Consider the following 72,089-nt stretch of genomic DNA (forward strand, 5'->3'; position numbering starts at 1 on the left):
ACGAGTATGCTATCAGACTAACCACAGGTGCAGTTCATCACATTTACTATGGACATGTTCCACTAACATTTGAAAACTTCTTGAATTTTCCATTTTCATAATTTTATTTTATTTTTTATGTTTTGCGTTAAGTGTGATTTTGGTATCTTTCTTTCAAATAAATGGCACTTGATATTTTGCTAATGCAAAGATACATATTTTTAAGTGTGATGTAGCATTCAAATACGTCTTGGAGCCACTGTATACACAACTTTACCTCAGAATATATTGTGCGACCTATTAAATGTTATTTTGTAGATTTAATGTACTTTTGTTTGAAGAAAATTCTTATTTCACTTGACAGAGATGCTTGAACCAAGATCAAGGGGAGGTGGAGCCAAAGCATCAGGAGAGAACAAAGTTTGCACAGGCAGAGAAACCCTTCGATTGCGCTCCAAGGGTCCTGCAACAGTCGAGGAGATGGTAATAGTATTAGAACCAGGATAACTGATACTCAAATAGTATTAGTTTTAACATTCACTTAGAGTTGATAGTGTATCTAACACCTTTTTATAACTCCACACAGCCCACAGAGTTTGAAGAGAAGGCTGTGAAGAAAGTGGATGACCTTCTGGAAAGTTACATGGGCATTCGAGACACTGAATTAGGTGAGACGTCACTTCAGTAGTGCGCATCACATCATGAAAGCTAGATCTTTTTTTCTACATGCATTAGCTGTTACTGCTAGCTTGTATCAGGTTCAGCAGTATTTTACTTCTCATTTCTGCATAGCGGCAACAATGGTGGAGGTGGGCAGAGACAAGCAGAACCCTGATGAGTTTGCCACGGCCCTGGACAAGGCTCTTGGTGACTTTGCCTTCCCTGATGAGTTTGTGTTTGATGTCTGGGGAGCCATTGGTGACGCCAAAGAGGGACGGTTTTAAAACACCAGTACACATACATGCCCATCCCACCACATATGGCATATAAAAAAAAAAAAGAGATGGTGATCCTGTTTATTGTCATGCAGTTTATAGCGGGTGTACTGAACATTTGAATTTATACAGTATGTGATTTACAAAAATGTTTTTACAGATAAATAATAATAATAATAATAAAAATAAGACCACTGTATTTTTCTTTACATACATTTTCCAACCTGAAATTTTCAGAATACCGTGGGTAGCATTTATTAGTGGAGCTGGGAGTATATCATATTTAACAGCCAAGGGAAAGCGTGATATTTCAGACACTTTTTTTGAATATAGAGAATTTTGTATAGAATTATTGATCTACATTATCTTTTTTAGATAGATAAATATATATATATTTAGACCTTTTAATTTATTTGTTTAATAAAGTGGTCAGACTTTTGACCGTCGATGACTTTCAATAGCTGATTATCATTGTGTTGGATGCTCTGTTAGGTAGTCATCATATTTTAAAGTCAATTAGAGTTTGGAATATACAAACAGAATAAAACAAAAACATCGTTTTAAGTGATCATTTAACCTTAAAATAGTGCCAACCAGACCAATTAATTTCAGAATACAAATGAATTGATATCACATTGTTATGTTATGAGTTTATTGTACAATACAATCCATAAGGGATCACTTTTTATGATAGTTTTTTGTGCCTTCACTGTTGCATTATCAATTTAATTTTGTATGAACAATTTGTGCTCAAGTTATTTTTTTCTTTGCCTGTTTTTCACATCAAATGTGAAAAAAAGATGCACTAAATTACTTTGTGAACCTGATAATTCACTGTGACAAAATAAACTGTTACCCTTCCAGTCCTGTATTACTGTATTTATTATTAGTAGTAATTAAGGCATCATCATTTTCATTGCTATTTATAATTCAAGCCACAACAGTTATGCTGAACACCTCATTGCTCTTGTACAGGGCATGACACGGCTATAAACTAACCACCGTTAAAAGCAAATAAGAGCGTAGTTTTCCTTTATATAGTTTATGGAGTGGAACAAGGTCAGGGATGAAAACGGCTGGGATTATATATGGATAATGACTTCCTCCTTCTGTACCTCAAATCATTTATGTATTTTGGTTAAGTAGCTCTGTCAGCCATTTCAGCTTGTACTGTGAAAGTATAAGTGTGGCAAATGTTCGAATAGTTCCATTTCACTTTGATTAGTTAAATATTAATGTGACCTGGAGCAGGGCATGGGACATCATTTTTATGGGTGGGCCCCTTCCTCCGCTGGGCTCAATGAGTAGGCTGTAAAACCATTATTATTTGAATTTGCTGTTTAACCCAAAACAGTTATTTACTTTCTCGTTTGTCACTACAGGGTCCCCACAACCTCTGATCAATTGATTTCCATGACTTTTGCCATTATTTGTTTTATTACAGGCTATTTTTTTAGCAATTTAGATTGTCCCTGTAAAAAGCAGTTTCTAGCAATAAAATATTTTATTGCTGAGCATTACTAGAAAAATGCATATTAACTATAGAACTTAATTATTTTTCCAGGCCTGGAAATAAATTTTTAAATTTCCCATGACCGTGGAAACCTAGTTACAAAAATCAAACTGATACAAGTGTAGGCTTGTCTACGGTGTTCTTCGCTTTCAGCTAACATTGAAATAATCATACAACATTTTCTATCAACTTTATTTGTAGCCTCATTTTACATATTGGTAAAAAATACAGTATGGCAAAGACAATTCCCTCTCAATCCAAAAAGCGAAACAAATTAGAAATGCCAGTTTTCATTAAAGGTCTTCATTTACAGGTATTAAAAATCTGTCTTTTAAAACCAAAGGCAACTCCATATATTGACGACTAAAATACACAAAGTTGGCAAGTTTAGGAAATATTGTTATTTCTGATAATCGTAACATAGCAGGACTGTTGTACTGAAAAATCAAGAAAACCCATCACAATGCTAGTTTCTAGGCAGATACACTTTGGGGATTATAAGGCCCTTCATATATGTGACTGGCTAACAATTCGTTTCTCTGCAGCTTGCAAGATAAGGCTTGGAAGCACATGAAAATTGCCTTGTGAATGCAGTTCAGGGTCTATTCCACCACATCTTCCTGTTTTCAACAATAATAATAATAACAACAATAATAATATAACTCATAAGCAGTACATTTTTGAAATGCAGAAAAATATTTTAGCACCCTTTATGTGACACGGACAAAGTATGCTTTGGTTCTCAAAGTAATAAGCCAATTTACTGCAAGCTGGTAGATGCATTCTGAATTCCTTCATTTTTTAAGCTAGTCTTGTGCCACAGCAGATCAAATGAAATGACAGGAGAGATTGAGGTTGGAGATGAATCTAGTGTGCCCAGAGGAGTGATTGGTTGAGGTCTTTCAGTGCCAACCTCAGACCTGCTTACAGTTCATCTCCAATGTGAGCTGTCCTGAAGGCATCTCCAGTCAGCCTCTCTTGAGCGTCCTTCATGCTAGTCACAACTGCACATGGTAGAGACAGGTGGTCAATGCAACACAAGTGCATCGCTTGGATGACACTCTTCAACAGAATGAATGACCAATAATTGAGAAACACTTGCATAGCAAATCACTGATACAATGCGTACAATACACAGTGACACAACAATGGTGAGAATTTGCACTCAAATGGCAGAACAGAAACAGGCTTTTAAATATCCACTTCTTTGCTTGAGAAATGTGAGGTTTTTTCAAACTGCACCCAATTCCAATTTGTTTTGCAAATCCAATCTTTAGGACTGACACTTCACTGTCATTTTGCAAGTGAAAAAACTGGATTCACTATATAGTAAATGCCACATAGTTCACTATATTTGTGCTACATATGGCTCATGAGGATTTTTTTCTTCATTTGTGATTTTGTGCATAAAACCTTATGTAATTTCTTGTATTTTCTTACCTTGATCTGCACTGCTGTAAAAGTACTTGTAGTTGGGATTCCCATTCTTGTTTGTGATTTCAGAGTGGACTTTACCAGTGGGATCTACCACAGAACAGAAATATTTATCTACACCAAAACTCATCGAAACATCAAATACAATGAATGCTTGCCTATGCTACTTCTACATTATTTAGAGGTCCGCAAGGGCCTTAAGTTGAAGCCCGAACTCAGCGCGTTTACCAGAGACCATGTGACCCTGGTACAGCCAAATTTTAACCCCAAACCAGAAATCGCTCAATCTCTTTATACTTTCTTTTCCAAGCGTGTAAATTTGTTACAGTATAGTAACAGTTAACATGCACAGTTTCAACAAGGCACGACGGCCCCTCAGCATGCCAGAATGTGTAAAAACATTGGCTTACTGTTTATCAAGCGCTGAAACTTTGCTGACTAAAACACAATCTGGAACCATGTGTAACAATGTAACACTCACATGAAGTCACTCTTTGCAGCCTGAACATCTCCAGAATGTCGAATCTTTTGGCACTTTTCCACTGCACTTTACGGTTTGACTCGACTCTGCTCACTTTACTTTTCTGAGCTTGCTTTTCCACTGCAGTTTAGTGCAGCCTCAACGTGGGTGGGATTATAGGCTGATCGTCATAGTTGCGCCGCCTCTACTGCCGTGACATCATCTTAAACGCAACACAAACATTACGGACCATAAACAATAACACAACCACTAGCTGTTAGCTACTAGCTCATTGTGCTGCATAAAGCAGTTGTTGCATGGTGATTTTACTCAAGTGTAACAGTTAAATTGGCCTGGTTGTTTTAGAAGCAAGCTTTCCAGTAGCTGGTCAACTAAATAAAGCGAAGCTTTCAAGCAGAATATAGAGTTAACGTAACAAAACATACCATCCTCCATCGTGGACTCCAACAACGCTGAGTCCAAGGCACTCTCCCTCCCATTGCTCGCCCGTATATTGCCATAGATAGTGTCCATTTGGTCGAACCACTTCCACTTTCTTCTGTTTGAACCACTCCGGCTGTTGTGGTCCTTGATGGTTCTGTAGTCACTTTTTCAAGTTTTTTTTAACTTTTCCCTACACTGTTGGTAGGCCCGGTGGTAGCCGTGTGCGGCCAACAGCTGCCGAGACACTTCCTTAAAGACTTTTTCCTTTCGTCGCTAACGAGAGGAACGTCTGCACCTGGTTTATTGACCATGGTGTGGTTTTGCACACAGCCATTTCTTTTTACAATTCGAAAGTCACGTGAACAAATCATACTGACATCGCTGATGCTAACTTTAAAACTAGCGGGTTGATGTCCCATGTCGCAAATCCAGTGACACCGGTAGTGACGATTCTCTCTGACCAATCAGTGATCTGCAGGGTTTTGACGTCACATTTAGTATCGGCTTGGCTCGCTTGGAACCTCGACAGAGGTGGTACTAAAAAAAGTACCAGGTACTATCCACAGTGGAAAACCCCCAAAAAGCGAGCAGAGTCGAGCTGTACCGTGCAGTGGAAATGCCCCATTTGTGACACCTGGGCTAAAAACAAGCTAGACAGAGCGCAACGACTGAGAGGTATCTTGAGATTAATTTATAAAAATATACGTTTAACTAGACATAGAGTCTAAAAAATGCAGGGGTCCTGCGCAAGACGGGATGTGCTACAATGGTCCAAGTCATCCATCCAGTGTGTGTTTACATAGAAAAACATTAGAAAAATGGCGCAGAAGCACGCAAAAACCCGTTCGGTGTGAACAGCCCTTTACTCGTCTGTTCAAGCGCATCATTTTCTTTTTTTAAACTAATTACAAACCTGAACCCGGCCTGAAATTATACTTGGAAAACTTGACTCGAACCCAGCTCAGGTTGGGTAGCAGACCTCTAACATTATGCAAAGGCTGAAACAACAATATACTGTATGTTCTAGACAAGTGCACATTTGCTTAGCCATTTTTTTATATTTATGACCTACCAAGGAAAAGTATTCTAGGAATGTAACCCCCATCTGGACTGAAGGCCTCATCTTTTGGCTCCTCTTCATCCTATAGCCACATGGGAAATGTAATGAGAAAATGCCATACAACACAAGCACATACTACATGTGGAAAAGTGGTAAATCTCAAATATTAATATGGCCATGTTCATGCCGCATAATCTTTCCCCCCGAAGTTATAATTTTCTGTTTGTATGGAGTCTATGAAGGTTGCCAGCAATGTTTGGCATCTCGCAGCTGCCAACAAGAAAGGGATGCCAACAGTTTCACCCATATGGTGTGAAATATTTTTCAATATTAGTGACCGGACACATTAACGTCAGGCAAATGTAGTAAACCTTAATATAGGCGTTAAGTTGTAATCCATAACCCAAACCAAAAGGGTTACTGTTAAGACTTTAATTTAGTATCAAAATTTGCAAAGGAGTCACAAACCTGTGATTTGTTCGCACCACACTTAGAGAAATGCGAAATTAACAACTTGTTGTTTGATTCGGTTCTGTACACACTTCTCATATTTAATGTACATATCCAAATTCTGTGTGTACAGAACAGGATTATGCACTTAACGGTGGAGTGCCAACCAACCCAGTTTCATGACAAGTCAAAATAAAAGTACAAAATGGTGAAATCGTAAGAAATCGTATTTTTTACAATTTAACCCCGAACCTAATAATAAGTCTATTCCCTTACCAAACCCTAAACTTTATCATGATGCTAATTGGAAAAGCACTGTTGTGTGGTATGGAAGAAACAGAAACATCAGGGTTTTGAACGAGCATTCTTACGAGTTACGAAATACTGGTATTACGAGTTGTCATGACACTATGCTGGTGCCAGCTACATGTAGATTCTTTAAAATATTGTACAGGAACAATATATAAGGGTAGTTAACATGTCCATGGATTTTTTTTAAATCATCAAGATTTTATGTAAAAATTTTGTATGAATGTTTAAGGGAAAGTTTATATCTTAGGTCCTGTATCTGGTCGCCTTTTCTTTTTACGTTTTTCACTATTTTAAATCACCTTTTTGCCTTCAGTAGTTCATTTTAAATACCCATGAAGTACAAATATTCTATGCAGTCTCAATTAATGAGGCCACACAAGCTGCATGCATCAAAATTATAAAAGAATAAGAAAAATGTAGGGATACACCGAAATGAACATTTTTGGCCGATACAATTTAAAACAAATATTGACCTGTTTCAGTGACATCACTTTTCCCTGCAGCCACCATATTTGTGACCATCAGCGGGAGGAAACAATGGCGGTAAATGGAAAACACCTGATAAACAATATCAAGTAAAACCATCAACAATTGCTTTTGATCCATCGCAAGTCCCAGGAGAAGTTCATACAGGTCCAAACACCGCACCAATATTGCCAAATTGAACTTTCGCAGACATTTAAAGATATTTTATCCACGATTCATCTCCATACGCCATCAAGTCTGATGTGAGACTGCAGAGTACACACGACCACCAGCACATCACCGTAAACATCTCTCATTCAGAAGTTACAAGTGTTTTGTGTTGTTTTCTGGTCTGATTTAATCACAGTATTTAAAAACATCTGTGATGATCCCGTCTGGATGAATGTAAGAGCTTCCTTTAACTCCTGAAGAAGGCTTTTGTCGTGTCCCACAGTGCAGCACGCTGAAGGTATATGGAATATTGGTCACAAACATGGCGACGTGGTCATACAGTGACATCACATGAAACGGGTCAATAGGCTAATACAGATATTTTGCCACTCACTTTAATGTTGTCATCAGATCACTGTTTTACTTCAGAAATATGCTTTAAAGATTGTACAAAGAGGTTGAAATCTTTTTTTTTTTTTTTTTTACTTTTCTAACAATAAATAATTTCTATTGAACATGGATTGGATCTGTTGAACACATACAGGCCAAAATTTTAAAGAGCCACAATGAAAGACAAATAAAAGATACATTTAAAAAACAACAACAAATATGATAACATGATGATTGATATGAAAAAAAGGTTATTTTGTACTTCTAAAACATTGCTGCACTTCGGTTTTTGCCGCTCAACACAACAGAACTCACATTTTATACTAATTAACTTTTTATGATAAAACATTACAAATTCATACCATGCATATGTTGGGAAATTCCACAGAAATGTCAACCACATCATGAAAAAGTAAAAAGATTTAAACCACAGAAACCAAACCACCTTTTAAAATTCTGTGTCATAGTGGCATAATAGATAATGCCGTCCAGACCGCTAGAGGGCGCCGCTTGCTCACACAGTATTGACTGAAGTGCTGAATGCAGGCTATATTTTGAAACATAGCCTTCTAAGGTTTAGTAATCTGACAAGGCCATATTGGGATTTCAATCTCCATTCAATCAATCGTGCAGCATTAATGGATATTATACCGATGTCTAATAAGTCAAAGTCTGCTGGTTTCAAGCATTTTGGATGGTTTCCCTCATCACATACCCTTTAGCCAATTGCCACTTTTACAACTGTCACGTCTATGGCGGTTTTTTCACATTAATGTGAGAACGAGAAAGAAAAAAATTACATGTTCTTAGGAGTGCCAACCCTTCTACATTGTGGCTTTTATCATTTCTTGATGGTGCATTATTTGATTGTGAGTGTGTTACTAATTAATTATAAATGAACCATTCGTTTTTTCATATCAGCATTTTCATGCTTATAACCGATATGCCGATGCTTTTAATTTGGTCAATAAATGGCCCCATAAACATCGGCAACGGACACATCAGTGCATCCCTAGAAAAATGGCCAACTTCCCAAAAGTATTTAATGTTAACTTCCATATGCATGTATCCTAAGAACATGTTACTCACAGGTTGATGCATAAACTTTGCATTTCTGTGAGAGGAAAGTGAATTTATATTCCTCACCTCCAAGTTAACCATGACAAAATTGTGGGCCAGCTCAGAGATCTCTTTCGATTCAGCAAACTTGGGCTTTAGTGCTGAAGTAAAAAATTTAATAAAATGTTAATAATACAAATAAATCACACGTGCCTCCACTACTTTAGTAGGTCATGTCGAAAGTACAAATAAACCATAAACTTGACAATTCTTATAGCAGACATTCCGGTGCATTTTAGCATCATACCTTTGCATGCACCACACCAAGTCTTGTGAATAATGACCATCAGTGGCAGTCCGCTGGACAGAAAGAAAGCAAGTGTTAAAACAAAACGCTCCATGCACATGGATTAATTACTAAATGGCCCATAATATCAGACGAGAATGAAATGAACTTGAGATAGGCACCTTGCTTCAGCCTCCTTCTTCCCATCCTCAAGGCTTCGCCAGTGAATGTGGTCACCAAATCCTACATTTTAACATACACAACAAAATCTTTACCATATCATATAGTCAACACAATCAGTTAGGCACAAGTGTATATGTTAGGACGAGAGACACAGAAAAACAACCACAGAACAAAGAGATCTATGAGCAGAGAGCTCATTATACCATTTAATCCAGTTGACAAACGCAATGCCAGAGCTAGCTTAATCATTCAACATCCTTGAGAAGTGCATCCTTGCACTGCCTTACATGCCAAAGTCATCTGACCATTTATGATTCATTTATGATCACAGCTGTTGGAGAATCCAGCTGCAAATTCACATGAACTCAGATGATGTAAGAAGCTCAGATGATCTGAGTTCATCTCTGTATAAAATGTTCCTTTCACTAAATGTAAAGTTTAGTCGGTCAGTGCACATAGACTGATCAAATAAACGTGTGTTGTTTTTAGGCTACATTCGCTTACATCCGCGTTCCGTGTCAGATGCCGGTGGTGTAGCACGGCTAGCATTGATAGGTATTATTTGGTCTATTAGCTGGATTTATAGAGACTTTTACCTCGCCCATTCACTTCGGCTGACACCACTCCGAAATGCGATGCAATAAAAAACGGTATAATCGAAACCAGCGCGATGTTGAGTAAAGACGATGGCATTTCCGTTCCGACGGTCGTTAGCCTGAAGCTGCCTGTGCTTTACTGACTGACCTATTAACGAAAAACAGCTACTGGGTCCTAAACCCCCCTAATAAAGTAGCGTCCTCGTGTCGTCAGCAGCGTCACATTTATTTATGTATTGCGCTGCATAGTATGAAGCTGTAAAGTAAGTTGTTGGCGAATCTGCACAGAAATATAAATAGTTATTTTTTTGTTTTTAAATAACCTTAACGCCCGAATGTTCCTTCGGCCCTGCGTGTATACTGTATGTAATTGAACTATATCATTTAATGCCAATGAAGTGCACAAAATGCAAACTTGATTAAATTAAATAAATGCGGATTTTAGACAATATTAACCAGAAATCATTCAAAATTATTTGAAAGCAAAAAGTATGGACTGTACAAGACAGTGGGTGTATTTTGGAAGTGACAAAAGGGGGAGCTGACACCAAAATTGGTCTTTCTGGCTCTTTCTTCTGTAGCATATAAAAAATGTAACATTGTCAACAAAGATAACCTATTATACCTTGAGCGGAGAGTTGTCCATCATAGAGACAGAAAAACAGTCCTATAAAGGTGTTTATAAAAAGAAGGAACATTGACTGCGAGTGAAATGAGCCTTAATCACATGGATACTGTATAGAAGTAACTTTGAAAGCTGTTTGTATTTAATTCATTGCTTTATTTTACCTGTATGAGGTCATCAATGCTCCTAACTACCATTCTGGTGAGCTCTGGGTTAGAGTAGGCTGTAAATGTTTCCTGATAGTAGCGGAGATCTTCTAAAATTCTCTGTAGACATTCATTCTGCAAAAATGGCAGCGTATGTCAATGTATCAGGCAAAATACACTGCCAAAAAATATCAGAAATGGAAAATGGATAGTGAAATTACCTCATCGATATTTAGGGCAGTACTGTGAGTGCAGTTTGAGTGCTGTTGAGTAAAGGACAAATAATAGGTGTCAAAATGATGATTTCAATCATGTTGAAGTAGTACCCAAGAAAGGAGAGTATTAATTATTATTCTGAATACAAAATATAACTAATATGACAATAATACAAACATATAAATATAAAAATATAACAATATACAGTATACACTGCGTGCTCAATTATTAGGCAAGTGAGTATTCTGATCTCATCATTATTGCCATGCACATTTTCCAACTCCAAACCATATAAACTTGAATGCTTATTGGATTCAATCATTTTCAGGTGGTATGTATTTGTGTAATGAGGGACGGTGTGGCGAAAGTGACTAACACCTTATATCAAGGTGTGCATAATTATTAGGCAGCTTCATTACCTCAGGTAAAATGGGCCAAAAAAGAGATTTAACTGACACTGAAAAGTAAAAAATGTGTAAAATGCCTTTCAGATGGATGCAACACTCTTGAAATAGCTAAACTATTGAGGCGTGACCACTGGACAATCAGACGTTTTGTTGCGAATAGTCAACTGGGGCGCAAAAAATGCATGGAGAAGAAAAGGCGCAAATTAACTGCAAAAGACTTTAAAAGAATTAAACGTGAAGCTACCAGGAACCCATTATCCTTCAGTGCCACCATATTCCAGAACTGCAACCTACCTGGAGTGTCCAGTTGTACAAGGTGCCAAGTGCTCAGAGACATGGCCAAGGTCAAGAAGGCTGAAACACGACCACCACTGAATATATTCATAAGTTGAAGCGTCAAGATTGGGCAAAGAAATACATGAAGACAGATTTTTCAAAGGTTTTATGGACAGATGAAATGAGTGACTCTTGGTGGACAGATGGATGGTGCCAGCAAGGTGGAGGAGGGGTACTGGTATGGGCTGCTATCATTAAGGATGAGGTAGTTGGACCTTTTTGAATTGAAGATGGACTGAAACTCAACTCTCAAACCTACTGCCAGTTTCTGGAAAGTACTTTTGTCAAGCAGTGGTACAGGAAGAATTCCTCAGCATTCAAGAAGGCCATGATCTTTATGCAGGACAATGCTCCATCACATGCATCCAAGTACTCCACTGCTTGGCTAGCCAGCAAGGGCCTCAAAGATGCCCAAATAATGACTTGGCCCCCTTCCTCACCTGAATTAAATCCTATTGAGAACTTGTGGGCCCTTCTCAAATGTGAGATTTACAGTGAGGGAAGACAATACACCTCTTTGAACAGCATTTGGGAGGCTGTGGTTGCTGCTTCAGTGAAAATTGATCGTGAACAGATCAAGAAACTGACAGACTCCATGGATGGAAGGCTCATGGCAGTTATTGAAAAGAAGGGTGGCTATATTGGTCACTGAATATTTTTGAAAGGCCAAAAATGTTATTTAATTGTCATTTTGTGTTACTTATTTGTTGCACTTACTCTAAAAATTGAGAATAAACAATTGAGTTGGGAGAAATTATTTTTGTAATTTAGTTGCCTAATCATTGTGCACACTTATATATTCCCCTGAGAAAACCAAAACTCACTTTTTCTTTGTTAAACATTCAGGTTTGAGGTTCAATAACATTTTGGATTGACTGAGAGCATTGTGTTTGTTCAACAATAAAATTAATCCCGAGGAATACAATTTGCCTAATAATTGGGCACGCAGCATATACTGTGTGTGTGTGTGTGTATATATATATATATACACACACACTGGCAGCCAAAAGTTTGGAATAATATAAAGATTTTGCTCTTATGGAAAGAAATTGGTACTTTTATTCACCAAAGTGACATTCAACTGATCACAATGTATAGTCAGGACATTAAAAACGTGAAAAAATTTTTTTCAGAACTTCTTAAACTACTTCAAAGTGTTCTCATCAAAAAATCCTCCACGTGCAGCAATGACAGCTTTGCAGATCCTTGTCATTCCAGCTGTCAGTTTGTCCAGATACTCAGGTGACATTTCACCCCACACTTCCTGTAGCACTTGCCATAGATGTGGCTGTCTTGTCGGGCACTTCTCACGCACCTTACGGTCTAGCTGATCCCACAAAAGCTCAATGGGGTTAAGATCCATAACACTCTTTTCCAATTATCTGTTGTCCAATGTCTGTGTTTCTTTGCCCACTCTAACCTTTTCTTTTTGTTTTTCTGTTTCAAAAGTGTCTTTTTCTTTGCAATTCTTCCCATAAAGCCTGCACCCCTGAGTCTTCTCTTTACTGTTATACATGAAACTGATGTTGAGCGGGTAGAATTCAATGAAGCTGTCAGCTGAGGACATATGAGGCGTCTATTTCTCAAACTAGAGACTCTGATGTACTTATCCTCTTGTTTAGTTGTACATCTGGCCTTCCACATCTCTTTCTGTCCTTGTTAGAGCCAGTTGTCCTTTGTCTTTGAAGACTGTAGTGTACACCTTTGTATGAAATCTTCAGTTTTTTGGCAATTTCAAGCATTGTATAGCCTTCATTCCTCAAAACAATGATTGACTGACAAGTTTCTAGAGAAAGCTGTTTCTTTTTTGCCAATTGTGACCTAATATTGATCTTAAGACATGCCAGTCTATTGCATACTGTGGCAACTCAAAAACAAACACAAAGACAATGTTAAGCTTCATTTAATGATCCAAATAGCTTTCAGCTGTGTTTGATATAATGGTGATTTTCTAGTACCAAATTAGCAATTTAGCACAATACTCAAGGATAAGGTGTTGGAGTGATGGCTGCTGGAAATGTGGCCTGTCTAGATTTGATCAAAAATTACTTTTTTCAAATAGTGATGGTGCTGTTTTTTACATCAGTAATGTCCTGACTATACTTTGTGATCAGCTGAATGCCACTTTGGTGAATTAAAGTACAAATTTCCTTCCAAAACAGCAAAATCTGTGCATTATTCCAAACATTTGGCTGCCAGTGTATGTATATAGTTAGATAATAAAGGATAATGAGGCATCTATATAACTAATATAACAATAATATAAACATATAAATATAAAAATATATATACAAATGTAACAAACAAATTATAGATAATAAAGGTTAATGAGGCAGCTCATTTTAGGCAGCAGTACAACTAATATCACAAAAATATATACATATAGTATATAGCGTAAAATATAGCATTGGAGCCAGCAGTTAGTAGTAGATTCTGTTCAATAATTACCATTGCATGTAGGATGTAACCATATGTTAAATATTTTCCCATCATGTAACAGATTTATATAAAGAATAGCCCTGCAATACTAAACAAGGCATTTTTCCCCCAGATAGTTGGCAAAATGTGGGGCAAATTGAGTTTTAAGAGATGAAATCTCTGTCACAGAGAGAGAGAGAGAAAAAAAAAACAGATATTTTAGAATATGAGTACTCAAGAGATTCAGACAAAACTTGATACTCCCAATAGTTCATGCCAAAGTAAAATTAAACTAGTCTTACAACCAACTGCAGAAAACCCCTTACTTTGGGATGAGACTTTGGAGCAATTTCTCTGAACAATCCAAGAGAGCTGAGAAAAACAATCCCACCTTTGCTTGCTTTGCTTGGATTTTCCCCATGAATTTACAGTATGTGTTGAATTGAAGATACCTCCACCTCACAAAGGGGAGACTGCAGGGAACAATTCATTTTGTCAACCTTGATGACTAAAATAGTCTCACATGGACAACTGTTGCATTAGTTTGTTAAGTCCGGTAGATTCTTGTAATAATATTTATGTTTCCTAAAATCTGCAGAACATATCTGCATGTGATCATATCAAAGGTTTCTCTCAATTTAATTTCCCTTTTTATTCTTAAAAAAACCCTACTTGATATTAATCCCACTGTTTAAAACTTTACACAGTGTAGTAACTCCTTGGTTTAAGACTTCCTCCTATTACATCAGCTCTTTTTTTTTTTTTTTTGGTTAGTAGCTTCCCAAATAGAAAATGACCTCAACCAAAATGATGATCTGAATGAAAAATGAATCAACCATAGCTTGCCATCCGGGTTTTAGCATGGGCTTGTGCGAAAACAAAATAATAAATGCTAATAGTATTTCAATATTTGGTCACTCTGAAGATGTTACTGCAACATGGCAACTATTTTTACATGTAAAAATAATTAGGGAAGTACAGAAATATAGCAATTATTAGCTAGAAAATGTCAAACTAAAGTATACACCTACATGTCTTGTTAGTATAACAGTAATTTGAAAAGTACTCTCTTTTTCTTGTCATCTCCGTTATGAAGACATAGTTATTAGACTTTCAAACTACATATTTGAAACACTTGTTCTAATATGTAAAAGCGTACTGGCTATTCAAAGACAAGTGTATGCAGTAAACTCAAAATTACCATCACAATTATTATATGTTATCTTTAGAATTATACCTGATAGACATTTAAATGAATTGCATGTGCTGAAATCTAAAGCACAACATCAAATAACACCTTGTTCAAACATTTTGTGAAGTGCATGGATAATTTTAATACAATGAAAATCACATGAAAAACATTATACCTTAATAAATAATGTTTAAATATCTGAAATAACTTAGAAATAAATAATTATTCTTTTATTCATCCATAATTGAACCTGACCTGTTACTGTTAGCTTATTTTGTCAGAATGTAGTTGAAAACTCGATTTAAGGTTATAGCTCTAAGATGGAAGCCCTTTAGGACTTTGCACAGCTGTAGTCGTTCTTGAAAAGATTTTTGACGATCTATGGAAACCTGTGAAAATATAAAATCATACTTACACATGGCAGGATCAAAGAATGTCATTTTGTGTAACACTGTCAAAATGTACATTATATAAAATATTTTATGTTATCAACAAAGATAACCTATTATACCTTGAGCGGAGAGTTGTCCATCATAGAGACAGAAAAACAGTCCTATAAAGGTGTTTATAAAAAGAAGGAACATTGACTGCGAGTGAAATGAGCCTTAATCACATGGATACTGTATAGAAGTAACTTTGAAAGCTGTTTGTATTTAATTCATTGCTTTATTTTACCTGTATGAGGTCATCAATGCTCCTAACTACCATTCTGGTGAGCTCTGGGTTAGAGTAGGCTGTAAATGTTTCCTGATAGTAGCGGAGATCTTCTAAAATTCTCTGTAGACATTCATTCTGCAAAAATGGCAGCGTATGTCAATGTATCAGGCAAAATACACTGCCAAAAAATATCAGAAATGGAAAATGGATAGTGAAATTACCTCATCGATATTTAGGGCAGTACTGTGAGTGCAGTTTGAGTGCTGTTGAGTAAAGGACAAATAATAGGTGTCAAAATGATGATTTCAATCATGTTGAAATAGTACCCAAGAAAGGAGAGTATTAATTATTATTCTGAATACAAAATATAACTAAAATGACAATAATACAAACATATAAAAATATAACAATATACAGTATAAATTGTGTGTGTGTGTATTAAATTGCTAAATTTAGCAATTAATTCTTTATCAGCACAGAAATCATAACAGCATACATTTAATTACACTGTAGATTCTAATTAGTTGACCTTAGATTTTTCAAGGAAATCAGTTTGCATGCTTTTTCTAAGTAAACATACTTATTTGGCTCAAGTAAACTGAACTTAATTTTTTAAGTAACATTAACTAGTTACAAGTAAGCTTAACTCATCTATGACTAAAGTATCGTTGTTTTGATTTCATTATTTAAATTGGGTTATAACATGTCTTATACAGTATAAGGGAAATTATGACTAGACTCTAGGTCAGCCATATGGCACACTGGACTCTACTCTATATTGGTACTTCTTAGTGCACATAAATCTGCACTTTTGTAAATACAATTGAGTAAAAAGAATGGCTCAAACTTAAAAGGCTCCAAGTTCACCAGAGGTAACACTAATCACCCTCATGGTGACTTCGCAAAAATCTCAATTGTTAACCAGCTACAACAAAACAACAACAATAGTAATAAAAATTAAAACTAAATACATTTTTAAATTAAAAAAAAAAAAAAAAAACTATTATTTTACTAAATATGTTCCCCTGTTTTGACCAAACAAATATTATTTATTCAAGCGCAAGGGTTTATGGGTATTCCACACAGCTGCAATTTTGTACATGGTAATTTTGAGTTAATGGTACTTGAAGCCAAAGTTTAAAGAACTTATGTATTTGAGTTATGATTCCAAAATGTGACATTTCAAGCAGTTTAATTAAGACCACTAAATATTTTTATTAATGACAACTTTAGGATTTAGAGAGTAATGGTAACTTAATTAAAACTAGTAAGAATAGTAAAAATTTAAGATTGAGTAAACTATTTTTTTTATAATTTGAGATTACTATTAGTATTTACAGTGTAACAGTAAAGTATAATTTTATTTACAGATCTGCTTCTCAGTCAAAACCCGACAGCATTAAATCTGTGTTAATGCATCATCTTACAATAATTCAGTGAAGATTTGGAAACAACTGAGAAATTTACTTTTTACCGCCTTTTACCTTTTCATTGTATCTAGGTTAGCCGTGTATGTATATGTAGTAATTATGCATAGTTGTTAAAAAGCGCTTCATTCACAGAATACTACATCTACAATGGGCAATTATGCAAAGAAATGTGTGATGCAGCAGTTTCCTTCAGGATCAAAGCACGTTTCATTTTTTCGGGCAACATGAAGTGGTTTTTGGTTACTTTCTGCTAAAAATGTTCCTTAAACCATTTTTAGTCCCTGATATATAAATATATATATATATATATATATATATATATATATATATATATATATATATATATATACCGGTCAAAAGTTTTGAAACACTTGACTGAAATGTTTCTCATGATCTTAAAAATCTTTTGATCTGAAGGCGTATGCTTAAATGTTTGGAATTAGTTTTGTAGACAAAAATATAATTGTGCCACCATATTAATTTATTTCATTATAAAACTAAAATTTAATTTAAAAAAAAGTTTTTGAAATGGATGACTTGGACCAAATAATAAAGAAAGGCAGCCAATCAGTGCCCAGCATATAGTTGGGAACTCCTTCAATACTGTTTAAAAATCATCCCAGGGTGATACCTGAAGAAGTTGGTTGAGAAAATGTCAAGAGTACATGTCTGCAAATTCTAGGCACAGGGTGACTACTTTGAAGATGCTAAAATATAACACGGTATTGATTTATTTTGGATTTGTTTAGTCACAACATAATTCCCATAGTTCCATTTCTATTATTCCATAGTTTTGACGACTTTACTATTATTCTAAAAAAGAAAGCGAAGAAAAAATTATAATAAAGAATGAGTAAGTGTTTCAAAATTTTGACTGGTAGTACAGGATAATGAGGTGGGTAGCATTGGATTTTGTGCAAAATGTAAAAATTTTGGACTTCAGTGACTTCATTCCTAGTTTAAAAGCCAGCAGTTAGTAGTAGATTCTGTTCAATAATTACCATTGCATGTAGGATGTAACCATATGTTAAATATTTTCCCATCATGTAACAGATTTATATAAAGAATAGCCCTGCAATACTAAACAAGGCATTTTTCCCCCAAATAGTTGGCAAAATGTGGGGCAAATTGAGTTTTAAGAGATTAAATCTGTCACAGTGTTTCCGACAGAATGCAGAATATTACAGGATATTACAAATATAAAAATACAGCAAAAATATAACAAAAAATAAACATAATTATAGATCATAAAGATAATGAGGCAGCTCATTTAGGCAGCTATGTTTAATAATTAAGCTTAAAATTACTTTTAAATATAGGCTAGCTATTTTCTTTCTCATGCTAACACTATGAGCTCCCAAACAATATTTCAAAAGGTACATTTTCTAAAAGAATGACACTTTATAGCTATTTTACTCTACTACAGTACGTTTCACTTTAGACAGTTTAACTCAAAATATCTACTGCATGAATAAGCCCTCAAAATGTCAAACCACCTATGATATCAAACCAATATCTGGTTTAACCCAGATATTGAAAACTGGTATTTTAATATTCATAAAGTCGAAATATTTTTCACAGACATTTTTTACTTTATCTTCATAATCATTTATATTATAGCCATACACTGTAAAAAAAAAAAAAAAAAAACTGGCAGCTGTGGTTGCCAGATTATGTAAAAAATACGGTAAAAATGTAATCTAATTTACAGAACAACCTGTAAATTTTACAGTTTAAAACGGTTGTAATTTACATGACGGCACTGTAAAAAAAAATAATAATAATTCAGGTAATTTTACAGTAAAAAAAAAAAGTCATAAACGTGATATTAACCTCCTGAAACTGTATAAATCTGCTTTTTACTTCATAAGATATTGTTAATCACATTACAGAAGAGCACATGATGACATGAAGTTCATCAGTAGTGTCTCTTTCAGGAGCACTGATCAATAAACATGTAGAGATAGTGCTCAGTGTCACACACAAACACTAAACACCATCAGGGTAACACTACTGAAATTAAAATAATGCAGTAAAAATAAGAAGAAACAGGGGAATGCAGGGAATTGTGGGAACGCCCGATTATTATTTTTTTTTTTACTGTAATTTTAACAATAATTTACTGTAAAAAGTACATGTACTCTCTTTTTAAGAATAATGTAAATTTTTACCATTAATTATACAGGAAAATCATACTTTTTACATCTATAAATGTAATTTTTACAACTGTATTGTAAAAACTACTGTATTGTCTTTTAAAATATATTTAAACATTTTTACTGTATATTTTACAGTTAATATTCTGTCATTTCTATAGCATTTTTACAGTCATTTACCATTATATATATATATATATATATATATATATATATATATAGTCCCACTTTCATCTTTCTCATCTCTTACCAGTGGTATGCACGCAGACACTGTTTGCGTCCTGAGGTGCACGTCTGCGTTTTGCTGTGAACAGTTAAACCCGCTGAACAAATGGTCCTGTAAGTGGACAACGAATGTTAGACTTCAAACCAATTGTGCATAAGCCCTGTATAGTGTGCTGACATATTGAGTGACACTCACCAAGGCGAGCGCTTCTGACGTGTTCCAGAGCAGAGAGCGCGCGAGCGCACTGCACGTTCCAGTGAGGCGCAACGGTGAGTCACGCGCTCCGACCGGACCGGTGGTGCCACACTGCCACAGCGCACAGCAGAGCACGGCGACTGCCAAATCTCTCACAAAACAGCATATATTCAACATATTTCGTATTGAAATGTCATTCAGACACTCCTTAGAAATAATTGAGCTAGACAGTCTTTAAAAATGAACTCAGAGTCAGAGTCGTATAAAAGTCGTAAGAGGTAAACAATACTTACAGTTATAGACACTGGACAACATTGTTGCTTTCAACTGAACGGGCTATAGAAGATACTAATGCTTAGGATCAGGATTTGCCCTTTTATATCCAAAACACAAGAGCATATGGGAATTTCCTTTCAAATGTGTTTTGAATTTCCGTGGCACACGTATTAAATAATTTGAGGACACTTTGCTTGCATAAATGGGAATTAACGTACGTTTCGATTTACAAGGTCAAACTTCACACAAATACGCTAGTGTGTGTAAAGAATCTTGAACCTCCGGTAAAGCCCCTTCACTGTCACTTTAACACTTTACATTTAGTTGTATTCCAATTTACGGTCATAATAAACATTTAGTAGAAACACGTAAAGAATCAACATGTTAAAAGGAACATTGACAATTTCAAAGATGTCCCGATTTAATGTCCTCGAAGCCTGCTGGCACGACAATCTAACCTTTGAATATACGGCGACCTATAACAACGATAAGAACTGATCTTCATTTTTAATTATTCTATATTTTATATATGTTTTATATTTTCTGTTTCATATTTTCAATAATGATTTATTTAATTATTTACTTCACGAATTAACTCTTGAATTGCTAGACTTGGTCACACTACTGATTTGAAAGATTTCCTAGTATTATCAAGCTGAGGGGGTTTTCAAACATTTTTCATAGGTGTGAACAGAAACTGCAATTTTTAAAATTCACATGCTTGCCCCCTTTTTGCAGGTAACATTGCATTTTCTGGAAATACCTCATAGCCAAGTTTGAATAAATAATTCTATAAACTGGACAGGCCCAACCTACACTGGATCACATGTCACTGATCCATTTAAGTTACAGTATATGTAGCCTATTTCCAGGGTTGGGAGGGTAACTATTGAAATGTATTCCACTACAGATTACAGAATACATGCTGTAAAATGTAATTTGTAACGTATTCCGTTAGATTACTCAAGGTCAGTAACGTATTCTAAATACTTTGGATTACTTCTTCAGCACTGGTAGATTTTTTCACTTGTTTTGACTATAAAAACTCTGCCAGTACAGTAAGACAAAATACACATGTTAAAAATACATTCTCTGAAAAACCTAAATATCTTATGCAGTGTTGTTTCTAAAACAAGATACATCAAATTGATCTTGTTTTAAGGATTTTTAGATATTTTTACAGGAAACAATACAAAAATTATGATCTAGAATATGATTTTACTAGAAAAAAAGAAATTATGATCTAACGTGAATTTTCTTGATAAAAAAACATGATCATGCCTGGTAACATGTGCATGTAAAATGGCTAGAAATAGCATTTTATTTTAGCGTAAAGCTGACAATTTACACAAGGTTTATTTTTATTTCTTCTGCTCCAAACTTACTTCAAACTTACTTCTCTGTCTGCTCGTACGAATGTAACACATCATAAGAAAGTGTTTCACTGCTGTTCAAATGCACTTTGGATCGCATCATTTATATGTATAAATGTTTTCCATCTGAAGGACTAAATATTAAATGAAACAAATGACAATAAAATACAAAGTAATCTCTTAATCAAAATACTTTTTGAATGTAACTGTATTCTAAATACCAATGATTTAAATTGTAACTGTAGTGGAATACAGTTACTTATATGTTGTATTTTAAATACGAAATCCTGTTACATGTATTCTGTTACTCCCCAACCCTGCTTGTTTCATGTATTTTTACATTAATATGTTTGTGGGTCTGTAGGCAACAATGTTGGAATGCCAATTAAAATACGTTTTTTATTTTTCTTGTAGACATATTGATCATTTGCAAAAGTAAACATGTCATATCTCATGAAAATTATGTCATGTTGTGGTAATGGGCTCTCCTCTCTGGTATCAGAAAGAGACAGACAGCTCGACTCTCAGTTTAGGTTTTGTATGCTAGTACTCAATGACAATGTGTTTTGAGATTCATTGCTGGGTTAAAACACTATGGTGGTTTTAGTGATAAGACTCAGATAATATAAAGTGAACTTAAAGAATTGACAGACACACTTTCTATTTTTTAAACAATTCTTTTTTATTTATTGCTTTTTTCTTTCACTTTTCAGGCTGACCTAATACAAACCACAGTGACACCTGTTTGGTGCTGAGTGATAAAATTGCTAGTTTTTGATTCTCTTGTTATCCCTTGTGACTGCACTTAATGAGTATTTAAGGTGTAATTAGGTAGTTGTCATGAAATACTTCTGGGAAGTTGACATGTCCTGCAGTGAGACAAGCCAAACTTCATTTAAAACTATTTTTAAAAATAATTATTTTACTTTAATAATTACTATGCACACAGATCTGGACTTATATTAAATGAGAGATTACATGGAATATTAGTATTTTCAAAAGTGCATTTGTCGCCCCTCAGGACCCTTCACTGTAAAATGAACTAGTAAATGTCATAAATAAATAAATACAAATATGGTGGAAAACTTCTATATACAATTTCCATTAATTAAATTTTTTAAAACTAAAATCTTAATGTTGATTAAAAAAAACAAAACAAAAAAAACAAAACATGGGCATGTTATGTGCCAACTACCCAACAACAGATGATGACAACATTAAAAAGTCATACTGGCCCATGTTAAGTCATTTGTTAGTTCATAATTTCCTTTTACATTTCTGTGAAACAGGAAATGTAATTTTTAAATGTAAAAGTAAAATATACATTCTTAAAAGACTGACATTATAGTTCACTGTGAACATAGGAATCAGTTACCTCCACACCAGGCAGCTTCTTCCAAACAAATATAGAAAAACTACAATGCTCACATCACCTTACTAATACTTCGATTCCATTCAAACCTTTCAACAGTTTTGGTTATTTTTCCATATTTTTAGGTAGCTCCATACACAGAAAATAAGCCAGTGCAAACACTGCATCAGAGTAAACTTCATTTCTCCACAGGGAGGGAAATTGCAGGTTAATAAGCAAATCCAGCAATAATCTGCACAGAGAAGCAGTTTACTATTTGACAGATAGTGTAAATGTTGTTTTCTGAGTGCAACTAGAATGGTCCATGAGTGACCAGAAAGTACCGAAATCACAGGAAAAGATCCAACCTGTCAATATGAAATCCCATTGATAAATCCATGTCACATGATTCTTTATGTTACTTCCTAATTTATATATTATGTATGATGAACTGTTCTGCAAAGTGAGTGTGTAACCCTCAGCTAAGATGCGGGCATGCATGAACACTTATAGCATGTATAATTAACATACATCCACACAAAGCTTTCAACATAAAAACACATCTAGTTGCACTGAAGGATCTATAGTGAGTACACTGCTTCATCATATAGTGAAACACAAGTGGTTGGCCCCTGTTCTGTTTGCCTCAGTATGGAGAATCACAGCGAGTGTGGCAAGCTCCTTTGCCTTTGGCCAGAGATTTCTCCATCATGTGCCTCTGCTGGCTATGTGCATGCCTGTTCAAAAACATGATACATATCTTATATACATATGAATCCTGCACTCTTTGGAACTTTAAGACTATCATTGTACAAGTTAAAAGATACTCTCAAGGCTCCATTCGGGGTTCCTTGGCTGCCAGACTAGTAGAACCCAAAAAATCAAAAAAATGTTCTAGCCTATTTTTAAGATTTATATTTCAGTTTCTTAACAAACTTCCATCAAATTAAATTGTGTAATGTTTAATAAATGTAAATTAATAAAGCTTTGAATATTTAGTTTTTTATTATTATTAAAGCTACACTATGCATGTTTTTTTTTTTTTTTTGTTAAAAAAATAAATACATGTTATTAATGAGAGAGTGCAACAATAATCTATCTTCCAGACCATGTCTTTACCCAAATACACTTTGATAAACCTATAATAATGATTTATATTTTAGAGCTGTCGGGATGGATTTCATAGGAAACTGCATACATACGTCATTCGCCCGTGCGTGTTGAGGTCATATCCATACACAGAGAAAATAAGCTCCGGTTACTGTATGGTGTGGAAGTAGCTGAAGCTGAAAGTTTGTTGTCACAAAGAATGAGAAAAATTGACCATGGATCATTAAAAATGGCAAATCTCTGGGGAATCACTGGTTGTTAAATCAAAGAAACCCTGAACAGAGCAGAGTATACAAGCAAAAAGAGAAAGCGACAGAGTCCGAATCAACCCGAATCAACATCGGCTTGGCTTTTCAGAGGTGGTGACAACTCAGAGATCTGAAAGGATTTAAAAGCGACCCAGAGATGGCTTTTTTCTTACTCAACAGGTAAGATATTTTATTGATATGGTTTATGTATAGTTGTGGAATCACACACACACACACACACACACACACGTCTGTGTGTGTGTGTGTAGTGAAATACAATAATTATACTGTAATCGGTTCAGAACTTTTCACTTGCTAGTATTTTTCTTTATAACGGCAATCATTTATATAAATTAATCCTTTAGTCCTAGGCTTGCCAAGGACATGTGAGTCTTGAAATTATGTTGACCACTGATTGGTAACAATGACAATCTATAAATGAGTTACTAATGTGGACTATTTTGCCAAAATATCCAAATGGGGGGGTTGCAGCATGAAGCATTTACAATTTTCCATTGATCATGGTATAAATAATGGGGGGGGGGGGGGGGGGGTTGTACTTGCTTGTTTTGATTAATGGGGGGGTTATTTTTGTTTGAGTGTGAAGATCCTCTAGACACCCTTTTAGTTGTACTTAGTTGTTCTAATACAATGAACTATATACTGTGCCAGAGACTATTTAGCACTTCTATTTAATTCACTTCTATTTAAAATAGTGGGTGAAATTGGAATACCCAACCAAGAAGCTCTAGCAATCAATGGTCAATGGATGTAGAAAGGAAGTCCCGCCTTAAAGGTAAAAGAGCCAATCACCTTTCAGAAACAGACGTCGCCTGTCAATCAACTCATAACGCGCATGTGTCTTAGCTATACAAGCCGGGAAAATTGCATGTTTAAGCGTAAAATAAAATGAGGTAAAGAATTTATGATTCCAATATTATACAATTTTATTGCTGATTTTAAATATGTTCTTTGATCGTAATTTATTCTAGTTGCACTCAGAAAACAACATTTACACTATCAGATTTCAGTGTCCCCTCATTCAAGTATATAGGAGCTGCAATGGCATGATTGGAAATAGTCTCCCGAGACCATTCTAAAGATGGCGGACAGTGGACTGACTTGTAAGAAAGACTTTGACTGTACTCTTAGTATCTACAAGAGTTCTAAGGACTATCAGTGGTTTCTTCAGTAACCTCATGATAAGGGAAAGACTTTGAGGCCCTTGAAATATATCTGTGTGGCATGTGAGGAGCCCCAAATGGTGCCTTGAATATCTTAATTTTCACCGTGTATAATGCCTTGACTGTAGGTTATTATTTAATCTGCAGTTTCATTGTTAACCAAATGTTCTGGATTAAGGCCTAACCTTGTAAGATCCTCCACATCTACCAGCATGGCATCCTGCTCCATGTGCAGTTCATCTCGCATGAGCAACAGCTGCACCAGCTCCTCATTCAGACCTGCAATTGAATTCCAAACAATAAGAGTTATAATACAACATGACTAAACTTCATGGAAAGTATGTGTATGGGAAGGTGATAGGTGTTCATCCATAGTGAAACCTAAAAGATCATAAAGGTATACTCTTTCCTTTATACAGTCATGTGAATTTTAGTCTAAAATCTTGATGCTGATAAAACAGTCCAGTCCCTTACCTTGTATTTGAGAGTGCAGATCATTGGTGATGACTTGCAACTGACCAAGACTCATGTCTCTCATGTCCACTGGCCTCAGATTTCTCTTCATTAGACTCTCACTGATGTGTGGCAGATGAGGCAACTATAACACATGGAAACAATTGAGTTATTCCAATTGACTGGTGAAATGCTTTTTCTCTAACAAGTAAGAAGAGCAAGTTCTCTGCATTGAAAAATAAGCAATGATAAAACAAGCTTTGGGAAAGAAGCATTCAATAATTCCATGCACTGTAATCTTAATGAGAACCTTTGGTGTTTCCTGTCTATTGCAAACAAATCCCTAGTGAAAAAATAATATACTTAAGCACAATTTATTCTTGGGTGCTTAAGTATATTACAACCCCAATTCCAAAAAAGTTGGGACAGTATAAAACTGCTAATAAAAAAAGGAGTAATTTGTAAATTATATTCACCCTTTGCTATATTGAAAGCACTACAACTGAACATTATATGATGTTTTTCATTGTGATTTCTTTTTTTTTTTTAAATGGACAGTAATTTCAAATCAGATGATTGCAACACGCTCCAAAAAAGTTGAGACGGGCAATTTAAGACTAATAACAATTTGACAAGTTGAAACAACAAGGCGATGTGAAACAGGAGATGTTAAACAGGTGAGGCAATTGTGTCATAATATATAGGGAGCCTCCAAAAACAGCCTAGTCCTTCAAGAGCAAAGATCATTTGAGACTTGTCAATTTGCCAACAGATGCTTAAGCAAATAAACCAGCACTTTGAAAACAATGTTCCCCAGAGGCAAATTGGAAGGGTTTGGGGCATTTCAGTCTCTACAGTGCACACTATACAGTTGTGCTCAAAAGTTTGCATACCCTTGGAGAATTGGTATAATATGTACCATTTTTAAAGAAAACATGAGTGAGCAGGCATATTCAACTGTAGGTTATAACAGAATGGCACAGTCATAAAACAAAACATGGCAACAAAGAAAAAAATAAATGACCCCTGTTCAAAAGTCTGCATACCCTTAGTTCTTAATACTGTGTATTGCCCCCTTTAGCATCAATGACAGTGTGCAGTCTTTTGTAATAGTTGTCTATGAGGCCCCAAATTCTTACAGGTGGTATAGTGCCCATTCGTCTTGGCAAAATGCCTCCAGGTCATGCAAAGTCTTTGGTTGTCTTGCATGAACCGCACGTTTAAGATCTCCCCAGAGTGGCTCGATGATATTAAGGTCAGAAGACTGTGATGGCCACTCCAGAACCTTCACCTTTTTCTGCTGTAACCACTGGAGGGTCAACTTGGCCTTGTGCTTAGGGTCATTGTCGTGCTGGAAAGTCCAAAAGTGTCCCATGCGCAGTTTTCGTGCATAAGAATGCAAATTGTCTGCCAGTATTTTCTGATAACATGCTGCATTCAACTTGCCATCAATTTTCACAAGATTCCTGTGCCTTTAGAGCTCACACACCCCCAAAACATCAGTGAGCCACCACTATGCTTCACAGTGGGGATGGTATTCTTTTCACTATAGGCCTTGTTGACCCCTCTCCAAACATAGCGCTTATGGTTGTGAACATAAAGCTCTGTTTTGGTCTCATCACTCCAAATTACAGTGTGCCAGAAGCTGTGAGGCATGTCAAGGTGTTGTCGGGCATATTGTAACCGGGCTTTTTTGTGGCATTGGCGCAGTAAAGGCTTCTTTCTGGCAACTCGACCATGCAGCTCATTTTATTTTTATATTGTGATCCTTGAAACAACAACACCGTCTTTTTCCAGAGCAGCCTGTATTTCTCCTGAGGTTACCTGTGGGTTTTTCTTTGTATCCCGAACAATTCTTCTGGCAGTTGTGGCTGAAATCTTTCTTGGTCTACCTGACCTTGGCTTGGTATCAAGAGATCCCTGAATTTTCCACTTCTTAATAAGTGATTGAACAGTACTGACTGGCATTTTCAAGGCTTTGGAAATCTTTTTATATCCTTTTCCATCTTTATAAAGTTCCATTACCCTGTTACGCAGGTCTTTTGACAGTTCTTTTCCGCTCCCCATGGCTCAGTATCTAGCCTGCTCAGTGCATCCATGTGAGAGCTAACAAATTCATTGACTATTTATACACAGAAACTAATTGAAATTTAAAAAGCCACAGGTGTGGGAAATTAACCTTTAATTGCCATTTAAACCTGTGTGTGTCACCTTGTGTGTCTGTAACAAGGCCAAACATTCAAGGGTATGTAAACTTTAGATCAGGGCCATTTGGATGATTTCTGTCATCATTATGATTCAAAAAGGAGCCAAACAACTATGTGATAATAAATGGCTTCATATGACCACTATCCTTAAATAAAAGACTAGTAAAAAGACAAAAAGTTTTTTTGCATGATCAGTCATATTTTCAAAATCAATGCCAAAATTTCACAATTTCTGCCAGGGTATGCAAACGTTTGAGCACAACTGTAGTTAAAAGATTCAAAGAATCTGGTCAAATCTCGGCGCATAAAGGGGACGACAAAAACCAGGAGTCACTGTCTTAAAAAATATCATTCATCTGTAATGGATATCATTAAAATGGGCTTGGGATAACTTTAGTAAACCTTTGTTAGTCAACACCACTTGCCACTGCATCCACAGATGCAAGTTAAGGCTTTATAATGCAAAGCAGAAGCCATACATCAACACTGTCCAGAAGCACTGCTGACTTCTCTGGGCTCGGTTTCATCTTAGATGGAAAGTAGAACAGTGGAACTGTGTTTTTTGGTCTGAAGAGTCCACATTTCACTTTTTTTTTTTTAAAAAACACAGCTGTCGTGTTAACTGGGCCAAAGAGGAAAAGGACCATCCACACTGTTATCAGCATCAGGTCCAAAAGTGTCTGTATGGGCCAGGGGTGTGTCAGTGCCCATGGCATGGGTAACTCGCACATCTGTGAGGGTTCCATTAATGCAGACAGATATGTAACATTTTTGGAGAAACATATACTGCCATCCAGCACCGTCTTTTCTAGGGATGTCCCTGGATTTTCCTGCAGGACAACTTCAAACTCCATACTGGCCGAATAATCAGAGAGTGCAGGTGCTAGATTGGCCTGCCTGCAGTCCTGACCATCTCCAATTGAGAATGTGTGGTGCATTATGAAGCACACAATATGGCAACGAAGACCCCGTACAATTGTGCACCTAAAGACCAGCATAATGATGAATGGAGGAAAATTCCACTTTCTAAACTTAACAAACTTGTGTCTTCAGTGCCCAAATGTATAATAAGTGTTATTAGAAGAAATGGTGATGTTTCACAGTGGTAAACACTCGACTGTGCCAACTTGTTTGGAGTGTGTTGCAATCAACTGATTTGAAATTACTGTACATTTAAAAAAACAAACAAAAAAAAACAAACAATAAAATTCACAAGGTAAAACATCATATAATGTTTAGTTGTAGTACTTTCGATATAGCAAAGGGTGAATATAATTTACAAATCAATTTATTAGCATTTTTCATACTGTACCAACTTTTTCAGAATTGGGGTTGTAAAGTTTATTATTGGCAGACTATAAACTGGTATATTTAAAGTCCGCTAAATTGGAACAAATAATTTTGTACTTAATGCACTTTAGTTTGCCAAAAGCAGTGCTGTGGTGCAACTAAAGATGTGTTAAGGATACTTGGTTGTGCTAAAATTGAACTATTTCAAATATACTTTAGTACACTTTAAATATATACCCTTGTATTTAATTTTTGAAATACACAGAATTGACTCAGTGTAAACTTATAATGCATCTCCATTACACTCTAGTAGTGCTGGACATACATTAATGTTATCAAATCAAATCATATCACATTTATTTATATAGCACATTTAAAACCAACCATGGTTGACCAAAGTGCTGTACAGTGGCATCACAGGCAGGACAGTATAATAGAAACAAAACATGGGTAGAAGGACAATTTTACAGCTTAACCATGATTTATGGTAAATATAAAGCTAAGGAAAATAAGAATGTTTTAAGCAATGATTTATAACATTACTAAATTAATGTAACAAATGTTATACTGATAATATACTGCTGGCCCACACCACAATTGAATTTCAGCTGGCAATGATATATATATTTCTTGCACTGTGTGAGTTCTACTTTGAAGAAATTTGTGGGACCAAGCATAGTGAGACTGACACTACTGTTAATGATCATCAACAATAATATTGAAGTATTATTTCAAGTTTTCCATTGTCACACAGGATCACAACTATCTCAGAGCAACACTAACCTCAACCTGGTTAAATAAAAAAAAACTTTTCATACCATAAAACAACATATTTAACATTAAGCGGAACTCGAAACTTAATTATAACCCCAATTACTTTTAAAAGTTAGTTAATAAAACCCACAAACAGTCCCCAAAACCTACACAGACCTACCTCAATAATTATGCAGACACAACAGCCAATAGCAAGTCCCCAAGCAGAAACATCAACAGATGTTGCAGTATATTCCTGGAAAGGACTATAATTCTGTGTAGTTTTAACACCGGACATTTTATTAAAATAGGTAAACAAAGAAAAGTGAAAAAATCCAGACATCTGTCTGGACCCTTATCACTGATCTACAAAGGCCCCTGGCTTACCTCTTCAAACCTTACCTCTTCAAGTTACACAATGTCGAATGCAGCATGCTGCTTTAAAAATGGTTTATAACACAGGGCAAACTGTACATGCGTAATGTTGTTGAATGCAGACACAAACAACAAAAGACTGTCTGATTGAGACTTTAATAGATACATGTACATAAAGAGAAGGAACCCATACACAAGATCCCGCAGTTGAACCAGTTCAGTGTTTCAGTAGTAATCATCATCAGTGGCTTAACAGGCAGCATTTCATTTTGTTGAAAAAAAAAAAAAATGTTTGAGCTGCGGTGTGTGTGTGTGTGAACTGAAAATAATGACAAGCACATAGTCTCTCTCCGCGGAAGCAGATTTAAATCTTTTTAGTTTGATTGCATCAACATTTGAACTGTGTAAGGGGACAGTTTTTGACTACTATTTATGTAGATAAATAACTAATCACAGTGATTTTGACAATTTTGGAAGCTGGTCTGGTATAAATTGGGTGTGCAACACACTCTGCATTAGGGGTGGGTGATATACCAGTAGACATGATAAACGGGTAGAAATTTGCCAACCAGTATACATTTTGGATTATCGTCTCTATCGTGGTAATGCAAAATTGCCACACGAGAAATGTGCACAGCACATAACAAGTATGCACTCTGTTGGATAAATGTAGTGAGGCGGTGTGATTGCTCAATTCCTCAAATTCATTTGAATGACAAGATGAGAGGAGATTATGAAGGAAAAAGTACATCCTCCGTGGTGTGGAATTGGCTTCAGAAAGCATGATACAGAGCAGAAAACAGCGATTTGCAAGGTTTATCCATGTGCGCGTATACGTATATCAGTGGTCAGGGCTTCACGTGAGACTGATAGAAATAATGAAACACAGTTTTTCACTGACAGCTGCACTAGTCATTAGATGAAAAGCTTGTCTAGAACGTGAGAAAAAATGACACTGAATCCACTTCTGCGGCATGAAAATTCGCTTAAGCCACCATCAAACCAAATTCAATGACATTCATCCCACGCTCTAAACATGCCTCCCATCCAAACACACGCAGCTGTGTTTTGTGCAAGTGATGCATACGCAGTCTGAAACACGCAAGTGCACGTGATTCTTGAAGTCATCCCAGTCCCTTCATTTGTGCTCCAGTGACAGATCACACCTGTTACTCATTCTGTTTTTCTCGATGTCAAGTGGGGTTTTAAAATACACATCAAACCCTTTCTAAAATTCAGTTCAAATGATGTTTGATATCAGGAACCAAACCAGCCATATTTTCCTTCAGATATTTTATATTTACTTTATAGAGATTACTAAAAACACAAAGAGCCTAATTAAATGTTTTATTTATGGATTTTTTATTTATATGTTATTTTATTTTTTGCACTGCTTTGAGTAGATGTTAAGTTTCTTGAGGAAAGTTACAACAATAATCATAATAATAACAATAATAATAATAATTATTATTATTATTATTATAATAAGAAGAAGAAAATTGGTGCACATCATCAGACTGAAATGTGGCATTTATTTTATTTATGTTTTACTTTGACTATGTTTGTCAAGTTCAAAATAAAGAGAAAATTACAGTATATAAGATGAAGAAGTTTTCATTTCTAAAGTATTTAATTCACTGACTAGATTACTCATAAGTACACATTGCAGCATGGCTTAATATATAATACAGTTTTATTGATTTTTCAGAAAAATTTAACTATATTGTGATATATATCGTTATCATGATATTAAATTACTCATATTGTGATATATGATTTTGGTCATATCGTCCACCCCTACTCTGCATGCTGACTACTCAATGTTGTTTACTTAAACTTGGAAACAAGCACCTAACCAGTGTACTTTCTTCAAGTACACTATATTTGAACTTAATGTATACTTCCCCTAATTGCATTTGTAAAAGCTATATTACTTTACCACTACATTTGTTGTGGTCAAAGTTTCTCTGTGTGCATTTGAAGAAGGCATGAAATAAGTGCAATTACATGGTCCTTTCAATTAGTACATAGATATGATAATGCATTTGTAAAATACTTATCATGAAATAAATGTATTTTAAATACAATTTGGTATATTAATTTTTCACCAGGGATGTAGAATTATTTTTGGCCTGACTCACCAGGTCTGCCACAGGTGACCTGCAGTGTAGCTGAATCTGTCTCTCCACTTCCACTTGCATTCGGGCCATTGGACGTGCCAAAGCCAGAGCCACACGGGCCTCCTTCTGCAGCCGGCGCTGTAGCCTCCAGTATTCTGAATCCTCTGTGTCTAAATCTTCCTCACCTGTGTCCCGGTCAGACAGAGAAGAGCTCTGCTTGCTCTATAATGAGACAGAGAAAAACAAACAAGTTTAATTGAAATTGGATGACATTATGACAATATTAAGTGCTTAGCTATGCTAAAAGTTGTGGTTTCTACCATAGGAGACAATGGGGTGTCCAGGCTGGTCTCTGTTCTGCTGTCCTCTGCACCACTGTCCCTGTCATTGCTACCGTCATTCACAAAGCACATCTGCAGGTTCACCACATTCTGAAGCCTATAGCACAGAGAGAGCACAGATGATGAAGGCGTTATTTTTATTTATTTGCCATTTCAGTTGTTGCTGACTTTCTTATTTCATATCTATACATTGTATATTTAGGATATAAATTGTGGGGCAAAAAAATAAATGCGATGGGAGAGAGATAACAATCACAGTTAAGGATTGAATTAATTAATTTCAATCTCCATGCTGGCCATTGTTGTTTACCTCAATCCTGTTATCCTGTGTTATATCTGTACTTTGTCACATTGTATGCTAAATTGTGACATTGTATTTACTATAGTAGTTAGGTGAAATAAATGATCACATGGAAGGTCGGCATGTTGTTTCCGACTCACTGACAAGGGCCATCTCTTATCAGACGTTTTTGCATCGGCTCCAGCATTTTTACCTTCCCCTGTGGTTGCGACCGGAAGCGAATTGCGTCAGTAGGCTACTCTGCCTTACAGGCTCCATATGGTTAGGATTAGGTTGGGGTGAGGTAAGGGCATCTGCTGCCTGCCAGGAAAAACTGTGGTCCCTATGTACAATGGGTGTGGGAGACCCGGGTTCGGATACCACATTGAAACCTGCAAGTAGTTACAGTCGCATAACCAGTGAGGAGCGGCAGGCACATGCAGAGGGGGTGGCTCGAGCCCCTGCCCTTTTGCTGGGGTGCCCCTCTGACTTTACTGGACTCACAAAGTGACATTTCATCACACTCACAGTAAAAACAGTGAACAGGTTAATTAATACATTGCAAACCTATTGTTATTGATGGTTTTATTATTATTATTAGGATTCCTCTGGTAGGAGGAAACCTATTGTTATTGGTGGTTTTATTATTATTATTAAGATTCCTCTGGTAGGAGGAAACCTATTGTTATTGGTGGTTTTATTATTATTATTATTATTATTATTATTATTATTATTATCCTTGTGCCCCAATATCTCAAAATCACCAGTCCAAAATTTTCTAATTTGGCACATTGATACTACCGGTCTCCGGGAACCCCCACACCAAGAATGGCCTACATTCGCCCATAGGGGGCGCTACAGGCCATGCCCAAATGTCCCATTTTCAAAGTGATGGCATTTCCACACCATTTGTCCAAATGCCTCATTTCTCATGGGGAACAAAAAAGCCTCAAGGACCCATAAGGTCCGCCATGATGGATTTTCCTGTACAGTGAAAATTTGGGAAAACCTACAAAAATCTTCTTCTCTTGAACCGTAGATGCAATTGACTTGAAATTTGGTGCCCATGTGTAGAATTGATGTCTTTCAATTTGTTACTTAGCAAAAATGAATACAATACAAAATGGCTGAAAGGGACGTATTTATGTAAATGTCCACATTGCCTCAAAATAGATGTGTCAATAAATCAAATGTCATTCTGACTGATGGATTTTCAAACCTAACATCCTTCAAGAAGACATCACTCTGAAGTACCGTGCAAACTTTCACCTTGATATGTCAAAAGATGACTGAATTACAGCTGTTTGAACTTGGGCCAAATCTAACAATGCTAGCCACTGGTTCTTTTTTTAAATTTTTTATACAGAATCTGAAAGCAGAAATATCCAGCAATGTGAATAGCTGACTTGGTTAAGTTGTTGTGCTGGAAACTGAAGGGTCAGAGGTTCACATCCAGCCATAGCTATAATTATTTTTGTTTAGGATTCAGACAGAAAGACATGTTTTTTAGGATTCCTTCATCGGGAGGGTTTAACCCTTTTTTAAATGATTTGCCATTTTGAGGAGGAATCCGCATTGCTGCTTGCAGCTATATTTATTTTTGGATCCGTGACCGCAATACATTTGATGGGATTTTGATCCCATATTAATACACTGGCTCTTTAGAATGCATTTAAATTTTGAATCCATCAGTTTCATTTGCACTAAAGGACATACCTATTGTAGTCACATAACAGTGTGAATTACTAAAACCATGTGAATCCCTGAGAACTTGAGACTTGTTACATTTGGCAGTAACCAGAAATCATTTAAACTCTGAAAAGAGAAAGTTCCATTTTTAGTATTTGTGAACCACAGTGAAGCAAGCACTTCCTGTATTTTTTTTTTTTTTTTTTTTTCTTCAATTGCAAGAAAATTTGGTGGTAAATAGTATTCTTAGAGAACACTGACTTAGGCCTCTATAATTAAACCTTAATTGTTGGAAGATTTTCCCCCTATACACTGATGTGAGACTGATTCTGGGGTACCTTGTTAAGTTAAGATAAAAGATCAAATAAAAGCAAATATCCTTTATGCAGTGATACAACATAGTGCTAACATAAAAAAAGCATGCTCTTTCTGGCTAATTTTCTTTACTTGAATTTGACTGTGTGGACTTTTCTTTGCTTGACCATTCCTGCCCTGGCTGTCCTTTCTAGGAACCTTCTAGAAATCATATTTTTAAAATGTGAAGAGAAACTGAAATGCAGCAATCCCAACACCCTCAAAGCCAAAGTGCCTCATGATACTTCGTCATCTAGTGACAAATGGGACAAACCCACATATATTCTCAGTAAAACCTTTTAAAATACATGTGTTATTCTTTATTTGACAAACAAACAATGTGTTCACACTGAAAAAAACAATAATCATTATATGGAAGTGTTATAACATTCTGCCATCATTTACTCACCCTCATGTTGTTCAATACCCATACACCTTTTTCCTGTAGAACACATAAGATGATGTTAGGTACAATGTCACCATTCTCAGACTCAGTCACCATTCACTATTATTGCACCTTTTCCCCATACAATGAAAGTGAATGGTGACTGAAGCTGCCAGTCCCAAACATTTTGCCTTACATCTTCATTTGTTTTCCAAGGAGGAAAGTCATAGGGGTTTGAAACAACATGAGGGTGAGTAAATGACAGAAGTTTCATTTTTGGCTGAACTATGCCTTTAAGTCATTGACAGTGAACATGCACACATACATAAAACACCAACCCACCAAAGACAAGCACACACACTGACCGTGAGGACAGGCAGCTCTTGCTGCTCTTGCTGCAACCAGTGAAGATAACCGGTCCGTCGTCATAGAAACTGCCAAAGGCCAGTTTCTGTCTAATGGACTCTCTCTCGTTCCTCTGGGCCTGAGCAAAAGCACAGTTGAATTCAGTAAATTAGGAGAATGCTCACAGAGCCAGCAGGTGCCTGGACACATGTGGCATATAAAAATAGATGATGATATCTAGCACTGCCACTTTAACATTCGGGTCAATGACGTGATGCTCATTTTTGTCTGTACCTATTGATTTCTTCAAAAATACATAAAAATAAAAAAAATGCTAATCATACTAAAAATGACTTGAACACACTTCTTTTATGATGAACATCTTTTTAATTTATGATTTTATAAATTATCTTTAAAATGCTATTCATATTTGAAAATAATTCGTCCGTATTGAAGTTAGTATGGCAAAATGAACATGCATGAAGCCATTTTGATGTCATGTGACAAGAAAACCATAAAACAGGAAATAATATCACAGAGAAAACACCTGTAGACACCTACAACTCTGTGTCTTTTTGTTTTGTTTTTGTTTTTTAAATGTCAGATATTTTGATGTTTTTGAAGCTTGGTTAGTTCAGGTACTGCAGTTTTTTTTTTCTTACACAGTATTTTTGTCTTATTTCCCGTTAAAATATCGAAACATAAAAATAAAAAAAATACTTGAGGAGCATATTAAGACTCAACAAGATATTTAGTCTTGTTTTCAGATAAATCTTAAATAATTTATTGAGGTTTATGATTTACAAAAATTGCCAATAGGGAAAGAAAAATCCCATTCACGAATAGTTTTTTCTTGTTATAAGAATTAAAATTACAAAATGTTGTTCTCTGAAAACAAGACAAAGGTTTTCTGTTATTTTGCTTCTCAAGTAAATTTATCTTGTTTTAAGAATGTTTAGATATTTTAACTGGAAAACAAGACAAGAATACTCAGTTTTTGCAGTGTACTGTATATATATATATATATATATATATATATATATATATATATATATATATATATATATAAACTCAGCAAACAAAGAAACGTCCCTTTTTCAGGACACTGTATTTTAAAGATAATTTTGTAAAAATCCAAATAACTTTACAGATCTTTATTGTAAAGAGTTTAAACAATGTTTTCCATGCTTGGAATGCAACCATAAACAATTAATGAACATGCACCTGTGGAACGGTCGTTAAGACACTAACAGCTTACAGACGGTAGGCAATTAAGGTCACAGTTATAAAAATGTAGGACACTAAAGAGACCCAGGGTCCCTACTCATCTGCGTGAACATGCTTTAGGCATGCTGCATGGAGGCATGAGGACTGCAGATGTGGCCAGGGCTGTGAGACGCCTAAGACAGCATTACAGGGAGACAGGAAGGACAGCTGATCATCCTCGCAGTGGCAGACCACGTGTAACAACACCTGCACAGGATCGGTACATCCAAATATCACACCTGCGGGACAGGTACAGGATGGCAACAACAACTGCCTGAGTTACACCAGGAATGCACAATCCCTCCATCAGTGCTCAGACTGTCCGCAATAGGCTGAAAGAGGCTGGACTGAGGGCTTGTAGGCCTGTTGTAAGGAAGGTCCTTACCAGACATCACCGGCAACAACGTCGCCTATGGGCACAAACCCACCTTCGCTGGACCAGACAGGACTGGCAAAAAGTGCTCTTCACTCAGTTGCAGTTTTGTCTCACCAGGGGTGATGGTTGGACTCGCGTTTATCATAGAAGGAATGAGCATTACACCTCTGGAGCGGGATTGATTTGGAGGTGGAGGGTCTGTCATGGTCTGGGAAAGTGTGTCACAGCATCATCGGACTGAGCTTGTTGTCATTACAGGCAATCTCAGTGCTGTGCGTTACAGGGAAGACATCCTCCTCCCTCATGTGGTACCCTTCCTGCAGGCTCATCCTGAGCATGACAATGCCACCAGCCATACTGCTCGTTCTGTGCATGATTTCCTGCAAGACAAGAATGTCAGTGTTCTGCCATGGCCAGCAAAGAGCCCGGATCTCAATCCCATTGAGCACGTCTGGGACCTGTTGGATCAGAGGGTGAGGGCTAGGGCCATTCCCCTCAGAAATGTCCAAGTGCCTTGGTGGAAGATTGGGGTAACATCTCACAGCAAGAACTGGCAAATCTGGTGCAGTCAATGAGGAGAAGATGCACTGCAGTACTTAATGCAGCTGGTGGCCACACCAGATACTGACTGTCTGACTGTTACTTTTGATTTTGACCCCCCCTTTGTTCAGGGACACATTATTCCATTTCTGTTAGTCACATGTCTGTGAAACTTGTCCAGTTTATGTCTTAGTTGTTGAATCTTTTTATGTTCATACAAATATTTACACATGTTAAGTTTGCTGAAAATAAAAGCAGTTGAAAGTGAGAGGACGTTTCTTTTTTGCTGAGTTTATATATATATATATATATATATATATATATATATATATATATATATACAGGGTTTGGAGGGTTACTTTTGAAATGTATTCCACTACAGATTACAGAATACATGCTGTAAAATGTAATTTGTAATGTGTTCCATTAGATTAATCAAGGTCAGTAACGTATTCTAAATACTTTGGATTACTTCTTCAGCACTGGTAGATTTTTTTTCACTTGTTTTGACTATAAAAATTCTGCCAGTACAGTAAGACAAAATACACATGTTAAAAATACATTCTCTGAAAAACATAAATATCTTATGCAGTGTTGTTTCTAAAACAAGATCAATCAAATTGATCTTGTTTTAAGGATTTTTAGATATTTTTACAGGAAACAATACAAAAATTATTATCAAGAATACGATTTTTGCTCTAATATCAAAGGTCTTACTAGAAAAAAAGAAATTATGATCCAACGCAAAGTTTCTTGATAAAAAAATATGATCGTGCCTTGTAACATGTGCATGTAAAATGGCTTGAAATAGCATTTTAGCTTAGCGTAAAGCTGACAATTTACACAATGTTTATTTCTATTTCTTCTGCTCCAAACTTATTTCAAACGTACTTCTATGTCTGCTTGTATGAATGTAACGCATCATAAGAAAGCGTTTCACCGCTGTTCAAATGCACTTTGGATCGCATCATTTATATGTATACATATGGATACATCATGATGGCGCCGCGGATGGTCGCCTTGGTGTGGAGCGCTCCTATTTTTTTGTTGTTTTTGTTTGTTTGTCCTGTGTTTAGCAATCTTTTTCCAGTCAGTTTTACCAGAGACGAACTGCTGAACATTCGACAGCTTATACCAGACAGTCTTTTCCCGGATTTTGAATATTCCGACATTTTGCTAGACATTTTAGTTGGAGGCATGGCTTTGTTGTTCAGGAGACGCAGGTGAGGAAGACGAGCCGGTGCGCTGGTCAAACTCCGTCGGCGGGGCTTTCGAACAACGCTGCCGAGCATTCATCTTGTGAATCTCCACTCTCTTCCTAACAAAACGGACGAACTACATCTCCTCACCCGCACAAACAAGGACTTTTCAACTTCTGCTGCCTTGTGCTTCACAGAAACCTGGCTGAGTGAAGCCATTCCGGACAGCGCGTTACATCTGCCGGGCTTCCAGCTATTCAGAGCAGATCGCATTGCGGAGTTAACGGGTAAAACGAGAAGTGGTGGAACATGCTTTTACATCAATGAAAGTTGGTGTTCAGATGTAACAACGTTAAAGAAGATATGCTGTCCTAATTTGGAAGCGCTCTTTTTTTAACTGTAAGCCTTTCTACTTGCCACGGGAGTTTTCCTCATTTATTCTGGGGTGTGTGTATATCGCGCCAAACGCGTGTTTGAATGCGGCGCTGCAACAGCTGACTGATCAAATCACAGACACGGAACAACAATACCCGGACTCAGTTATTATTATTCTTGGGGATTTTAACAAAGCAAATCTCACACGTGAACTGCCCGAATACAAACAGCACATTACACATTACTGTCTGGTTCATCTTCTTCCAGCCTACAGGCAGAAATTAAAATCAACCAAGCCAGTAGTAAGGACTGTAAAGAGATGGACCAATGAAGCAGAGCGGGAACTACAAGCCTGCTTCGATTGCACGGATTGGAGTGTTTTTGAGGCTGCAGCCACAGACCTGGACGAGCTCACAGATACTGTTACATCATATATCAGTTTCTGTGAGGATATGTGCATTCCTACAAGGACTTATTTAAAGTTCAACAACGATAAACCGTGGTTTACAGCAGAGCTCAGGCAGCTTCGTCAGGCCAAAGAGGATGCTTACTGGGGTGGGGATAAAGTCTTGTACAATCAGGCCAGGAACACACTAAACAAGGAAATCAGAGTGGCTAAAAGAAGATACTCTGAGAAGCTGAAAAACAAGTTTTCAGCTAATGACCCTGCATCAGTGTGGAGTGGCATAAAACAACTCACAAATTACAGGACTCCTACCCTCAACCCTGTGGTGGACCAACAACTGGCTGACGACCTGAATGTGTTCTATTGCAGATTTGAAAGGCCCAGTCTCACACCCCACACCCACTCTGAACTTCACTTCACACAAACACCAACACCTCCTGCAACCCCCCTCCGCCCCCTCCTGCTACTCAACCTGCACTTAAGATCTGTGAAGATGATGTGAGCCTCGTCTTTCAGAAACAAAAGACGAGGAAAGCTTCAGGCCCAGATGGCGTCTCACCAGCGTGTCTTCGATCCTGTGCTAACCAGTTGGCCCCCATCTTCACACAGATCTTCAATAGATCACTGGAGCAGTGTGAAGTCCCATGCTGCTTCAAATGCTCAATCATTATTCCTGTCCCAAAGAAACCAAAAATCACAGGACTTAATGACTACAGACCTGTCGCCCTGACGTCTGTGGTCATGAAATAATTTGAGAGACTGGTGCTGGCCCACCTGAAGAACATCACTGGACCCTTTCTAGATCCCCTTCAATTTGCTTATCGAGCAAACAGGTCTGTGGATGATGCAGTCAACATGGGATTGCATCATATCCTGCAACATCTGGACAGACCAGGGACATATGCAAGGATCCTTTTTGTGGACTTCAGTTCAGCTTTCAACACCATCATCCCAGCTATACTCCAGAATAAATTACAGCAACTCTCTGTTACCATGTCTATCTGTCAGTGGATTACTAGCTTTCTGACGGACAGGCAGCAGCTTGTGAGACAGAGGAAACTCACTTCCAGCACCTGTACAATCAGCACTGGTGCCCCCCAGGGATGTGTGCTCTCCCCACTACTCTTCTCCCTCTACACCAATGACTGCATCGCCAAGGACCCCTCTGTCAAGCTCCTGAAGTTTGCAGACAACACCACTGTCATCAGCCTCATCCGAGATGACGATGAGTCTGCATACAGAAGGGAGGTTGAACAGCTGGCTGTCTGGTGCAGTCAAAACAACCTTGAGCTGAACAAAACGGCGGAGATGATTGTGGACTTTAGGAGGAACACCACAACACCACAACACAGCACTGTGGCAGCAGTGGAGTCATTCAGGTTCCTGGGCACTACCATCTCACAGGACCTGAAGTGGGAGACCCACATTGACTCCATTGTGAAAAAGGCCCAGCAGAGGTTGTACTTCCTTTGCCAGCTGAGGAAGTTCAATCTGCCACAGGCGCTGCTGATACATTTCTACTCAGCGGTCATTGAGTCTGTCCTCTGCACTTCAGTAACTGTCTGGTTTGGTTCAGCTACGAAATCAGACATCAGAAGACTACAAAGGGCAATTCAGACTGCTGAGAGGATTATTGGTTGCCCCCTACCCCCACCCCTTCAAGAACTATACACTTCCAGAGTGAGGAAAAAGGCTGTAAAAATCACTCTGGACCCCACTCACCCTGCCCACTACCTTTTTGAACTGTTGCCTTCTGGCAGACGCTTCAGAGCTCTGAGCATCAGAACCGTCAGGCACTGGAACAGTTTTTTCCCTCAGGCTATCCATCTCATGAACAGTTAAATTGCCCCATTGAGCAATAACTATGTGCAATACACAGTTTAGTCTTTTTTTATATTTATCCAACACATCCATCTCTTCTGCCATTTCATTCCTCTGGGAGAAAAAAAAAATTTGCACTGTACATAACAGATTTGTATTTGCACTGTACATAACAGATAACAGATTTGTATTAGATTGCACTACGTATGTGTGTATGTTTGTATGTGTGTGTCTGTGTATGTACGTATGTGGTTTTTTTTTTTTTTTTTTTTTTATTATTATCTATGTCTTGCTTCTGTTTTTGTATTGTTTTTGTATTGTTGTACACTGGAAGCTCCTGTCACCAAGACAAATTCCTTGTATGTGTAAGCATACTTGGCAATAAAGCTGATTCTGATTCTGATTTTTCCATCTGAAAGGACTAAATATTAAATTAAACAAATGACAATAAAATGCAAAGTAATCTCTTCAGTAATCAAAATACTTTTTGAATGTAACTGTATTCTAATTACCAATGATTTAAATTGTAACTGTATTGGAATACAGTTACTTATATTTTATACCGTTACATGTATTCTGTTACTCCCCAACCCTGTATATATATATGTATGTGTGTGTACACACACACACTACCGGTCAAAAGTTTTGAAGTATCTTACTCATTCTTTATGAGTTTTTTTTTTCTCACATTTTAGAATAATAGTAAAGTCATCAAAACTATGGAATAACATAAATGGAACTATGGGAATTATTTTGTGACTAAACAAAATCCAAAATAACCAAAACTGTGTTATATTTTAGCATCTTCAAAGTAGTCACCCTTTGCCTAGAATTTTCAGACATGTACTCTTGACATTTTCTCAACCAACTTCTTGAGGTATTACCCTGGGATGCTTTTTAAACAGTATTGAAGGAGTTCCCATCTATGTTGGGCACTTATTGGCTGCTTTTCTTAACTATTTGGCCCAAGTCATCAATTTCAAAAACTTGTTTTATAATGAAATAAATAAATTCATATGGTGGTACAATTATATTTTTGTCTACAAAACTAATTTCAAACATTTAAGCATACGAACACACACACACACACACACACACACACATATATATATATATATATATATATATACAGGGTTAACAAAGTTCTTAGTTTTTGTGGCAAGGAGGAAGCGGGAGATGGTGAGATCCAACTCAAAAGGGGCTTTATTTCCCACACTTTTCAGTCTCAAAATCACACTTTTCAGTGGACACACTCAAATAAGGCTTTTTAGCACAACACAAGTATCGAAATCTGGAACACTGCTATGTGCAGCTCTCTCCCCCTCACTGGCGTCTAGCTCGCTCTTAAAAGCCCATCTCCACTCTCATTGCAATGACAAACAGCTGTTAGAGGCAATCATTGCCAGGTGATGATCCTTGCCATTCTTATCTCCTGATCTCGCTCTCCATTCACAAACCAGCGCTTTACCATGCCCCCACCACCACATACCCCCATCACACGACTAAGGCCGGGGAGCCCTCTGGCCTGCCCAGTACTCTCCACCCATTTCTGGAGAGAAAGTCCGCGACAGCCATCTGTGCTCCCAGTCTGTGGAGCCTACGGGTGATCCGTGCGTTGTTATCCTTAATGCATTGGAGCTACTGGAGTGGGGCATGGTCCAAACAGAGGGTGAAAGCCCGTCCCAGGAGGTAATACAGAAGGATGAGGACCGCCCACTTTATGGCCAGACACTCCTTCTCAACGGTGCTGTACCTCACCTCTCTCGCCGTAAGCTTATGGCTGATGTACAGCACCAGGCGCACCTCCCCCTCGACCACCTGGGACAACATGGCTCCCAAGCCCCTGTCCTACATGTCGGTCTGTACAAAAAAATGGAGAGAAAATTCAGGAGCATGTAACATCGGCCCACCACAAAGCGCAGCTTTCACCTGCATAAAAGCCTGTTGGCATGGCTCTGACCACTGGACTGGGTCTGGGGCTCCCTTTTTAGTGAGATCAGTCAGCGGGCTGGTGACGTCTTAATAATTAGGCACAAACCTCATATAATAGCCAGCCAGCCCCAAGAACTGTGGTCTTATCGATTTGGGAGTGCACCTGCACGTGACCCAAGTGGACCCCCAGATACTGTACCTCCACCCGTCCAATTGCACAATTCTTAGGGTTTGCCATGAGTCCCGCCCTTCGCAACGACCTCAGAACCGCCTTCAGATGCTGCATATGCTGCTGCCAATCATTACCGTATATAATGATGTTATCCATATAGGCAGCGGCATACACAGAGTGCAGTCTGAGGACTCGGTCCATAGGGCGCTGAAATGTAGCCGGGGCCCCAAACAAACTGAACAGAAGGGTCACAAATTGGTGCAAGCTAAACGGTGTGGAGAAGGCTGTTTTCTCACGGGACACGGGTGTTAAGGGGATCTGTCAATAACCCTATGTTAAATCCAGTGTCGAAAAAATGCGAGCCGCGCCCAACAAATCGAGCAGTTTGCCAATACGAGGCATTGGATACGTGTCAAATTTAGACACCGCATTGACTTTTCTATAATCCACACAGAACCGGACCATGTCATCGCTCTACGGAACCAGCACCACCGGGCTGTCCCAGTAACTGTGGGATTTTTTAGTACCCCCATATCGAGCATGGACGACTGCACACCACTACCCCTGGGGTTGTTTCGATATGGTGTTTTATGAAGTTCGTACGATTGGGAAGGGAAACACATCCGAACATGTCCGAAAATCCTCTTTGCAACCAGGCCATGTCTGTGATTTGCAACAGTGAGAGGTGGTTTCCGCATGTGACCGGGGTGCTGCGATTGGTTTTTAAGTTCACCTCTGGTCCGAGCTCCTCCCTCTCCAGTACCACTATCACCAAAGCCACAGGGACTACTTCCCTCCATGGTTTTAAGAGTTTGAGGTGGTAAATTTGCCGTGCTCCACCCCTATCCATTCGTTTAACCTCATAATCGACTTCCCCGACTCGTCATGTGACCTCAAAGGGCCCTTGCCACTTTGCAAGTAATTTAGAGCTTGATGTTGGTAGTAATACATGGACTTTATCTCCCTGTGTAAATTCCCATAGCCAAGCTCCTCTGTTATACAGCTGGGTCTGATGTTCTTGAGCCTGTAGCAAATTCACCTGTGATAGTTGCCCCAATGTGTGGAGTTTTGCTCTCAGGTCAAGAATGTATTGAATTTCATTTTTGCTGTTTGAAGGTCCCTCCTCCCAGTTTTCCCTCACGATATCTAAGACACCGTGAGGCTTACACCCATACAATAATTAAAATGGGGAGAAACCCATGGTGTCCTGCGGGACCACTCAAAGTGCGAATAACAGGGGTTCAAGCCACTTATCCCAATTCCGAGCATCTTCGTGCACTAATTTACGAATCATGTTTTCAAGGTTTTATTAAACCATTCAATCAAGTGCTTGTCCAAATTGATTTAATGCCCAATAATTCGTACAGCTCGCATAGTGTACATGACATAAAAGTAGTGCCTCGATCAGTGAGGATTTCTTTCAGAAACACTACACTACGTGCTGAGATGTTGCACAAAGGCACTGCTTCCGGATATTGCATTGCGTAGTCCACAAGAACCAACACAAAGCAATGTCCACATGCCATCTGCTCTAATGACCCGACAAGGTCCATACCAATTCTTTCAATGGGGACCTCGATCAAAGGAAGTTGGTGCAAATGCACTCTTGGTGTGGCCGGTGGATTCACTAGCTGACATTCACGGCATACTGCACACCATCTGCGAACATCCTCGTGAATGCCTGACCAATAAAAATGGGCCATTAGGCGGTTCAGTTTCTTTTCCTGCCCTGTGTGACCCGCCATCAGATTATAATGAGCTGTCTGGAATAACATTTCCCAATGGCTCTTTGGTATCAATAACTGGGTTGTATCTTCCTTTGTCTGAGCATCCGGTGTCAATCGATACAACTGGTCATTTATAATAGAAAAGTATGGATAGGCGAGTGCAATGTCTGGCTGAAGATGGTGACCATCAATCACTCTCACTTGGTCACTTGAGTCTCGTCTCGTCTCGCATCTGCTTCAGGGGGAAATCCCTGGTGGGGCATCCTCTAAGGGCTGGGGAAGCAGAGACTTCCCCCTCCCTTACGTCATCCTGATGCGGAGCTGATGTAGATGGCCCCAGCTCTATCTCCCCAGCCAGTGCATCTCAAACCTCACACCGAGACGCTCTGTTAGGCACAAGCAGAGAGTGGGTGAGGCACAAATTAACCGCAGCCTCGACACTATGCTTTTGTCCCCGGAATTGAATCGTCACGTTCACTACAGGATAATCGTGGATATCCCCATGCACACCTTACCTTCACCTTGTGACTAGCACCCAAAGCATCATCTTGAACCAGGCACTGATGGATGGAGGTTTTGCTGCAACCCGAATCCACCAAGGCCTGGTATGTACCCCCCTTAATACTCAAAATTATGCGGTACGTCCCAACTCAATTGGGGCTGGCCTGCTGCACGTCGGGGACCTGAACCAGTGTGCCCACGTCCATCAGTGGGTACTGGTCCCGGAAATGCCGGGGCTCCCCGCAGCCCCAACAGACCGGCCCAGGCTCCACGCCCGCACCCATGACAGTGGGTTCACCACACTGGGAGTGAGAGCGGAGGGGGCAGGAGAAACCAGTGGGTAGTGCAATCCCTGGAGTTGAGGCTGGTAAGGGAGGGGCTCCTCCCCGTTTCCGGGGAGGAGGAACAGGACGGAAAGCAGGGGAGGAGGGGAGACAAGGGAATGAGAGAGAGCGAGAGAGAGAGAGAGAGAGAGAGAGAGAGAGAGAAGGATCTTGTGCTCGCCGGCTCCCGAATACACCGCCATGTGGTTCTCTGCCAGCTGGATCGACAGTGGCACTGGACCCACTCCGCTGTCCCTCTCGGAAGTCAAGTGATGAACTGCCCCAGTACCACCAGATCGATGACAGCTCCAACGTCGAGTTGCTCAGCCAGCAATCACCTCCGGCAGGCATCCCGAGCTGTTGGGTGAAGGAGAATTGGCAGCCATGCTCGCCAATGGTCATAGAGCTGAAGCGTTGCCACTGCTGCTCGAGTGTCCGGCCGACCAGTTGCAGGATGGCTTTTTTCTAGTCGGCACACACCAGGAGGTTCTCCGCTGGTAACTGCTGCGCCATGAGTTGGGCTTCCCCGAACAGCATTGGAATCAATCAGACCACCCACTGGGTGCTTGGCCATATGCATGCCCCTGCCGTTTTCTCAATGAGCTCCAAGAAGGCCTCCGGATCGTCAAGGGCGCCCATCTTCACTAGTGGAATCTGGGGCGGGGTGGTCACGAGGTCAGAGGACCGAGGTCGTGGCGGCAGCACCCTCCTGGTGCAGCAAGCTCCAGAACATCTGCCAGTCCTCCGCTTGGGCCTGGAGGAGCACTATGAATCGCTGTTCCTGCTCAGTGCACAGCTTGAGGAGGGCCTGATGTTGCATCTGGTTGATGCTGGCGAGGGTCTTGACCACATCCTCCAGAGATGAGGGATCCATGGCGGCGTTCTTCCTACCTTAATTCCCAGATTACGGCACCAGTGTATCAAAGTTCTTAGTTTTCATGTAAAAGGAGGAATCGGGCGACAGCAAGATTTAACTCAAAAGGGGCTTTATTTCCCACACTTTTCAGTCTCAAAATCACACTTTTCAGTGGACACACACAAATAAGGCTTTTCAGCACAACACAAATATCGCACTCTGGAACACTCTGCTCCGTGCACTCACTCTCACTGCAATGACAAACAGCTGTTAGAGGCAGTCATTGCCAGGTGATGATTCTTACCATTCTCATCTCCAGATCTCGCTCTCCAAACCGGCGCTTAACCATGCCCACACCATCACAAGTTGCAATCAAAATGATTCAAACCCCCTGACCAGCAATATATTTTGGTGATGTGAATTAAAACACCTCAACTAAAACCTCAGTAAAAGTCAGTTTTTAATACACATTTGAGTGATTTTGAGAAAAAAGAGTTCAGTTTACCCACATTTTAAAATAAAGAATAACTAATTCTCTCCAAAAATATAATGTCAAAAATATTCAACCCCCAAAGTTAGTCATTTGTGGAGCATCCTTTACCCTTAAAGGAATAGTTCACCCAAAAATTAAAATTTGCTGATAATTTACTCACCCTCAGGCCATCCAAAATGTATCTGAGTTTCTTTCTTCATCAAAACAGAATTTAAGATTTTAACAATTTCATTTCAGGCCTCCTCCTTTAAACAATGCAAGTGAATGTACTCCATTTTTTGATGGTCCAAAATGCATATTTAGGGTGCGTCAAAATAATCCACATGACTCCAGTTGACAAATAAAGTTCTTCTGAACCCAAACGATTGATTATTTTTAGAAACAAAACAATACTTACATACTTTTTAACTACAAATGTTTGCTTCCATACATCTCTGTGACACGCGCTCATGAGAGGGATGACGTAAGCTCGTTGGTAAGGTCACGCGTCACGTGGAGGAGGAGGCAGGAACTATTCCTTTAATAACATCAAATAAATATTTCAGGTAAGTGTTCTCAGGCTTCGGACACCTCTCTACTGGAATCTTTACACATTTCTCATGAGCAAAAGCTTCCAGCTCATTGACATTCTTTGGTTTCTTTGCTGCCACTGCTTCCTTGAAATCCCAACAAAGATTTTCAATGGGATTTTAATGATGGACTGAAAGGGCCATTCAGGGACATTCCATAACCCATCCCTGAACCAGATTTTGGACAACTTGGATGTATCCTTGGTGTTATTGTCTTACTGGAAAGTCCAGTGTTCACCGAGCTTCAATTTACACACTGAAGGCATCACATTTTTGCCAAAATGAATAGTTTTGATTGCAACTGTACAGTATATAGCCTACCTTCAAAAATATGTGTACACTTTTGTGTATTCTAAGTGCAAGAACAATAGTAGGCTACTTTTTACTTAATGGTTATAAAGTTATTAAATCATAGATTTTTAAAACATCTCTCCTTTGGATCATCTCACATGTCCATATTTGTCTTTGACCCACATATAAACTACATGTTCATGACAGAGTAAAAATAACTAGTTGTATTTTTTCCAAGGACATGACCATTTTAGTGTAGGAGTAGAGACATACCGAGGCCGGGGAGTGTGGACATGAGGGAGTGGTATAAATTCTGGCATTGCTAGTGGCAAAATCACTGCTACAAATTACAGAGATGTAGTACACAGTACACGTGAAAGAACAGCACAGGCCCCAAACAAACATACCCACAAGGACACACATGAAAATATATAATTGCATGACTACTCCTATATGACCATTCCTAGACATTATGATTGCAAGGATAAGATACTCTTTTAGATCGTATGATTCGTTGTCATGGCAACAGAATTTGCCTTCTGCTGCTCAAAATGACTAATACTTTATTGCTGTCATCCATCTCCAATGTGACCAAAATACAGGCCTACTTGTTATAAAATCCAATATTTTGCTTTTCCATTCTTCATTAACCATTTTTTGATACTGTTGGTCTTTCCCTCCCTCTAATGAGAATTATCAATATATTTATATCAACATATTTGTTTTTATCTACCTCTCTCTCTCTCTCCTTTTTGGACTGATTGCAGATCAGTTTTCCTCAGATGACAGTTTGTATATAAAGGACATGTGTGTGCATGTGTGTGTGTGTGTGTGTGTGTGTGTGTGTGTATATATATATATATATATATATATATATATATATATATATATATATATATATATATATATCAGCTTGTGATGTATATATATATATCCTACACAGAAAAATAGGACCTTGTGTGAATGGGTTGAAATAACGATCAGGGTATATTATTGCTTTAATCATATTATCATTAAAAACCACATTAACACCCATCCAACATCCACCCTTCAGAATTCCATCTTTAGCATCAGTAATGACCAAAACAAACAAATAAATAGAAAAATTAACCTTGTTTATAAAGCCATCACAGACAGAGCGACTTAATACACACCTTATTTTTTTTAACATGTACTCAACATATTTCATATTTCACATTTCTCACAATGCACAAATACACAGTACTGTAGATTATCAGCCAGACCCATCTTACCTGGTAAACACATTTCTCCTGGTGCACCATCTTTCAGCGCATTGTATAGTGCAGAAGCCAACCCCTACTTTCCACTGCAGTGACTGAGCTACACCCTTGAGAACAGCCATGATCCTGCATCAATACATGCACGTCAAGAGGGGAGGAGGGAGAGCATGAGTAATCGTGCAAGGAGGAGCAAAACACTTCAGATTGAAACCCAACCAATAGAAAACAAAGGCAGTGAACTGCATCGGAGTTTTGGCATCAGTTTCATACTAGATTTTCAAATGGCTTCCCTGCCATACCCACTCGGGTATGCTCTCCACCATAAGGCACCTTGTATTCCAATGAAAAGCACCTGATTTAAAGAAGTACAGAACAACAATGTTGTCCAATGGGATTTCCTCAAACCAATCATACTCAAAAACAGACACAGATTTGCAAATGCCATTCAAAACGCTATTACTTTAATTTTGCATTTGTCTATATCAGACAAATACTAGTGTTGGGACTGAGACCAGCCCAAAATCCAATTTTATCTGTCAATAAATGTCAATAACCTACAAACATAGCTCCTTCCCATCATCCACAATTACTGCGTGAAGACAAGGAAGACATTTGTAACAACTGTTGTACTGTTGTAGTATTTCCCTTCAGTTTTACCTCTCATTTGTAGTGTGCTTAATAAGGCATGAGAATTACTTTGATTTAAAAACTTTATGTAAATATACAGACACATTTTATATTCTGTGATTGTTTTCAGATATTTCTAATGCATGCATATGTATCAATTATTTTTGTGATTAACATTTTTTATTGATTCATACATTAAACAAAGTAAAGCAAAACATATATACACAGAATCAACATTTCACCCCCACTATTACCCCTCCCCCTCCCAATCCCCAACCCCACCCTGACCCTCAACAAACATTCCTGTGGTCACATTTGTGTATATACACACACACACACACAAAAAAAAATATATATATATATATATATATATATATATATATATATATATATATATATATATATATATAATATTTCACACACATTAACAACTATACCTCTCTCTCCACTGCCCCTCCCTGAGATCCCTCCAAGAACAGCAAATATTTGCCCCATTTCCCCACAAACAAGTCCAAATTCCCCAGTCTTCTAGATGACCCTTCTTCGAAAGCCGCCACCCTCCGAATCTCCGAGCAGCACTCCTGAAATGGGGCGCTCCAGCTGACTTCCATCCCCTTAAAACAATTTGTCTGGCGATCATGACACTGGTTAGAACCCAGTTTTTTTATGTGTTTATTCCCTATATTGATGACCGCCCCATCGCCTGGGGCAAAATGAAATTTGAGTGCCCAATACGTCACACATAAAACTCTGAACCTTCAACCAAAATTCTTGGATTTTAACACACCACCAAAAAACATGTGTTGTGTCTCCATCTTCTGATTGGCATCGCTAACAGATGGGTGTGTCTTTAAGACCAAGCCTATACAATCTAGAAGGGGTCCAATAGATTCTATGTAAAATCTTGAATTGCATAAGGCGCACCATTGCATCATATGCATCAGTTCTAAAATATGAGCTGGAATCTTGGTTTTCCTAACCCTGTTATGAGGCATCCTGCATGTGACATGAACACACATACAAACAAACAAAAATGCACATCAATCAGTCAATCATCTATCTCTCACTGTAAAATGTATTATTTGTTGTTTATTTGTATTACTTATCCAAACTTTCTGACTGAATAACAGCTAACAAAACCCTAGAAGAAGCATTTACCACCATGTTTCTTATGCAGTGAGTGCAGTTGCAGTAGCATCTCGGTTACGTACATAACCTCGGTTCCCTGAGATGAAGGGAACGAGACATTGCGTTTATTAATGCACATAGGCACTGCTTCATACACAACCTAGTTGAAAACTCTCTACAATAACGGCAATATTCTAATATTGGCTAAGGTGTTTGAGCCCAACCCGTTTTGGCGTGAAGCTGTCTGCTATAAAAGCAGGTGCACCATTTTCTCAGAATTTCTGACTGAGAACAAGGAGAGATCGCTCGTACCTCAAGAACTCTAAGTCTTGTAGTGCGGCTTGTGTTCGCAATGTCTCGTTCCGTTCATCTCAGGGAACTGAGGTTACGTATGTAACCGAGACGTTCCCTTACGACTCAGTATACTTGACATTGCGTTTATTAATGCATTTAGGGAACAGAATCCCATCACGCCACACTACACGACATAACTTCCCAGAAAGGAAGCATGATGCCACAGACTTGTGGGACGGTGACTGACATGATTATGTCGCAGTGAGTGACCCTCGTGTTGGGCCAGGAGGGGAGCACTCAGAATGAATATATTGACTATAATCATAGAGTATGAATTAAACTCTTCAAAACTTCATGAATGAGTTATTTATAATGTAAGTGCTTGTGACTTATGGTAAATTACAATGGCCTAATGCAGGTGGATGAATAGAAGATGAGGAGCTCATCCTAAAAGGGGGGAGCATAAGTATATATATTTGGCCAATTAATAGCAAACATTCTAAACAGAATGGACTTGTGAAGAGACATATTATGTCTAGGTTGTAAAAACTTGCAAATGTGTTTTAAGAGGACCATCCTGTTGCAAAACATATGTCTTGCAAGGACACACCATTCGTCCATGCCCATGAGGAGGCCATGCCTCTAGCTGAGTGTGCTTTAACACCAATTAGGCAAGTCTCACCCTGCGACTCATAAGCCAGGGCAATTGCATCGACAATCAAGTGAGAAAGTCTTTGCTTGTAAAGTATTTGCCTTTTGTGCATCCTCCACAACATACAAAGGGTTGATCAGACAGTCTGAACTGGCGTGTATGCTCAACATATGCGTGTAGTGCCCCCACAGGGCATTACAAATGCAATGATTGTTCCTCATCCAAATTAAATGGAGGAGGGAAGAAGGCCTGACGGTGAACCACCTGCACTCTGAAGGGCGTGGTTAGGACCTTAGGCACATAGCCTTTTCTGAGTTTGACAGTGGCTTTTGAAAGATCGGGGCCAAACTCCAGACATGAATTGTCAATTGATAGTGCATATAGGTCACCGACCCATTTTACTGAGGCCAGAGCCAGCAGTAGTGCGGTCTTAATGGAGAGCATGCACAAATCAACAGAGTCCAAAGGCACGAAGGGTGGTCCTGCGAGAGCTTTTTGGACTAAAGTTAAGTCCCAAGTCGGGTATGTAGCAGAGGTGGGTTTAATCATCTTGCTCCTTTAAGGAATTTGATTAAATCATGCTTGCCAATAGAGGCACTGACTTCATGTGCGTGATAAGATATAGTTGCAACATACAATTTGAGCATTGATGGAGTGAGTCCTGTGTCTAATCACTTTTGAAGAAATATGAGAATTTCATGTATGGGGTAGTTTACTGGGTCTTTGCCATGTGAGAGGCACCAATCAGTGAACACATTCCATTTTAGCACATGGAGACTTCTTGTGGACAGTGCTCTGGCCTGTAAAATGGTGTGCATGACTGAATGTGCCAGTTCTGGCATGATAAGCATGCTCCGTTCAGGGGCCACAAATGCAGGTTCCACTGCTGGGCTGGGGATGCCAGATTGTGCCTTGTGCCTGAGAGAGGAGATCCCTCCTCAGCGGTATTTCCCATGGCGAGCTGTACAGCATCTCTATCATTTCCGGAAACTACAGCTGGTTGGGCCATTTCGGCGTAACCAATATAATCTTTTCCTTGTTCTCTCAGACTTTGCATGTGACAGAGTGAATCAGGCACACAAGAGGAAATGCATATTTGCATTTCACTGATCCATTTGTGGGCCATTGCGTTCGCTCCCAGTGGGGCTTGGGACTTTGTGTACCAGAGGAGACAGTGGGTATTCCCCACTGAGGCAAATAGATAGATTTCTGCTTTGCTGAATATTTCCCAAACCCTCAATACAGTTTGAGGATGAAGTCTCCATTTGCCCAGTATCACCCCTTGGCATGACAGTAGGTCTGCGCCATAATTAATGTGGCCTGGGACATATGTCGCTCTCAGGGAGAGGAGATGATGCTTGCTCCATAGGAAGAGGTGATGCGTCAGTCTCAACAGTGGCGGTGAATGAATTCTGCCTTGGCGGTTTATATATGCCACAAATGTCATGTTGTGTGAGCGAACCAGGACATGACAGTTCACTATTTCTGATTGAAAAGCCTTTTAGGCTAGGAATACAGACGATAGCTCTAGGAGGTTGATGTACCGCGCTTTCTTCGCCCCTGTCCAGGTGCCAAAAGTTGGCCGTCCATGGTAACTTACTCACCCAAGTCAACTTACTCAACCAAGTCTTGATATTCTCCCACTAGATATGGCTTAGGTCCCTATGGGTATATCTATGGTTTTTTTTGTTGTTGTTGCCTGTTTTATTGTCCATCAGGCAAAAATAATAAGTCTGATCCTTTAGAAAAATAACACTATACCTCTCCTCAACAAACCACACAATATGAGGTGTCAATCATGTCCATAGCACAAATAGTGCAGAACAAGATACGCGAATAAGTTAAATAGTTAGGGTTAGGGATTTGTTCAGATCCCTAACCCCAAGTATTAGCAAGAGTAATAGTGATGCTTGCCTTAGCAATAAGGAGACAGCTGCTACCAAGAGTAATGGACCTCTCTACTGTTGCTAATGGCTACCACAGGAGTACCATCAGAGAATGTTAGGGAGATACTGAAGCCAGCACAGTTACCGCCCCCCAACTTGTGTTCGAAGCATCCATAGTCACCACTTTCCGTCTGACAACCTGCCCCAGCGCAACACCTCGCTGGTAAAACTCAGGAGCTGTCCATGGTGCTAAAGCACCTATACAGCGGTGGGATATAATGATGAGCATGCACCCTTGGCGCCAAGCATGTTGCGGCACATGACGCTCAGCCAGCACTGAAGAGGAAATCCCAATGCTATCTGAAATAGCACCAGTGGAAGTATTCTCTCCAGTTTGAACTGAGACACTGTAGAATGGCCTGAATGCGCTCTCGAGGTCAAGGCGGACTCCCAAAAAGTAGGTTTGTTGGCTGGGGGAAGAGCGGGATGTGGACATCTTGAAAAAGACGTGAACACGTTAGTGACTCTTTTAGATATATAAATATATAAATTAATATATATTTATATCACACAGTATACAATACACAATATGCAATTGCTTTGTAAGGATACACAAGCCGAAGTGCTGCGGAGAATCAGGATGCTGAGGCCTGTTCACCAGCGAAGTGTCAAGCGGCGAGGTGGAGTGATGTTCGCCGGAGCACTGCAGAGGAGCGGAGAGTCTTCTCGTTGCCGTGAAGGTTCCGCCCACTGACTTGTGTATATCAGTGGCAAAGGTAGAGGACTTCTAGATGAGAGATAATCGCTGTCTTGAAGAAATTCTGAGGAAATGGTGTTTGCGCACCTGCTTTTATTGCAGACAATGACACTGTTTTGACTTCCTTTCTCCCAAATTTGTCGTACAGCCTACTCCTGGTGAACAAGATTTGAAATGAACACCCGCCAAATGTAGAGTATTTTGCTGATGTACCAGCCACTGTGGAAGGTGACCTAAGACTTCTCGGAGTGATATATTACAAGAAATTAGACACAAAGACACGCGTTTGACGAAACATGATTATATTTGGAAGAACAGACGAAAGAAAAAACACCAATGTGCGTCTGATTTTATATGTGTGCGCAGCAAGCTCTGCTATACACGAGTGCAATGAAAGCGCTTCTCCAAGACACGCACATGCATAGAGTTCTGGGCCTCGTTTCCCAATAACTATTGATCTTAGCGGTTAAGAGCATTTTCTATGAGCGATATTATGAACGTTCATTATTTTTTGTGTGCGCCCAGGGTGTGATATAGCACCCGCCACCCGCAAAATACGACGAGGCTCAATCCAGTTTGTGAGCTCCTTGTTCAAATGAACTTGTATTTCGTGCGAGTAATTTTGCTCATCTATCCGCAACTTGCGGGCGAGTGACACATGACAAGAAATGCTGTTAGTCAAAAAGACATGCGTTTGAAGAAACACACTTATATTTTATCACTCTTTTTTCTGTTTCATTCGTTTTAAAACTGTTTGCAAGAATAATACTGTTGATGAGAATGCTGCAAATGATCTCAGATCATCTCGTGAGGTGCTGTGAGTTTAGTTTGCTTTATTTCCACGGAGCTGTTAGCTCTTACACATTGTGAACGCAACTCTGCAGGTTCAGTAATATATACACAGGTATCTTTGTATTAAAGAAACAAAGATGAAAGTGATTAAATCATAAAGTAATACAAGACACGTTCACCTTGAACCTAAAATTGAGTTTTTAGGCAGCATAAACTGTATTACCAAAACGCAATACAAACACATTTGACAAGAACACACATTTGGCAACATTTTTTGGGAACACAAGGGAATTTATTAGGCTTAATTATTATGATGATTATTATAAATATCTTTACACATATAATTGTCTCTAGTTTTTAATTTGTAGACTATTATTAATTTTTCACCTGGTGTCGTTGACAGATACTTGGGTGATGGCAAAATGGGGCCGTTGGAGACGGTAAATGTTTGGATTTGGGGAGGTGGTTATAAGATTTTTTAATCACTTCGTTATTTTAATTGCTTTTTTCATTTCATTTAAAGTGCAATTTGAATTTAAAAATGTCATTTACATTTTTCGTGTATCAAATTCATTTTTAAAGCAAAATCAATAAAGCAAAAATATTCATCGACCCTTGGCAGGGGGGTTGACCATATAATCGGCTATCGCAATATTTTAAAGGCGATTATCGTTAAAATATTTTTTACATAATGCCCAGCCCAAAAGGGAAGTTACATTTTTCATGAACAATTGTAAAATGAAGTAATTTTATGGAGACCCGCACAAACACATGTATTCAGTTCCATATTGCAACATGTTTCCTATTAATTTTTGGATATTTGTTTGTTTTTGAATAGTCTATGGGCAATATAAAAATGTTATTGAAAAAAACTTTGTTTTTGAAAATAGTAAATTATTCATTTGTGCTATGGCTCTTTCGAAAATATACATCAACTAAAAAATTTTAAATCGTCTCCTTAGTGAAAAAAGGTTTCCGACCCCTGGCCTAGACAAAAGGCAGACTGGGACAACTTTGAGGAGCTCTTCAAAAAGGCAAGTATAATGTAAAGTAATTCAGGAAAATATTTAGTTAGTGCACAAAAAGTGCAAAAGTCCACAAAAATGTGTTCCACTTGAGACAAAGGGTAATTCCTCAACAGGTTATAAATCCAAAATCACATGGAGAAAACAAAAGGGTATTCCAGTGGTTAAATCCAAACATTTTAGCTGTGTAATCCACGAGGAAGAAATCCAAAATGAAGATCAAGGTGAGAACTCACATGACTGAACAATGAAGCCAGTGCAGAATGCTGCTTAAATAGCCCCAGCAGATCTCCTGTAATCAGTTGCAGGTGAGCTTTCCACTTATTGCAAGAGTACTGAAGAGTTCTAGAGGTGAGGGAGCAGCAACTGCTTTTCTGGAGATGAGAAACTAGCATCAAAAACTCACAGAAATTGAAAGGGTTTCTGCCATAAGAAAAGTTCTCCACCAAAATAAATCTCTATTTAAATAGAAAAAAAAAAAAAAAAAATCATTGTAATAAAATTAATATTTGTACTTATAATAATAAATCAATAATAATTGTGTTATATTTAAGCAATATCTCACATCTGTGATGCTCTGATGTGCAGCACTTTATCTGACAAAAATAACTCCAATGTTGCATTTTGGATTGTACTGTGAAGTTCTGTATAAAAGCACTTCATTTGATGAAAATAATGCAATGTTATGTTGAAAATTAATTGTTGGATTTTCATTTAATTACAGTTTTAATTTATTTATTTAGACACCCTTTTATTTCGACACTTTTGATAATAATTTGTAATTACACTGTTGAATATGGAATTCAGAAAAAAAACATGGAGTTTTTGAAAATAATATATTTTTTAATATTTACATTTTCAAAATAAACCTTATTATTGGACAACTTTTACATGTTACTGTTCTGTTTTTTGTAAAATATTAGATTTTTGACAATATGTGACAATGTAAAGCTAAAAATGAAGTTATAGGCAGTTTTGAGGTTATCTAAAATGTGTTTCATCTCTTAAATATGGAATTTATGTTGTGCAATACAAACATTAGTGTGTAGTGGAAAAAAACACTCAAATAATCATATTAAAATGTGTTTCATCTCTTAAATATCAAATATTTGTACAATACAAACATGGTGTAGTGGAAAACAAAAGTCAAATAATCATATTAAAATATATAAATTGTGTTGTTTACATCCATTATGGTATTTTGTACATACAGATCATAGGTGGGTTAGAGGTAATTGTGTTGAGAGGGAGAGAAGTAAGGGAAAGAATGGGACAGATAAGAGGTGAAATTGCAAACCCCGATCGGTGGAGTCACAGAGATGATAATTGTGTAAAGGAGTTTAAGTTGATTTTCCTGGAAAATGTTGGTCTTAATTTTTTCAGTTAGATGCATAAAAACTTAGATCAGTCTAATTTAAGACAGTACACCCATAGGCTAACTTTTGTTTACATTCTATGTTGCCATGGAAAATAGCTGTCTGCTGAGCCAGTGGGGGCTTCAGTTGAGGGCTGAAAGGGGCTTGAGTTGAGACTTTGTAGAAGATTTTGACTTCAACGATGGCAACAAAATGTCGTGTTTATTATTTGGGTTAAAATCACTACATTTGTTCATTAGAATCAATTTTGAACCACTATAGTTCTCTAATAAGCAAATATTTTCAGCAAATGAAAACTGTATTGAGCATCCACTGTCAGCCATTTATTTCAGCTATTCAATGTCTCTTCCCACAATGCAGCACAAATTAGACTGTCTTACTAAAGACAACTGTGAGTTTGTTTTATGCAACAGGCTTTCTATCCAAGCTCTAAGCTGTTGGAGTGAGTTGAAGATGGCATGTGAACTAATATATTTATATAAACTCAGCAAAAAAAGAAACATCCTCTCACTTTCAACTGCTTTTATTTTCAGCAAACTTAACATGTGTAAATATTTGTATGAACATAAAGATTCAACAACTAAGACATAAACTGAACAAGTTTCACAGACATGTGACTAACAGAAATGGAATAATGTGTCCCTGAACAAAGAGGGGGTCAAAAGTAACAGTCAGTATCTGGTGTGGCCACCAGCTGCATTAAGTACTGCAGTGCATCTCCTCCTCATGGACTGCACCAGATTTGCCAGTTCTTGCTGTGAGATGTTACCCCACTCTTTCACCAAGGCACTTGCAAATTCCCAGACATTTCTTGGGGGAATGGCCCTAGCCCTCACACTCCGATCCAACAGGTCCCAGACGTGCTCAGTGGGATTGAAATCTGGGTTCTTCGCTGGCCATGGCAGAACACTGACATTCCTGTCTTGAGGGAAACCACGCACAGAATGAGCAGGAGGGTCATGTCAGGATGAACCTGCAGGAAGGGTACCACGTGAGGGAGGAGGATGTCTTCTCTGTAACACACAGCATTGAGATTGCCTGCAATGACAAGCTCAGTCCGATGATGCAGTGACACACCACCTCAGACCATGACGGACCCTCCACCTCCAAATCGATCCCACTCCAGAGTACAGGCCCCGGTGTAACGAGTCTGACCATCACCCCTGGTGAGACAAAACTGTGACTTGTCAGTGCAGCAATTTTTGCCAGTCCTGTCTGTTCCAGCAAAGGTGGGTTTGTGCCCATAGGTGACATTGTTGCCAGTGATGTCTGGCAAGGACCTGCCTTACAACAGGCCTACAAGCCCTCAGTCCAGCCTCTTTCCTCCTATTGCGGACAATCGGAGCACTGATGGAGGGATTGTGCATTCCTGGTGTAACTCAGGCAGTTGTTGCCATCCTGTACCGGTCCCGCAGGTGTGATATTCGGATGTACCGATCCTGTGCAGGTGTTGTTACACGTGGTCGGCCACTGCGAGGATGATCAACTGTCCTTCCCGTTGCACTGTCTTAGGCGTCTCACAATACAGAGATTGGAATTTATTGCCCTAGCCACATCCGCAGTCCTAATACCTCCATGCAGCATGCCTAAGGCACATTCACAGAGATGAGTGGGGACCTTGGGCATCTTTTTTTTAAATAAAAAAAAAAAAAACCCCACACACAAACAGTAGAAAGGTCTTAGTGTCCCAAGTTTTTATAACTGTGACCTTAATTGCCTACAGTCTGTAAGCTGTTAGTGTCTTAATGACCATTCCACAGGTGCATGTTCATTAATTGTTTATAGCTCAGTGAAAAAGCATGGAAAACATTTAAACAATGTCTAAAAGTTTCTTGGATTCTTAAATTCTCTTTAAAATACAATGTCCTGAAAAAGGGACATTTTTAGCTGAGTTTATAAAACTGGAATGCACTTTAAGGGGTCATATACATTTTAATTGTTAAATACTTTCACTATTAACACTAGTAAGGTTTTGCACAAAAAGATAAGCACACATTTGCCCAGATTTAAATTTATGGAGAATTTATTGCAACAGACCAGATTGACAAAAAAAAAAAAAAAAGCTGCAGATCTGACATGATTTTCTGAACAGCAATAACAGCTTTACACTCCCTAATTAGAAAAGAAAAAAGCCATTAGCCTTCTAAAAACTTAAACTAGTTACTTTCTGCAATAAACTTTCAGCCATTACAGCGGAAGAGAACTGGGATCATATTCCGACATTTGCTCCCACAAATCATCGATATGTGCAAAGGGATGTTCTTCAGACACCGGAAACTGGGGAGGCTGGTTGGCTGAAAATCCACATTCAGCAGCTGCAGTTATAGGTGGTACAGTAGGGTCTTGGGTTTCAGGAGGATGCACATGGTAATGAGAGTGGTCATAGGGCCAAAACATTTGGGTGTACTCAGGAAGTGGAATTTTGGTTGGTTCCTGGGCAATTGTGGTAGGAACAGATGTTGAAGCTGGTTTTGTGGTTGGCTTTGGCATGCCATGATGATAATGATGATGATGATGGTGGTAATGAGGGTAGTCATATGGCCAAAGCATTTGGGTGTATCCAGGAAGCTGTGGTTTTCTGGTTGGTTCCTGGGCAGTTGTTGCAGTGGGAACAGATGCTGATGGTTTTTTGGTCGGCTTCGGCGTGCCATGATGATGATGGTAATGAGGGTAGTCATATGGCCAAAGCATTTGGGTGTATCCAGGAAGCTGTGGTTTTCTGGTTGGTTCCTGGGCAGTTGTTGCAGTGGGAACAGATGCTGATGGTTTTTTGGTCGGCTTCGGCGTGCCATGTTGATGATGGTGGTGGTAATGAGGGTAGTCATATGGCCAAAGCATTTGGGTGTATCCAGGAAGCTGTGGTTTTCTGGTTGGTTCCTGGGCAGTTGTTGCAGTGGGAACAGATGCTGATGGTTTTTTGGTCGGCTTCGGCGTGCCATGATGATGATGGTAATGAGGGTAGTCATATGGCCAAAGCATTTGGGTGTATCCAGGAAGCTGTGGTTTTCTGGTTGGTTCCTGGGCAGTTGTTGCAGTGGGAACAGATGCTGATGGTTTTTTGGTCGGCTTCGGCGTGCCATGATGATGATGGTAATGAGGGTAGTCATATGGCCAAAGCATTTGGGTGTATCCAGGAAGCTGTGGTTTTCTGGTTGGTTCCTGGGCAGTTGTTGCAGTGGGAACAGATGCTGATGGTTTTTCGGTCGGCTTCGGCGTGCCATGATGATGATGGTAATGAGGGTAGTCATATGGCCAAAGCATTTGGGTGTATCCAGGAAGCTGTGGTTTTCTGGTTGGTTCCTGGGCAGTTGTTGCAGTGGGAACAGATGCTGATGGTTTTTCGGTCGGCTTCGGCATGCCATGTTGATGATGATGATGATGGTGGTGGTAATGAGGGTAGTCATATGGCCAAAGCATTTGGGTGTACCCAGGAAGCTGTGGCTTTTCAGTTGGTTCCTGGGTGGGAACCAATGTTGATGCTGTCGGCTTCGGCGTGCCATGTTGATGATGATGGTGGTGGTAATGAGGGTAGTTGTATGGCCAAAGCATTTGGGTGTACCCAGGAAGCTGTGGTTGCAGTTGCTCAAGAACCAACCCAGCTGGTTTGAAATTGGGGGCCATGGCATTTGGATGAACGGCACCAGGATGGAAATGGGGGTAGTTGGAAGGCCAAGAAACATGGTGTGGAAACCCTTGCAGATACCCAGGAAATGGCTCTAGCTCCGTTGTTTCAGTTGGGCTCAGTGTGTCAGGGGGTGTTTGGAGTGGGCTGTCATAAGTAGAGCCTGAAGAGTGAGGGAACACAATCTGCAGAAATCCAGGTAGTGGATGTCCAGGCATGGTTTCATTTTCAGCTGAAGCAGTCATGGGACAAGCGATAACCGCAAGATTTCCACGCCACAGCATCTGTATGACATAACTCCCTCCCTGAAAGACACCACAGACATTTAGTGATTTCCCCCCCCCAAACTCAGAGCTGAAGCTGAAAGAGTTATACCTGTTGTACAACCCCACAACCATCATAAGGTGTGGCATAGACAATGCCTCCATAAGTGGGTGTGGTGTGTCCACAGTGAGGTGGCAACTGAGTGAGGGGTACCGGTGCATCATTACCTGTGGATTAGCAAGAGTTCTGATTTAAGACCACATAAAGACAAGTACAGTTTTCCTGTTAACAAAACAAACAAACTTCTGTCCACATGTTGTATACACCCAATTTCAGGACTTCCAATGAATAATCCAAGTTTTTCTCTCTTCCAGGAAACCTAACTCTTTGAAAACTCATTTGAGTACACAAGTAAATGCATGACCTCATTATAGACCAACTAAAAGCCATTCTCAAATTTTGATGAAGGATTTAATGACTTCCTTAAATGTACTAAATTGGGACACTTGCAGCAGCAGGTTGTAGCCCATTTGGGCATCACATTCTTCAGTTAAATCACTCAAATTCACAGCTTACCTCGACAAAGCTCAACTTGTGCAACTCCTGGACCACTGAGTTGCAACATCATGAGATCACCACCACATCTCAGCTTTGGAGACATAGCATCCCAGGCTGCCTCAGACCTTACAAGTTCACCTTGAACAACTGAATTCAGCAGATCTGTAATACGTTCAAAATTTGTATTGAAAACGCCCCATAACCACTATTTTCACTATGGTAGTAGGTATAAATTGGGTGCATTTATTTGAAAGGATCAAGAAAACAAAACAAAAAAGGACATGTCATGGAGACATGGTCTCCCAAGCAACTTAAGAACTGACAAGTTCACATTTTTCTGCAGATCAGAAGTTACTTAAGTATTACCAAATTACAGATCAATACAACTGCACATTATGCATGGTCCCCTTAAAGGAATTGTCTGTGTTCAGTACAAGTTAAGCTCAGTCCACAGCATTTGTGGCATAATGTTGCTAATCAAAATACATTATAAAAAAGCATAACTTGTAACAAAAGCAAACAGGGCCAATTACTGGAGGGTTATAAAAGCACTTACATTAATTCTTCTGTTAAAACTTGTATTACTTGAGCCGTAAAGTTGCTCAAGTCACAATTTATACAGTCATTTTAGAGTCTGTTGAATCAGGGGTGTTATATACGAAAAATACACAATATGCAGTGCTGTGGGTCGGGTCTCCAGGACTGGATTTGAGAATCCCTACTCTACGTGCTTAATTCCACCATATGGAAGTTGCATTTAAATTAGAAAGTCCCCCCCTTCTTCCTCTTCCTCTTCCATACCTGAAACATCGCCGTCATCACTAAGGTACTCAGAATTAGTTACCGGTTCAAAATATCCACCTTCTTCTGCCACATATTGGTCTGATAGAATTTCGTCGCCTTCATCGCTCGTTGTTTGTGGTTCAAACAAGTGTGACAGACTTTTGCAATGTATCAAAGTAACCGTGACGGTAAAAATAACAAATAAACTTCCCTGTCCTTTCCCATGCGCCATTCTGTGCGACAGCATTGAAGCAACACGGCCATTGTGCACAATAAGTATTGTAATTGAGCTGCTTTAATCACTTACACGTTTGGTAAATTGATGCGTGAACGGCCAGTCACTTGTTCCGTTCAACGATTGCCTGATTTGTGTCTACATCTAAGTGGCAGGTTCTAGGAGTTCATTTTGCTCTTAAGGAACGCGTTGCATCTTCTATTTATATAATTTAGTAAGTTGGTCTGATGATTGTTGCATATGTACGAGAGCAAATGTTTTGTATAATTAATTCGAACATTAAAGTGCATTATAAGATTTTTTTTTTTTTAAATTGTGGCATAATACTAATCACCCAGGGGATCAACTGGGATTTCAGAGGTCTGGGATCCCTAAAATCGGTTGAATTTGTGATGATTAAATTACAAAAGAGTTTAAAATATCTACATTTTCACGAATCCCATTGTACCTATATTTGCTAGAAAGCATTTAATTGTTAAAAATAATAATAATAATAATAATAATAATAAATAAATAAATACTGAATCAACACAAATATTCAGTATATAAACACATGTGTGTTGGTCGAGTGATTCCGGATTCAAAACCCCTTCGGGTAGCTTATTAATAAACTAAACAATCGTGCTACTGCATATCTGTGGATCTATGAAACGGGTGAGCAGTTGATTCCATATAACGCGATTTCTATGAAACGGACATGGGCGTAGAGTACACGGGGGACGCGGGAAATGTGTCCCCCTCACTTTCAATAAAACCTAAGTTCGTTCCCCACACTTTTTCACAGGGCAAATATGTTTACGGTGTCTGTATTATACAGCAAATGTGTAAATATGTAAATGTAAACGTTCAAATTTACTGGCGAATCACTTAAGAGATGAAACAGGAGCTCATCGTTGCGTCGTTTCCATGGCAACCACGTCAGTCATCCGGGCTAGATCTGTAGCCACCGGTCATTGGTCATAAACTCAATGTGGCAAAATACTTTCCACTCATGTTTTTACTGTGACGTCAAGCAATGTAAGTTGTCATTTGGCGTCTGTTCATGTTTGGATGATGATCTATGATATTATAATTATGGTATGATAGCGCGAATCAGAAAGTGGAAGAGGCTTTCTTTTAATTATGCGCGCAATCGAAACTTGCGCCTACACGCAAATGTTTTCGCGCTTTTCATCCAACACTGGATCACAGTGGGTGACATAACTGTGCCTGAGCAAAGCCGCGCACGACAATAACGGCAGGAACAAGGGACAATGGGTAAAAAAAACGTCAAAGCTTCCAAGTCTTCACTAAATGATCATTAGATATATAAATTATATTAGGGATTCTTTGACATCGGAGTTTGACTGAGAAAATTCAAATTAGCCATATACTTTAAGTATTAATGCGGGGTTTGAGATGGCTTATACAGTTTAACGTTATCCAGCCAGGAAAATGTTGTTTCTGTGTTTTGCCTATGAAGGACAGTACTGTTGTTTGTTTGACTTATTTTACCACTCTCATGTAGTGCATATAAAAATCTTTTGTCAGGTAGCTTGTGCTAGGTAAAAAAAAATGTAACTGCTTTTTAAATTAAAAACTAATTATGACTAAATTCACCTGGTTACATTAGCAACAAAAGTATTTTTACAGTGTAATTTTAAGAAATAAAAAGGTTCTGGTATATTAATTTAATAAATTCCATTCTCTCTTTTAATATGGTGCAATATTACTTATTTAACCCCTGTGACCGCCACAAAAAAATAATTTTGACTGGCCCCTCCTTTTCTTTAAAAAAGCAAAAATTGGTTTTACAGTGAGGCACTTCCAATGGAAATGAATGGGGACCAATTTTTGAACGGTAAAATACTCACTTTTTCAAAAGTATAGCCACAAAACATAAACAATATGCAGGTGGACATGAGTTTAGTATGATAAACTCACTTAGTAACCTTTTTTGTGTGTGTGTGTGTGTGTATGTAAAATTATAGCCAATTTTACTTTCTTGCCATGACTATGTAACAAACCCCAAAATCCTATAATGACAATTTTAACAACTTTACAGCTCAAATAATACATGATTTTTTTCATGTGCTTTTATAAAATTATAAGCTTAACATTTCTGCCTTTCAACCCTCCAAAAATTGGTCCCATTCACTTCCGTTGTAAGTGTATAGTGTTTAAAATTATAGTATTTTTAAATATACCACATATAAATAAAATAAAATGTTCTGCTCTTGATGTTTTGGCACTCTGGTCTGCCTGACCACAATGGTGTCCCACAGGGTTTGATATATTACAGGCTGGACAACTCCCCTAAGGGCTCTCAAATATCCATGGATACCATCAACAATTCACTGGGTGCATACCTTCAATGCACTGCTGTGGAACAGTCTAAAGGACTGAGTTTGAATATTCTTCCATCAGATGTAATCTGATCTTAAAGAAAGTATTAGTTGTATTTGTGGCAAAGGAAAGCACACTTTATAGGATATCTTTCTTTCCAACTTTCTCTACTGTGGATGGACAAGAAACTGTAGTTGAAATTTTAGTCCAGGCCATTGGAACAGTGAACATATGATTCCAGGGTAATGATCAGGGGAATGCAGATATGATATGGAAGATCAAAGGAGAACTTTTCAGTCAGGTGAGCATGGAAATTCATTATGTTTTACAATGCAATACAGTTTAGACAGTAAATTGTTAATTGATTGGAAGAAAATCCTATGAATGTTTGCATGTTATGTTAACATTTTCCCTGTAACAAAGTAATAAAAAGTGAGATAAAGAGAGTATATTTTTACATTAACATTAACCAAGATTAATAAATGCTGTAAAAGTAGTGTTCATTGTTTGTTCATGTTAACTAATGCTGTTAACTAATGTTAACAAATGGAACCTTATTGTAAAATGTTACCAGGAAACTGAATAGTAACTGAGACCAACATTCTGTCTAACATCTCCTTTTGTGTTTTACGTAAGAAAGTCATACTATAACGCTGCCTGATGCGTATCATAGATCCAAAAAAGATTCTGTACCAATGATCGTAATTACTAATAAATATTAATAATCAGGTTGCTTGTTATTTTATCAGATCCTGATTCTGCCTTGATGGATACAGAGCTTGGAACACTCTTCGCTTATGTTGATTGTGTAAGATGCTACTCTTGTGATGACATGATTACTTAACTTTGAATACCTTTAACAATACTTTGCTTTATTCTGTATTGTGTTTGAGTTTTAACCAATAAAAATGATAATCTGAAAACATTTAACCATGGATGTTTATTCTCTGTTTTTACACACTTACACACTCTTTATCATGCATATAAATATAGGTAAAAATGCTAAATGAGTTCTACAATAATATTTCACCATATGGCAAAAATTGCACTTTATATGAGTACTGTGGTGGTGTTATGCCATTCTGAATTTGTCTCACCACACCATTTTTTGTACTGTCCAGCAGGTGGAGCAGGAGAATTTCCAAACAATTTATTCCTCGCCAGATCTCCGCATTGGGCTTCCAGGATTCCTGAGATACAAAAGAGAGTCTCAGGAGAGGATGTACAGTCCTCAGGTAGCCCATAAATCTTAACCACCAGTTCTCATTAAAATGTCAGCGTGCAGCACATTTGTAAGAACTTCTATAGCCTACTCTATGTGCTAAAGTGATAGTTTACCCCAAGATGAAAATTCTGTCATTATTTACACACCCTCATAAGTTGTTCCAAACCCATATGACTTACTTTCTTCTGTGGGACAAAAAAAGGAGATGTTAGACAGAATGTCCAAGCTGCTTTAATACAATGAAAAGTGAACAGGGAATGACTCAAAAATGAGAAAAAGCACCATAAATGTTGTCCATATGACTCACGCACAGTATTCTTCTTAAGACATATGATAAGATGTATGAACTACTTTTATGATACTTTTTGTGATGGGGTTTTATTTTGTCCTTTTTGGAACTCGACAGCCTCAGTCCCCATTCACTTTCATTTCATGGAAAACAAGCAGCATGAACATTGTGCTAAATTACTCCTTTGGTGATGACAGAATGATGATTGAATTTCCATTTTTGGTAAACTATTACTTTAAAATTACTTCCTTTTTCAAAAATATGTCTGAAACACAACTGTGGCATCATAATGTTTTTTATTATAAGTTGGGTAAAGTTTGTCAAGAAAAACTTTGATGTTGGCTTGACAAAGCCTTGTTTGAAAGTTTAACACTAAATTAAAAATAACAGTGTGTTGGCTTCATCAAGCCAACATAATAAATGACTTTAGTGTGTCACACAGTGCCAACCTCAAAGGGACTCTCCGATATGGTGTCAATTCTGTGGTTTAAAAGCTTGGCCTCCTCTGGATTCAGTTTATGCAGAGACACAAGAGGTTAGTCTTCTAAGAAAGGACAGAGTCAACACAAACTTTTATAGCTGCAACACTTTTCTTGAATCCATGAATGTCTAACTGGACCTGCATTTTGCCTTCAGGGCTTCTGTTGTGAGAAATACAAAGAGTTGTTTGAGATTGTAGCCCACGAGAAACATCTGGCTGTGAAGCGTTCGGGAAGGTCTAGTGGATTTGACCGACTAGACAACCTCTTTACCAATAAGAACGAAGAGCTACAAGTTATAGCACAAGAAAGAGGAAAACACAGGTTTGTATTGTATATGAAGTATGATTTACAAAAATGTAATGAGTTTTGATTTTCTTCTCATTCCCACCTTTGACATATTTCTAGACAGCAGCAGAGAGAGATTGAAAGATTCAACAGTTTCTTGGCTGCAAAGAACAGTGAGTATCCTCAATATGTGTTGTGCAGAATGTCTGGATCGTTTACAAAGGTTGGAGCCAACATTAAAGATTTAGTTTCTTTGAATTATTAAGGCTAATTATACATTCCTTTATCTTGTCATAAGTCATGTGACGTGATAAATCACTTTTTCTATGACATATTTACCTGAATCTCTCCTTCTAGACTGTATACCAACCACTAATAGATCTGTAGGTATAAACAGGGTGTATATAAAATAAAGCGATATAAGAAGCTGATAAGGGCAAGCAGTGGCTATATGTTCAGAATAGCATACTACCTCATGCAAATATTCTGTAATATGCATAGGATATCTGGATGACCTGGAATACAGCATTCACCAAAATTTGCAGGATAAAATAGAGCACACTGCCCATACAGAAATTAGATATATGGCCATATGAAAATACACTGCCTGGCCCAAAAAAAGAATGGAAAATACTTTATGGAGTAGTTCGACTCTTCTATCATCAATACAAGATCTTGGCCAAAAATGTATGCAACTCTGGACGGAAATAAATGTTGTGATGTTGCATAAGTTTGTCGAAACTATGACACAACAAATGTGCACCGTAATCAAAGCTAAAGGCGGTATTGACGATGGTAGAGACGAACCACACCGTAAAGTCTTCTCCAGAACATACCATAGACTTTCAATGGGGTTAAGGTCAGGAAGTGGTGGCCAATTCATGTGTGTAAAGGATTCCTCATGCTCCATGAACCACTCTTTCACAATTTGAGCACAATGCATCTTGGCATTGTTGTCCTGGAGTATGCCCGTGCCATCAGGGAAGATAAAATCCATTTATGGGATAACCTGCTCATTCAGTACATTCAGGTAGGCAGCTGACTTCATTTTATTCCCGCATAACGTTGCTGAGCGAGAGGTAACGTGACACCATGCAAGGAGCAGACGTGTGAGTGACGAGCTCTGCGCACTTTGCTAAATTTTCAATTATTTTCATGTTATAATCTGGTGAATTTGATACACCCAGTTACACAATTTCTCTTTGATGCAAAACATGGCAAAAAAGTCAAAATCCTCGGGCTCTGGAGACATTAAAAGACACTTATGTGTTCAGGATGAAAGCCCCGACAGGCCTACAGAACGGGGACTCGATTTGGATGGCGCGGCGGGAGAGGAGATCCAGCGTCAGTTGTCCAACATGTCGGTGATGTTGACAAAGGTTCTTGCTGACTTGGAGGATCTTGCTGTAATACGTCAATCGATTACAGCGATGGAAATAAAATTCTCTGAACTAGTTATAAGAGTGTCGGATGTTGAGAGACGAATCGATTTTCTGGAATCTTCGGAGAGGGAATTAACCGCTAATCCGCCCGTGACCAAAGTTGATTTGGAACATCTCTTTGAAAAGCTTGAAGATCTTGAGAATAGAAGCCGCAGGAATAACGTTTGAATTGTTGGAATTCCTGAGCATGAGGAGGGCAGAGATATGGTGAAATTCCTAGAGGAGCTTTTCCCGAGTCTGCTTGACATAACAGGCCACAAGCTGGAAATCGAGCGAGCTCACAGAGTCCCAGCTCACAGATCTGCTGAGGGAGAAATGCCCCGACCGATTCTGGCCAGATTTCTAAGATCATCCGATAAAGATCTTGTGTTGTGCCAGGCGAGGAGCAAAGGGAAGCTTTCTTGGAAGAACCATAATATTTTCTTGTTCCCGGACTTTGCGAACTTGACAAGTGATCGGTTCAAGGAATGTAAGAAACTCTTACATCAGACAAAGATCTCGTTTGCTCTGATGTTTCCGGCCAAACTGAGAATAGAAACGAAAAACGGTCACAAAGTATTTACATGTCCAAATCTAGCAATGTCTTTTATAGAATCAATGTCTGAGTAAACCATTGGGTGTTTCTCATGTGAGTGGGTCAACTCGCTGTACTTCTCTTGAGGAAGCTGGGCGACATTTTGGGTTTTTTGCGTTGGCTCCGCCTAGCGGCTGGAGCTTGTTTTGTGAATTACACTTTTCCTTAAAGAAACTTTTGCATTGATGTTCCCTGCCAGTGTGAGAGTGGACACTATGGATGACCGCAAAATATCTACATGCTCACACAAAGGATGTCTTTTATAAAGTTGACGGACTGTGTAAGTCATGGAATATACATTTATGCTGCCTCCGAGTGAATTGACTCGACCATCTGGGGAACCGGGATGCCGGTTTTGTTTCTTTTTGTGTTGGTTCCGCCTAGTGGCTGGAGCTTGTTCTATTGAATAATATTCCTTTGGAACAGCTGTGGATTAATCTGTTCGTTCTTCGTGCTTATTCCTCCTGCTGGCTGTAGTTTGTTTTTAGTTTTTTTACGGGACATTGGAATGATTACGTCATCCGCTGTACTCATAACAGCCAGCTCACTGAACATATCTGAACGTTTTATATCAGCTGGAATTTGTTTTGGGGAAGATCACATCTTTGAGACAGTTCTGTGAATGAATCTACACATTCTTTGTGTTCATTCTTCCTATTGACTGGGTTTATTTTACAAAGTATTTTCTGTTATGTAATTTTACCTCACAAATTTGTGAGGCAAAATTGAGCAATCCGGTAGCAAAGTTGTCGTGTGGACTCATGGGCGTTCATGGACCTTTTGAGTTTTGAGGGATTGTCGCCGGTTGGCGGTGTCATGCGCGGGGTTAATGTGCACGTTTTTCTTTTTTCTGTTTGTTTTGTTCGGGGAGGTGTTCGGGGTTTGATTGTTTCACTAATGGGGAATGTGGTCAGTATAATTTTGTTTTTCACACACAATTTATTTTTTTTATTATATCAATATGTCAGTTGTTAATATGAGTAGATTGTCTCTCTCCATGTGGAATGTGAATGGGTTGGGGCACCCCATAAAAATAAGGAAGGTTTTTATTTTTCTTAAACGTAAGAAGTATGATATAGTGTTTCTTCAAGAAACACATCTCTCTCCGCATGAAGTGGAAAAATTTGGGAAGACATGGGGTGGACATGTTTTTTTTAGTGCTGGCTCAAGTAAGAGCAAGGGAGTCATAATATTGATTAATAAACATCTACAATTCAAATGTCTCAAACAGACTAAAGAGAAATTAGGAAGAGTCATTATTATTTTAGCTGAAATTCAAGGGCAAAGGTTGATTTTGGCTAATCTTTACGCATTTAATGCTGATGATCAGGGCTTTTTTATAGATCTTGAAGGGATGTTGCAAGCCGCTGGCACCCCTCATGATATAATATTGGGAGGAGACTTTAATCTTTTGATGGATTCAGTCCTTGATCACAGTAAAGCAAAAGTGTGTAAACCCCCTAGAGCAACATTGACGCTTCACAGGATGTGTAAAAATCTTGGTC

General features: G+C 38.4%; 4 protein-coding genes across 5 annotated transcripts in view; 2 read left to right on the forward strand and 2 right to left on the reverse strand.

Annotated features, from left to right (window-relative positions):
• Positions 1–1,777, forward strand: part of LOC127440345 (PDZ domain-containing protein GIPC1-like) — a 15,260-nt gene extending 13,483 nt beyond the window's left edge. Inside the window, exons 4-6 of the mRNA XM_051696884.1 lie at positions 344–462; positions 566–647; positions 772–1,777. Of these exons, the coding sequence (XP_051552844.1) occupies positions 344–462; positions 566–647; positions 772–923 (353 nt within the window). The 3' untranslated portion in view covers positions 924–1,777. The remainder of the gene's footprint in view (positions 1–343; positions 463–565; positions 648–771) is intronic.
• An 825-nt stretch (positions 1,778–2,602) lies between these two features.
• txndc12 (thioredoxin domain containing 12 (endoplasmic reticulum)) lies at positions 2,603–9,887 on the reverse strand. 2 transcript variants are annotated; one of them, XM_051696889.1, is made up of 7 exons: positions 9,738–9,887; positions 9,141–9,201; positions 8,980–9,032; positions 8,760–8,833; positions 5,838–5,907; positions 3,868–3,951; positions 2,603–3,431 (listed from the first exon to the last, which is right to left on the reverse strand). In XM_051696889.1, exons 1-7 carry the CDS (start codon positions 9,832–9,834, stop codon positions 3,352–3,354), a joined length of 519 nt encoding a protein of 172 aa, XP_051552849.1. In that variant the 5' UTR covers positions 9,835–9,887; the 3' UTR covers positions 2,603–3,351. The 2 variants fall into 2 exon arrangements, with proteins under 2 accessions (XP_051552849.1, XP_051552850.1); XM_051696890.1 differs by lacking the exon at positions 9,738–9,887 and adding an exon at positions 9,345–9,718.
• A 12,186-nt stretch (positions 9,888–22,073) lies between these two features.
• On the reverse strand, positions 22,074–50,093 carry LOC127440348 (schwannomin-interacting protein 1-like). The gene is made up of 7 exons (XM_051696887.1): positions 49,976–50,093; positions 35,896–36,014; positions 32,802–32,919; positions 32,503–32,703; positions 25,758–25,881; positions 25,469–25,562; positions 22,074–23,478 (listed from the first exon to the last, which is right to left on the reverse strand). The coding sequence occupies exons 1-7, from the start codon at positions 50,003–50,005 to the stop codon at positions 23,388–23,390; spliced, it is 777 nt and encodes a 258-aa protein (XP_051552847.1). The 5' UTR covers positions 50,006–50,093; the 3' UTR covers positions 22,074–23,387.
• A 16,459-nt stretch (positions 50,094–66,552) lies between these two features.
• Positions 66,553–72,089, forward strand: part of LOC127441138 (glutamate-rich protein 6) — a 14,187-nt gene continuing 8,650 nt past the window's right edge. The window contains exons 1-4 of the mRNA XM_051698353.1: positions 66,553–66,588; positions 67,412–67,522; positions 68,438–68,604; positions 68,689–68,741. Coding sequence (XP_051554313.1) covers positions 66,553–66,588; positions 67,412–67,522; positions 68,438–68,604; positions 68,689–68,741 — 367 coding nt within the window. The remainder of the gene's footprint in view (positions 66,589–67,411; positions 67,523–68,437; positions 68,605–68,688; positions 68,742–72,089) is intronic.

This window comes from Myxocyprinus asiaticus, chromosome 5, assembly GCF_019703515.2.
Source record: "Myxocyprinus asiaticus isolate MX2 ecotype Aquarium Trade chromosome 5, UBuf_Myxa_2, whole genome shotgun sequence".
NCBI lineage: Eukaryota > Metazoa > Chordata > Actinopteri > Cypriniformes > Catostomidae > Myxocyprinus > Myxocyprinus asiaticus.

Coding starts and splice junctions, on each gene's coding strand:
- txndc12 (XM_051696889.1), bottom strand. CDS start 9,834: ATGCCATCGTCTTTACTCAACATCGCGCTGGTTTCGATTATACCGTTT. Junction 9,033..9,140: donor AAGAAGGAGGCTGAAGCAAG/GTGCCTATCTCA, acceptor CTTTCTGTCCAG/CGGACTGCCACTGATGGTCA. Junction 5,908..8,759: donor TTGTCATGGTTAACTTGGAG/GTGAGGAATATA, acceptor ATGTGGCTATAG/GATGAAGAGGAGCCAAAAGA.
- LOC127440348 (XM_051696887.1), bottom strand. CDS start 50,005: ATGGTGCACCAGGAGAAATGTGTTTACCAG. Junction 32,704..32,801: donor ACACCCCATTGTCTCCTATG/GTAGAAACCACA, acceptor GTCTCATTATAG/AGCAAGCAGAGCTCTTCTCT. Junction 23,479..25,468: donor GATGTGGAGGATCTTACAAG/GTTAGGCCTTAA, acceptor GTTTTTGAACAG/GCATGCACATAGCCAGCAGA.